Source organism: Falco cherrug, chromosome 10 (assembly GCF_023634085.1).
Source record: "Falco cherrug isolate bFalChe1 chromosome 10, bFalChe1.pri, whole genome shotgun sequence".
In the NCBI taxonomy this organism is placed as follows: Eukaryota; Metazoa; Chordata; class Aves; order Falconiformes; family Falconidae; genus Falco; species Falco cherrug.
In genome coordinates, this window is record NC_073706.1 from 9,517,015 (window position 1) to 9,589,103 (window position 72,089).

Consider the following 72,089-nt stretch of genomic DNA (forward strand, 5'->3'; position numbering starts at 1 on the left):
ATTACTGAATTCGATGAAGGGTGCCTGCTAATTGGTGCTGCAGAAATTTAAGAGGTTACTGTCTCCACCTACTTGCTCTCCTATTCTGGCAGCTGAACGAGAGGACACCTTTCAGTCATCTCAGGTCACACCCAAGGATTTCAGTTTACAGAGATAAATATCCAAGGCTGTGAAATACTTTAGCTGATGAGCTAGCACAGGTTTACTTCTGCAAATCTCCTATAGTACTGCCAGTGAGAATCACCAGGCTTTCGGCACTCACCAGGTATCTATTTATCTAGATATTTATATGAACCTGATCCCCTCAGCAATGAAGCATGATACCTGTAACAGGGTATCAACTCCAGAGTGGTGGTAACAAGCACTTATGTTCATATATTTAATAGAAAGAGTGTAAACTATGCAGAGATAGGAATTTATGGTCTCCTATACAGAGGCTGAGTGAGAAGGCTTTGTTTGAGAAGGAACAGATAGAGGATCAGAAGCAGGCAGCAGGAGATCTGCAAGCTAAACTCTTGCTGTTCCTATAAGCCTCTCACACTGCCCTGTTAACCCACACTCCCTCCCAGCCCACACAGGTGGAGGCTGAAGCCAGCTGCTGGCAAAATCCTACACTTTCTTCCAAATGGTCTGTTTGTGCTTTTGAAGGGAGACTCTTCCTGAATGCAGCACTCTGTGACAACCTGCCTGCAGAGGAATCGTGACAGCAGTGTTTTGATTTGGGCCTTCTAAAGTGAATGAGTGATAGGAAGATTTTCAGTTCTACCAAGCAGACATATGTTCTTATTTCTATCATTCTTTTGCTTATCAGAAGTTATATAATCTATTTGTGTAGGAACAGGACATTTGATGATTATATGCTTTTCCAATACTGTGAATCAGTGGTAAAAAGAAAAAAATATTGTTTCGGAGGCAAGCTCGATTTTACAAGCAAATTTTTCACAAGCAACTCTTTTCCTCCACTTATGACAGCCACTGCCAGTGCTCAAAAGCTGCAAAAAGAAAGCTTCCTGTGATGACAGTGCCTCAACATGCTTCAATCTCATTTATTCAAGTAATACAATTTCAGTTTATACCAACTAAGAATCTGTTTCTCCAATTGACTAGAAACTGCTGACAGAAAAAAAAGTGAAAACTCTGCACTTCCCTTATGTTTTTCCAAACAATACTAATGAAGTCATCAAAAACATCCTTAAAATTTGTGAAGTACTGCAACAAAGATGAGTCTGCAAAAGTGTAATCATGTTTTAAATGTCCTGAAGATTGTGTCCAGGGTCTGCCTTTATCATTCCCTGTGCACTGCAAAAATCATAAAGGACCTTACTCCTACTCTGTGTAAAGGTAGGTGAAGGGGCAGTGTCAAATGTCGCATCACCTGCTTACAGTCGGATGTGATAAAGAAGGAATTTGGACTTTGTACCTTTCCGGTTTAAAGTCAAATCGCTAATGCTTCCTGTGCAGAAGGCTGATTTCCTATGCAGTTTAGTAGGTGACAAATTTAATAGGAAATGATTAAGTAAAAGCAAAGAGTGTTGATAAGGGTTTTATTCTTCTTCAAGGCTTTTGATAATTTGTTTTCAGAAAATAATACAAACTTTAAGGAATTTATACACATCTTCAGACCCTCTCAAGGCTGCTGCAGAATTTCCTGTTTTTGTGTTCTCAGAACTGCTAAACTGCTGAAGTTGCCAGTAAAGACCTGGGTGTGTTATCCAGAAGAGGTGGAGTCTATAACAAATCCAGATTCTTCACTGATATTCTCAAATGAGTGTACTGAAGTTAGAGTTTTTCTATCTCTGTCTCACAAATGGGGTCAGTTCACTCATCCATGCACTAGCCCTTTCTGTTTGTATTCTGGAGTGCTGTCTTTTCTAGGTATGAAAGCATGGATTTTGTTGCATAAATTGCCTCAAAGCCAGTTGTAAACATTTATATATAAAAAGGTATTAAGGTATACTTAAAACATGTTCTAAGCCCTGGGTACAGAGCTAGCAACGTGAACCACACAAACCCTGGAAGCATTTTTGTTACTTCCTTAGACGTCAGATCCTGGTCTCTGTGTGAGCAGACCAACCCCTCATCTCCTGAAGCAAAAAATCTTGTACTTACAAAGGGCAAGAGCCTAATCAGATTCCCAACTGGAAAGCTGCTCGAGCTTAACACCAGGCAGAGGGTAGATACAGGTCTGGCATGGCCAACAGGGAGAAAGACTATGCTTTCTAGGTACTCTTAAAGGTGTTTATTGCTTTGCAAACCTCCCTGGGAATGCAAATACAGTGTGATTGATGGATGCACACAATTCAACAGAACAAATGCTTTCAGCAGACAGGTGGCCCAACAGGAACCTCCGAAGATCCTATTATACAGACGCAACAGTGCAATTATGATATTTTCAGGCATATATTCTGCAGGAGCGGGGATCCACAGAAACTCCTCTGCAGTCCCCCCACTTTGGCGGGGGCAGATGCAGCAGGTGGAGGAGGCTGAGGGGGCCCGAAAGGGTGTGGACCAGGTTGTGGAACACCAAAGTGTGGTGCCTGCCCACACAAACAGCAAGCCTTCAAAGCAATACTTCAGCCCCAACAGGTCACATGCAACCAGGTCTTTTTCTATGTGTGACCCATTAAGTGATTACTTATACTTTGTGGCCATTTTGCAGCTGCCAACAGGCCCCATCCCAGCATTCCCACCAAAGAAAAGCCAGGCAGGGTGACAGCAGCAATCACAAACCTGTCCCTGAGCACAGATGAGGGCCAGGTATGGTCCTCAGCACTGCCTCAGTTTCCCTCCATTTCCTAAAATGTGTGACAGCTCTTGCAGTACCCCTCCCCACCCTGGGGACAGGGACAGGTGACTTCAGGCTGGGTGGTCAGCTGGACATGGACACTGAAATGGGCCTGGCCATGGAGCTGCCCTGGCCCCGGTTCCAATGGGGCCCTCTCAGAGATGGCCCCTCAGAGATGCTCCATCAGAGACGCCCCATCAGAGACGCCTCCTCAGAGATGCCCCCTCAGAGACGCCCCTCAGAGATCCCCCTCAGAGATGCCCCTCAGGGACACCCCCTCAGAGATGTCCCTCTGAGACTTCACAAGACAACCAGCAGACAGGGCAGGCCAGAAAACTACCAGGCTCTGGGGTGTTTTTTAGGCAAGGGTCAATGCTTACACCAAATAAATAATAGCTGCTAAAGTGCAATTACCTGTTTTGTGTGTGCTGGTAATTAGCTGCTGGTTACGCACACAATTAATGGGCAGGCTGTTTAATACTGGAAATCACATTGTTCTAACCGGGCTGCGCACTGTAACAGTCAGCGCAGGGCAGTGTTGCCAGGAGTTGCCCTTAAAAACCTTCTTGAAACGTGGTGAAGTTAATCATCTGGCCAGCTTCCAGAGAAGAACAGTTGCGCTCAGATACACTTCCATGGGAGATAATGTGCTTTCAGTTTTTTTCCTCAGAAAACCTGTGGCGCCCCACCTGTGGCGGCGGGCTGGGCCCGCTGAGGGCTCATCCTGGGGACAGCAGGACACGCGTGGCAGGGCCCGAGCCTCACCTGCGAGTGGGCTCGCTTACGGCAGGGTGGTGGTGGCATAAACATCTGCCCCTTGGAGGGAAGCATTTCTTACACAAAAAGTAGCAATTTTACTCCATTCCCTGTGATTTTTGTGTTTATGAGATTGCATTGACTTCTTAAAATTCTTCCAAAATGCCTACATGACACACACGTAAGAGCCTTGAAGCAGTCTGGCCTGCTTCAGTTCCCCTCAAAAGACCCTATGCAATAAAACCTGAGCTTTGACAAGAGTCTAAATGCAATGCATTGCTTTGGCTGCTCTTTTCCTTTATCTTGGATTGCCGCCTCTTCCAAAGCTTTGATTTCCAAATAACTTGTTAAGCTTTACTGGGCCTGAACATAAAAGCTGTATTTTTATATTTCTTACACGGCACTGGAATGCGGAAGCTCAACTTAACTGTGGATGCACCTCCTAAGACCTTTCTTCCTCTTGGGGCTCCATGTGTTGTTGCTTTATGAGAAGGCTGAGTCGCTTCTTCAGGGCTCGTGTTGTTCCTGTTATCAGAGAGGAATCGAGCAAAACGGGGAGTTTCTACGTGGGAGGCAGTGCCAACACTAACCATTATTTCATCTGCAATAATAGCTCAGTGGCATAAGGGGCATCCACAGCCAAACTTACTGTTTTTCTTGTTTTTCTGCCAAGAGGATTTCCTGATTCCTGAAATTAGTCCCATTGCCAAGTGATATGGTCAGATCACATGGTCAGCGGTCCTAATTGCCTTGGAAATACAGGATTCAATCAACGCAGACCTGCTCCTAACACATGGACTAAGGAAGAGTTATTCCCTTCCACAGGCGGCCTGATGTATCCATAATACAATATTAATGTCCAAGCTGTCTATAATAAAATAATATATATAGTCTATAATTAATTAATTACACAGAGCATATTTTTATTTGAAAATTGCTGAAATACTATCCTAATACGGAGGCAATTACAGCAGTATGAAGTCAGCAAATAGCATGATAGCTTATTCCTCCTTCCTGAGAACACTCACTATGCTGACATCTGGCACTTTCATACCAGCATGTAACCATGGTGGTTGTCTCACTGTATGTAGCTTTACATGCATTGACTTAATTAAAACTGTATACTCTTGCAGTGGAGACAAAGCCTAAGACCTTTTTGTGGAGCAAAGCTGGATATTACAAACCCAGTTCTTCTCTCATCCTACCAAAAATGGGGATGCACAGAAGTCACTGGTCCTACACAGATGTAGTAGGTTGTTACGAATCAGATTTGAAATCTGTAAGCAGTCACTCTGATTGATACCGCTTTATACGGCATGAAAGGCCCATTGTGCTAGGGAGGAGAGCAGAAAGTACTATTTCAACTAAAGGACCTTTTGTCTGTGCTCTCTGTGCATAGAACCAGTGGCAAGTCTTGGTCATCTGCCACAAGTCTACAGGTTTGCAGAGGCCAGTGCAAAAATACCACCCACCTATGCAGTGGCTCAGATCAAGAAACAAGGCTCTTTTACCTTGGTCTTCTAGCACTAGTTAGAAATGTAATTCTGCAGATTTTACAGAATTCTCGCTTGGTTTCCAGTTTTAATCTCTACTCAAATAAAGAATGACAGCTATTCAGTCCGCAGGCAGGATTTTGTTGTGTTGATTTATGCCTTAATGTCACATCAATTATCAGAAAACAGAGATGTAAGTAACAAACTTTGTTTTAAGATTAAAGCGGCAAGTGATTTCTTTGAAAGGATAAGTATTCGTTTATTTAATCATAAGGAGGTCAAAATATACAGTACTGTATCATTCAGATGCTAGTGTGGATTAAAACTGTCCAGGTTAGCCCGGGGCTGAATAAACAGAAATCTTAATTTTCTGTAAAATTTATTAACTACAGTTATTACACAAGTCTTGTGAAGCAGGTAGGTGCCTGGACAGCCTTGATTTTGGTTTTTATTAGGATTAATTACAAGTATGGATATAAACAAATAGCTGATGAAACCACTAAGTTTCCTATCATCTGAAAAACATTAATAACAGGATCGTAGGTACAGCCTTGGAGTTAGGACTGCGGTGGGGACGCGAGTGCCCCCTTGTGTTCCTATTAGAACCTTAAATCGTTTTTAATTTGTTATCCCACCTCACCAAGACAAGAGAGAAGCTGTCTCAATCATGTAAAGCCTTTGCATTTTAGCGTTTTAATTTACATTAATAACCAATATGAAGCATAACTTTATAACCACTGATTCTATTATACTGCAGACTTTTTGCTAATTTCAGCTCTATTGAAAACCACAGAAGGTGACTTGGTTGTTTTTACATTTAACTATAACATTTATCAAAGGAGATTTTCTTTTTTTCCTGGCTGCTTTAAAGCTCTCTAAAGCTGAGGATTTGTTGCTCATGCCTTGCTGCACAAACTGCATTCCTTTGTCACATGCATTTTTTTCTGCCATTTATTTAATTCACTGCTGCTTTCTCACCTTACATACTCTGCCCTCTATAGACTTAAAACCATCCACATGACCTTTCTTTAAGTATACTACACATTGCTTGATGATCTTTAGAGTTGCTTTCTAACATCTAATGAACAAACCTTGTAAATGATATACCTTAAATGATACACCAATGTTTGCTTTAGCCTCAGGCATTTGATGACAGCCATGTAAAGGAAAATAATGAGTCATCTCTACTGCAAGGGAGCTTACAGAGAGCTGCTGATCCTTCAGCAACCAAGTGTATTCATTACTTGGATTTCCCAGCAGGTAGGATAGACACTGGATCTGTTTGCACTTCAGCATCAGACATCCTTTTGGAACCCTGTGGAACAAAATAGAGAAATTTATAAAAATTTTCAAATATTTCAGAACAGTTCAAGTCTGGAATTATGTCTTAGAGTTTTGCTACCAGATATTTCCCACTCATTTCACCTTTCTGCTTTTCTTAATTTGCCCTTTATTTATATGCATAAGCATATAAGCACCATCTGTATCATGACAATCCCAGAAAGCTACTGCTTGTGACTTTGCCTAAATGTGTTGGTTATTTTCATATAATTTTCCTGGTCAGCACGGAAAGCAATTGTCTTTAGAAATTGGACCAATGTACCAGAGACATGTTGCTGTGTACTTGCACTGTAGTTTTGGCATAGCTTTCTCTAAAATTTTCTTGGCCTAAATGGTTCACTGAAACCATGCTGAGTCCTTCAAGCATGATTAACAGTGTATTATAGCCAGCCTTGGTCTGCTCTAAGTTAAAGGAACATTAAATACTTTTATGCATGACAGGTATTTGACAATGTTAGAGTGATAAAGCTTTTTTACACTACAAATTCAATTCTGGTTTTGGAACCAGTTCAAGACACTAATCCGACTTAGATGAAGGAAATGCATAGATCTAGCCACACCAATTAAATTTTTTACTAGTAATTGATAAAACCTTGGCTTTAGTTTAAGATGCCTTGACCTAATTCTACTGGCCTTGAAACCACCGAAACTTCAGTACATGACAGCAAAATGGATCCACAACACTGTTTCAGAGGTCACTGTTAATGTAGGATGCCAATCCTATTTGTAGCCAGATGCCTAAGTCATTACATGCTAAACAGAAAAAAGAGCATGACAAAGCTAAAGGTGACTGCTATGTGCTTTCCCTACAACAGGAACTGTGCAGAATCATATACAAATTCTCCTTTCACACAGTATGTTTTGCACTGGAAACCTGACTCATCACTTCAGGTCACCACAAGACTATTCTGTGTCAGACCTGGAGAGTGAAAGATCTCAGCTTCCTCATCCTTTTCAGAGAAGTAATAACAGTGGGGTTTTTATACTGATTAGTCTCCACCTCATTGATATTCTTTTAACTTTTCACCTTTGAAAATCTAAGTATTAAAAAAAAAGCAGCCAAAAATCACAACAGACTAAAAGAATCCCCTGTCTTTGACTGTAATCTTGTGCAGCTCAGCTGGCTGCAATGGGTTTGTTTCTGCTTACACTGATGTTGAGTTTGGAAGACACTCTAGAGCAGAATAAAATTTTTTGGCCACATATACGTAGCAGCAAATGGAAACCACATAAAACAATGTAATAGCTCCTAATATCTATTAGACAATACCAAACAAGCTAGTAATTCCAAATTTATCCAACAATGCTAAAAACCTACACATCTGTTAAAAGACTTCCCACATTACAAGAGTAATGGAGTCTGTCAATGGTAGCTGTTCTGTCTGATGCATGAAGATATTAAGCCATTTTTAGACTGATGGAAACGAGGATGATACTACTTGCCATTCTTCCTATAAATGGGTGGAGAGAGGAGTAAAGGAGGGGAAGTCATTTGAGATAATCCCCATTTTGACTCATTTAGCACATTTGCAGAAGTGTCATACATTATTTGCTTATACTACAGTGTCCCTGCTGCACCCATCAAGGTGGTTGCTGATTAAAGCAGGAAGCGTTGAGGAGACTGGCTGATGATTCTTGTTAAACTGGAATTTCCAAGCCTTGTGTGAAACAAGGAACTTTGTTCCTGCCCTTTTAACGGACAAATTCCAGCTCTGCCCTCAGATTCAGAAGCACAGGTACCACTGGCTCACATCTTGCTTTCAGTTACTTTGCACACCCCTTTCAGTGCAGTGGAAGCTGGCTGTATTTGTGACAGCTAAGCTGGAACATATTATTTTGTGCAGAGCACTTTAAAGTGCACACAGAGGAATGTCATGGATTTGGAGTGTATTTTTTTTCCACCTTGTGCTCAGGAGAAATCTGTGTCAGTATACTAGATACTCTGATCAGAATAGGTCAGAATAGTTTCCACATGCTAAGCACTCCTAGTTTCTGACAACTTAAGTATGAGTTATTCCAGCTCAGAAAACAATGTCATTAATCTTTTTTTTACCCCCCTTTCTAATCTAATCTTTCTAAGACTCACTAAATACCTTTGCATTTTATATAGCTTATAAATTAATCTCTTTTACCATAGGGACAACCACTGGACCTTATCGTCCATGCTAAAACCCCTCAGCCGGGCTGCAACACTGTTTGCTTGCATAAGCGGCTCCATTTGTATCAAAAGTTTCAGCATTTGTTAGTCCAACCGGGAGCAGATGCTTGAACTGTAGTGTTCTCATCAGCTGCATTCCTGCACTACGACTTCCTCTTACTCTGTCCCCTTTCCCAGAGGAATCCACAGATTTAGGAGAGAGCGGTGTTAAAATAGCTGCTATTGAAATAGCTCACCAGAATTTAGGAGGCGCTGGGTGGGTACAGGTTATGTGAGCAAGTAAGGTCTGCTGGATCCCTTGTTAAGTATCTCCTGCTTCCATTTTATCAGCATAAAGCTTTATAGTTTTGCTGAGTTGTTCCCAGATATTTGAGCTGTTATCTTGAAATGAAAATTCTGGCATTGATTTGTGTGTGATCTAATACTTTTAGATTAATGATTACCCTTCCTAGGACTTCGTATGATCACCTAGGAGATGTGCAGATTATTTTTTTAAAAGCATAGCAGAACTGGGTTACTTAGATGTGGGTAATCTTTTTTTGGGATATTAAAAAAGATACAGTAATCTTCTGTGAGATATTTTCCATACACAGACCTCATTTGTTGTTGTTTTATTTTTCCCCTCCCAGTTCAAAAGCACAAGAAACTGACTGTATCAGCTATACTGTTATAAAAACTTTTTTTTTTTTTTAGCGCCATCTTCTGTTAATGGTAGAGGGAAGCTGTAGGAATACTGTTGACCTTTATAATTGCAACAGAAGATAAGGGACTATACAGACAAACTGTCTGGCATACTACTCGAGCAAGCAAAAATATCTCACAGAACATCTCTACTTCCTCTACATTTATTCTGCATTTTTTTTCCCCAAACGGTCTTTTTACCTCTTCACAATCTCCTCTCTTGATCAAAAAGCTTTTTCTTGCCCTTTGAATCAGAGACACCTTTCCTGCTTCTTTCTGTGTCTCATGAACTTGCACTCGAAAGCATGTCTCCTTGCTAGCTTGCACTTCCTGTTTCTCCCTTTGTGGAATAATTCTAAATTTGTATCTATTGTTAAATTCTACGAGAGATTTTTGGATACAGCTTGGATGAATGACACCATACAAATAAAGTACAGTTGTCAACAGACAAACCCTTTTTCACACAGTGGCTACAGTGAGAACTTCGACAAAGGAGGACTGTCAGTGCTTAAATTCAACAAACCTCCAGACCAGAGAAACAAATCCCATTTATCTCCAGAAATAATAGAGGCAGTTAACATTTGCCCCATTTCTAGATAACCTATGCTGGAAATATGTGGCTGTCTTCCTCCCCTGCAGCTGACATAAGAGATCTGTTACCATCATCTGAGTGGTTTAAGTAACAGAACTCCTGATTTCACTGCTGGGGGGAGGTTGCCAATACTCACAGCAGGATATGACACCTACACACCATGCTTCTGAGCGTGGATCAGATGCTATGCACATGAACTCATGTTGTGCACAGTGGAAATTTCATACAAAATTTGGAGGCAAAGGGTGTGAGGAAAGAAATGTGCACATAAGCATGCATGTGTTTGATAACTTCAATTAGCTAGTATAATTCATAGGTAGATATAAAACAATATCCTCACTTTCTCACATTCTGTTAAGCAAAAAGATTTCTCCTCTTGACTTCACTGGGAGCAAAGATGAATGGAAGCCAGCACAAGATGGTGGATGCTCCAGGTGAGCTCCTGGACTTCCTTGCTCCACTGAAACTACAGGAAAGTCCCACTGATTCAGTGAGGACCAGGATTTTACCCCAGAACAATGGGGGGAAACAGAAAGCAGAAGTGGCTGAACTTTTGCTAATCAATATTACAGAAAGTTATTTTCCTTTTGTTCTTAATTCCCCTTCTAATATGTAATTATTTTGGTAATGCAAATCACCTTCTGTAGTATACACAGTAATTCTGTGAAATGTGTGCAAATTAAACACTTCTTATGATGTGGAAAAACATCTGCCTCTGAATGAGTCATACTGGCCTGCATGGCAGCCCTTATTTTATAACCCAGTGTCCTAACAGGGCTAATTTTCAAATCTGTGTTACCATTTCAATTTGTATTGCTTGCCTTTCCTTCTTTCAGGCCTGGAGGATTGCCTAGCTCTTTTTCTTTCCTGACAACCTTAGAAGTAGGTTAGGGAGGAAGGAAAAAAAGCTGTATGTCTCTCAGGGGAGCCAGATTCACTAGGAATCATTGAAGGTAACAGTCAAATCTGTTTAGCTTCTTCACATCACTTGAAATTTGTGATGAAGCTCAGTTTACACACAAGGTTTCTAAAAGATGCTAAAAATGACCCCATAGGTCTGTGGATTTATTGCTGTTGTGGCAATGTGAGGAAAGAGGAGCAAACTGCATCCTTCCAGTTTGTTCGTAAAAAGCAATCAAAATCTGCCCTCATGCCAGCACTTGAGAGGCAGTCCCAGGTCTAATCTGTGCTTTTGTTTTTACCTTGGCACCAAATACAGACGAGGGGGAAAAAAAAGTTTCCACTTATTTAATACTCTGAGGAACCACTAGTTGCATGATTAACACCAAACCTTACAGAAACTCAGATTTTGCGCATACTGAATTCTTTCATTTATACGTTTCAGCTTTCAGTGAAGGGGGCATAGCTAATTTAGGGTAAGATTTAAGAAAAAAAGCAGGGAAAAAAACCCACTTTTTTTTTTAATGTGCTTAACTAGTCTATAACTGATCGCTAACATGAGCTGCTTATCTTGTGACCACTATGCTGGTTCCCACCCACCCAGTGGTCTACCTTAATTTTTTCCTTGCAGGGGTTTCCTGCCTTGCAGGGATGTCCCAGCTGCTGTGAAGCAGCAGCTAAACCACCGTTGTGGCCAGCAGGTTACTCACTGGCACCATGTCCACTTTTCCTTAACAAACACACCATAATTTGTGGGTGGTTCAGTACCTGCTATAGGAACAGTTGAGTCATCCCCATAGCCAAGGCATGAACCTCAAAAACGGGGGTGTGGGAACAATTATAGATCTCCCATAGTAAACCATACCTGCCTGTGAATCAGTACCCTGAGGCCCAAGTTTTCCAAAAACTTGCGGCTGTTTGGCTTTAGCCCTGCAAGCTGCTTGTGAAGTTGCACTCCATCGGAGCACAAATATCGCACGGTTACAGCTTGCAGGCTAGGTGGTTCAATCAGCTGAAAAAAGACTAAAAAGATAAGATCAAGTTGACGTACAAGGCCCTTAAAAAACCCTCCAAGTGACTGCCTCTTCTCTGTCTTCTTGAAGGAGGGTTCCTTGGAAGCATCTCCTCCGTTCTGGATGGAGTCGGTCTCGGCTGCTTGCTGCTCCCTGGAGTCTGGCTGCTCCCTGGTTTCCTGTTTGCTGCCTTTCTGCTTGCTCAGCTCCACTGTAGACTTCTTGTCTTTTGAACTCTCTTTGCTCTTTTGGCCCACAGGTTCACTTTCAGCTGGGGCAACTGGCCTCTCTGTGGAGTTTAATGTCTAAAGCAGTTTCAAACAATGGTTATTTTTAGTGTGAAATGTAAACATTTTGGAAGGCGATCCATAAATATATTAGAAAATGAAAGGCCACCTGGCAGGGAGAAATCCTGCCGTCCAACGAGTTTTCATTTACAGAGTTTGGGATGAACTCCTGCAGCCTTGACTTAGGGAAGGACTCCCAGTGAGCCAACAGAATTACTTACATGAGCAAAGACTGCAAGATCAAACCATCCCTGCATAGACTTTATTTATGTATATGTCTATGCTGAGGCTGTTTTAGGAGGCAGACAGTGTGCATGGTAAGATGCAGAGTCACAAGCATGCACTGCCAACTAAGGCTCTCCGAGCTTTTGCATCCAAGGCTGTGAAAGCACCCAAAAAGTGCAAGAAAAAGATCCGAGAGAGAAACGAAGTAAAAGACACCATAAAGCAAAGGATAAAACCAACTCTGCCATGAAACTGCACCACTCCACCAAAGAATTAACATGGGGTTTGGCTATGGAAGGCCATAGCGTCATAGAAAATTTCATATACAAGCACAAAAGAAGAGATAGCAAAGATTTCAAAGACAAATACAACAACAGAGCACCTATTTATAGTAAAGAAAAAGATTTCGAAACTCAGAGAAGTACCGGATATGTTTGAAGTTCACAGGATAAAAACCGTATCTGGCAAACAAAGGATAATGAAACTGTCACAGTTTGGAGAGTAGCAAATGGCTAGATAAGTTTTTGCTTGGAATTCACTTTGCAAATAGGATTGTTTTTTTTCTTATGCAAAAAATCGTATTGTCTTATTTATTACCATAATAATTAAAACAGCACACAAATTTACCATCTTGAAAAGCTGGAAATCTTACATCTGCCCGCAGGGCAGAGCCCAGAGCTTAATGCTGAGTAATTTTTCCAGCTTTGGGGATTTTACCATTAGTCTTGAAATACCTGGTGTTCTTCTAAAGGCCTAGGGTTATACACCTACATGACAAGCTTTAATTAAAAATAAAAACATTTTTAGACATTATGATTTTAGAGAAAAACCTGAAAGCAGAAACTCCAGAGAAACAGAATGCAAATACATCTCTCATATCTATTAAAAAAACCCTCAGACCCTCTAATTTTGGGGAAACAAGAATGAGAGGGGGTAGCAATACTACCTCTGGCCTTTTTAACTTGATTTACCTTTTTTCCCCACCCAATCTTAGCCCCTCCCCCCCCCATGTAAATTATAGAACCTGCAACCATTTAAATACATTTAGTCTTGACCAGTAGGCTTCAGTCCTCTGCAAAATATGTGCTTGTATTTAACCGTTTCCTTTTCCAAAGGACAGACATGTGTGGGTATATGCTTGCTTACATCTGGATTTGTCTGCTTTTAGTCTTAAAAAAATACAGCTGTGAAGCTAGTCTTTGCTCTAGTTCTGCAGGAGATACATGAAGGCAGCCCATGAAACCTGGAGATGCTGGTGATCAGTAGCCCCATGCTCACGGGCAGGCACCATCGGGTGTCAATAGTTTATTAAAGCAAATTCAAGAATGTCAGAGTACAGGAGAACTGCCTGGGGCTGCACAGACACGGCACGCTACCTGCAGCTTGTTCACCTGCCTTGAGGAGAAGGACCTGCTTGGATGCACTTCTGGGTGCCCAAGTGATGCAGGAGCTCTCCCAGCACAAGGACAAACAGAACTTCATAGACCCAAATTTAATTCTGTCTTTCTCTTTCTGAATAACTTTATGAGACAGGAAGCTCTCAGTTGCTGGCCCCGTCGGTTAGTTTGAGAAGATCCTTCTTACTCTTATTTGTCTTCACTCGCCTTTGAAATGCTTCTCTTTGGTACAATTGCAAATGTGCACATTCAGTTCAGAAATAACCACAGCACCCAAAATACAGATATGAGACTGGATACGTCTGAACTCAAAGGTGCCAGAACAACTTCTAACCCTTATTAACACTCTGAAATCTGTGGGTTTACTCTGCAGGTATAAAATTAGAGTTGAGTCTTCCTCACCACACTTGATTGTGTAGGTGCCTGATAGTTACAGCATTGCAGCCAAATCTGAACTGGGTGCAACATTATTATTTCTGTGAGCAGGTTTGGGCCTTTGATGTTAGTAAAACAAAACACTTTAAAAATATTCATAATACATTTTCCAGGCAAAATAAGAAAAAAAAAATCCAATCAGATAATATCTTTGAGGTGTTTCATATTAACCTTGAAAGGCAGGAAATTGGCATATTTTATATTGATGGGAGAAGCTCAGGAAATACAAAGTGAAGCCTATGAATAATGAAACATGTTAATGTTTCTTATTCTAAAGGGTGATCTGCACCTGACAGATTGCTTTTACTCTCTCAACATTAACAGTGCTGCTAGAGGGGAAAAAAAACCAACCCAACCAAAAGATTAACAGGATAGTATTTTTCCCCATCATATTTCAGGAGACCTTGATCCAAGGCTGTTTTTTAAGCACAACAGCAGACCCCCTAAATTTCTGCAGATTTTGGATCAATGTTGTAATGCATTTCTGTAGCATACAGAATGGCAATGATGAAGAGCAAAGAAGAATCACAGCATTCCAGAGATGCAATAGCATAATTTAAGATTGTTTCATAGAAATTCTAAAAAAGGAAAAAGTCAACAGCAGATAGTCTTCCTTGAGCTCTTCTGTGTAATAAAACTGTGCTAATTTACACCAATGCAAGCAAGAGAAGAAGGAAGACCAATAAGTTATTTAAAAAAAATGAAGTAAACTGGTTGATAATTAAAATAATACAATACTTAAAAAAAAAAAAAAGTAGATCCAGGTCTGTAACTTTTAGTCACCCAGATCATTTCACAAAGCTGTTGTATAAAACAAGGAGTAAGCGTCACAGGACAAGACCTTCTATATGTAGGATGCTTTTAGAGAAATAATTCATAAAGATTAACCTTAGCGTCATAGGACATAATTAAAATAGGAAGAGTGAGAAAATAATTTTAGTATTGATTAAAAAAAGGAAATTCTGAAAGGTCACCTTCCAATACATCTTCTGCTTTGCTCTCAGGTTGAAGGAAACCTTATGCCTGAACACAGAGCCTGTGTTCTGTCTCTCATTGCTGAATGTAATCATTCTGGATATCTTGACTTGCAACAGGTGAGGGTTTGACGCTCAGAAAAGGTAACAGTATTTGTTAATGAAACTGTGATATTTCTGAAGCATTTTTAAAGCCATAAAGAATATAATGTAAAGGTCACATCCAAAGTTTCAGTTTAGCTTTTATGAACATAAAATGAAAGAAATGAAATGAGAGTAAGAAAAATTATTTTCACAGCTTCTGTTAAATTGCAGTGAACAGTTTTCATTCTCACTTTCATTTCTTTTCTATGGAGTTTCCACCTAAATGATCCTTTCCTCTGCAGACAAGTAAATCAGTGAAGTAAAAATTATTCTAGCTGTGTGTATTTAGATTCACTGCCTAAGCTGAGGTACATGCAGGAAGTAAAACAATAGCAAGAGAGATAGGAAAAAAAATTGAACATAAAAACACTGATCATTTTAAGAAAAGGAACACACCTGAAAAAAAGCATTAAAAAAAAATCTGATAAAATAAATAGATAAGTAAAGTAATATGTAAATATATAAAGCTCAATGAGCATGTAGCACTTTTCTTTCAGTGATGTTTATATTTCAAAAGCTAGAATTGTATGGAAGCAGGTGACAACAACCCATCACCAAAAGATGAAGAAATCCGGGCACTTACTTGGTGACTGGGGCTTGGGCCATTTACCTCTTCTGAACTGGTTGTCCCTCCATCACCCTTGACTGACTAAAATAACAAAGGATTATAGGACTTCTAACTGGGTTCCTGTTTGAGGCATTAATTCAATATGAAAACACGAGTCAAAAAACATGAGGTTTGATTTAAGGATACTCTTTATAACACTAAAACAAACCCAGACATTTCAGAAACTCTACCAACACTTTTAAATACCCACATCTCCAAGGCAGATTTTTGCTAGTCGTTTTCTATGTGAAGTGATTGTCTCTCGCAAGTCAATTTTCCCATTAAGGCCTGAGAAATATGAATGAGGTCTCAGTGGACCAGAGATCATATCAGCCAGTAAACAAGACAGTGCTATCAGGCCTGCCGCTGTAGTTTTCTAGGAAAGAGCTTTTGCTTGCTTTTCAGAGGCAAATCTGTCTTATAAGATCTAGTGGGACTGCCTTTCTATTTAACCATCATCCTAAGAGCATATCCCGTGAATAATTAAAACCCACTCGGCTTTACAGATATATTTTTATATTTTATGATCCGCATCCATTTTTCCCAATTTTTGCTTTCCAGTTTATGCCTTCTGTCTATATAGATCTAAGTAATGGCCCTTCTTGGTGCCCGCTGTTCCCAGCCCAGACAATCAGAGCAGACCCTGAGGCTGCAGCACTGGCCAGTCATTCAGAGCAAACCATGACTCTGAAATATGTTTTTAAGGTACGGTCCTCTGTTTCTATCTAGATTTCAAAATGACAAAAACTTGGTTGACAAAACTAGCTCAATGAGTAAATATCACAACATTTGTGAGAATTAGATTAAGGTTTAGTTACAATTAGTGACATAAAAGAAACAAAATAAATAAGTACATTTATTTAATTAAAAAGTACGCTAGAGGATTCAACATGGTATTCTCCTGAGTACCATGTAAGACACAATGCTTAGCAGTAAAGCATAAAATAAATTCCAGAATTTCAAAGTGCCCAAATTTAAATGTCATTTTTCATTGCATGAGTTCAATGAAAACAATGAAAGGATGTGACTTTTGTTCTAAAGATAGATCAGGAGGATTTGTGGGTTTCTGTAGCTTGTAGATTTGTTACTTGAAGCACAACAGTATCAGCTTGATCCTGTGTGTGGTATTATTGCAAGGACCTATTTCAGTCTCTGATTTCCCCTATAAACCCACAGAAAATCAATACATAGAAGCAGCATGATAGAAAGCTAAACCACTTCATGACAATTCATTACTTGTCACAAATTGTGGGAAGAATGCTCTTTCTGGAACATGCTGCTGCTCAGTCTCTTGCATGTTTATGCTTGTGACTATGTGTAAGAGGTTGCAGAAACGGAGGGGAGGAAGCGCTGTGTGGTCTGTCTGAACATTACAGGATAGAAACTCAGCCCAGAGTGCATGAAGATACATTGTGATAAGATCTAGTTTGCATTTCTATTTCAGTAAGTCTTTAAATGCCTTCAGAGAAAAAAAAAAAAGTTTATGCTATAACAGCAATCACCTTGTTACTTTTTTTTTTTTTCTAAAAAAAAGCACCAAACCAACAACAAAAAACCCAATTAAAATTACCAGGGGAAAAAAAAAAAAAAAGAAAAAAGAAAAAAAAAGAAAAACCCCTGCTTTAGCCAATTAGTAATCTGTGGTTTGGTCTGTCTCCTCACCTCCCAAAAATAAATAACAGTGTAAAGACCTTGAAGTCTCTGCCTAGACAAAGTTCCCTCTTGCCTTCACTTAAACATATGCTTAAGGATCACAAGGATTTCTCTCTAGAGCACTGCTGACCTCTTATCCTTGCCTTTGGTCATTTAGAACTGCTGCTGCTGCTGAAAGCTTCCTGAAAGGGTTTTCTGTTTTCTGCAGTAAGGGTGGATCAGCATATCTTTAAATGGAGGAGGGTGGGGACAGGCAATAGGCTTACTACATTTTCATGAATAATGAAGAAAAATTAAGTTGGGACAACATAAAATAGTTATTCTTGATGCCAAATGCTATTTATTACACAGCACAGACACTACAGACAATTTGAAAATAATATTTTTTTTGTTATTCCAGAAAGATATATTTTCCTTGAGAGTTGAGAGCATCTTCCTTAATCCAGAAATAGGAGGGGTTTTTTTGGGGTTTTTTTTTTTTTGCAAAGACCATACTCAACACTATCTCAGACTAACTGTGCTACCAGTCAGCTTCCCAGCTGAGGACAAAGGCTACACCCCCAGTTTACAGTCAATAACTCTGCTCATTCTGATTTAATAAAAATAAATAAATAAATAATAATAAAAGCGCAGCCATTTTACATCCTTCTCATCTCCACAAAAATATCTCAAAACAGACATCTTGAAAGGATTTATCTTACCTAGCTTTGTATCTGTTTATATTGTATGGAGAAAAGCAGGAACTTTATAGGCTCATGCCATCTGACATCCTAAATTCTAAGGGACTCTCAGACCTGCGCACCTCTACTCGGTGCCTTTAAAGGGAACCTGGGTGACTAGCTCAGGTGTAGCCACTTCTATCAAGTCATTTACACTGGGTCTGATGTATCCCACCCTGTAAATAATAAGATAGCTATTTGATTTTAATTAATGAGACATGAGTGACTTTCATTTGGAAGCACAGGATTTCACTCACATTCACGTAGGTGTGGGTTAGTTAGATAAAAAAGCAGTAGTATTTCTTCATCTTTTATTGATTCATGGGGCTTTAAACTAATACTTTATATATTTCTATAATTTCCCAATAGCTTTTGTAGCATTAGTTAACCCTCTCCCATTTTAACCACAGCAATGACTTCTGTGACCTTTGCAATTGCAAACAATTCGTCACAAATAAGAAGGGATGTCTCTACTGAGCAAGTCAGCGGGCAACCTTCAAGACTCATGCTGTCTTTTCCAAAATAAATTACTCCTAGTTCTTGCAATGGCTATCCTTGTGTCAATAGTGGCAACTATAGGGCTATGGATCTAAATGTCTATTTGCTATCAGCCTGTGCTTGTACTTTCTAAGCAGAATATGTTCAAAACTGGGGCACATGGAGAATAACAGACTCGCCTGTCTGAGGCTCACAATAGACTGAAATACTATTAAACAATTTCTGAGTCCCAGTTTTGAATTCTAAGAATATAAGCTACATTTTCTTAGGCACGTGGGTGGTTGACCTGTGTAACATAAGTGTGGATGTTATCAGAATACCTTGGGATCATCTTCTGCGGGTAGAAGAGAAACCCAGTAAACCCAGTAAAGTAGTATAAAATTAAAGGTCAGTCTCTTTCAACAGCCAGAGCGATAATCCATCTATTGCCAGAATGGAGACTAAACAATGAAGTATATCAGTAAACAGAAGCCTGGATTTTAGCAAAGTCCTGCCACATTCCTTCTCACGACAAGCATGGTTTCTTTCAGAGACCATAAGTACCTGTGCTTGTCCAGATCCTGTCTTACAAGAATTCCTGGCCCACTCCACCTGCAGCAAGGCAGGAGGAGTGCTCCAAGAGGACCTGCTGGATCAGCCAGTGACCTGCACCACGTGGATGGCATGCTTTGGACAGGCTCTGATGCCACTTTAAGGCATTTCCCATACCTCCAAGAGCCTCCTGCCCCTGTCACCATGGGAGGTAGAACGCCACAGGGTACATTTAGGCATTGGCTGAGGTTTGTCCAGATTTGCAAGTGAAAGAGGTTGAACAGATGCAACCACGTGAAGACATTTTATCCCCCATGCTTCAGGTAAGAGGTGCTAAGAACTGAGTCCCTCACACAGGCAGAAAGCACAAGGGGATGGTGTGATGTCAGGCCCTTTGCTGTGCTCCTTAAATGTACGTTCACGCTGTGGCCGGAGCTGCAGTGTAAACTCTCATATGTCTGAGTTAGTTTAAAACTAACTAGCATTAGTATGAACAGCAGATTAATGACATTAGCATGAGGACCAGGGAGGCTGCAAATGGCAGCTCCCCAAAATGTGCAAATTACCGAGCTCTGAGCTCCATGGTGCCAGAATTACACCACTACCAGGCTGCGAGCTAGCTATTGCAGAGCTGGCTCGGCAATTCCTCCGCTTTATGGCTGTTACTCTAGGGTAGTCAGACCTCAGGAGAAAACTGCAGTGGGAATGGACATTTTCTGAGGGGAAATGATACCTTCCAGTATGCAGTCTGCCAGTATAACCGTTCTGAGCAGAAGGACCTTATCTCTACAATACCCATCTCGGCTCTCAGCCCCACAGCACTGGAGCTTGGCGCCTTTTCCTTGCCAGAAAAGCCTCTCTTAGAGTCTTAAACATTTCATGCATTTTCAGCGCTCACCACTAGTTCAAAAGCTTTACAGAGAGTGGCTGTTTAGCAGTGGCTTAAAATCCTTCTGACTGCCTTAGGAATCAGAAATACTGATTGACCAGTCGGCACAAAGCTGTAGGTAGGGCAGCGACATAGCTCTGATGTGCGCAACAGCATGGCAGTGGTCCAGTAATCCAAAAGTTATTCAGAGGAAACAGCCTGGGACATACTTCAAGGCCAAAAATATATTAAAGTAATCCATGATCTGTTTGCAAATTGATAGCCAAAAGCAGAGCAGATAAATACTAAAGGTTTCAAAAAGCTGCAAAACCAGTTACACAGTTAATACAATTCTGTTTCCCATGTGGGTAGATGTTTGCCTACACAATAGTTCTGTCTTTCTAGGCTAAAATCCGGACTAAACGCCTGCTCTGATTACATCTAGGCTTTTAACACAGCCCTGTTTTCTCCCATGGTGACTAAGACAGGTGTGGAACAGCTTTATTATTTAATTGGTGCTATATTTTTTAAGTAAGGTGACATGATTTGAAGTCATGGTTGCTATAGGTGTCCGTGTTTGATATGCATTGCTCCTGAGTCACCTTCTGCATGCCTAGCATGTGCCACAGTGACAAGCCTCTATGCAGGATGACCACAAGCCCCCTCGGATTTAGGATTAAAGTTGAGATTTTCCCAAACTGACTAATTTTGTAAAGTCATATGTGAAATTAAAGGCCCATTGGGTGCACAGTTCTTGACTGGTATTAAGAATTTTAGCTTGGATCCTCAGATACACCGGAGTGGCTATGTAGTAATGTTAACTCTAAAGAATAAAAAGTAAAGGCAGCCATCATGGGTTGGGCTGAGGCTAACAGACAACTGAAAATAAACACCAAACATTTAGAAATAAAAAAATAAATCAGGATTTGGGTTGTTGTGTGTACCTTCTATAGCCTGACTCACAAATTTTAACCTTTCACTATGTGGCTGCTCACAGCGGTATGTACCAGCAAGCAGACAACCTGGGCTATGTATTATGTAGTGTTATAAGAAACTGTGGTTTTTCCATTTTAATGTATAAGCTACTCTGACACCCACACCATGTAGCTGCCTGCAAATAAACAGCATTGATTAAAATAGAAATCTTCCATACACATTTGTAAATCTTGCCAAAATAGATCAATTGCTATATAAATCCTCAAGGCCTGCGATAATTTTAATCAGGGAAGTGTTAGTTCTAGTCTTGGACTATTTTTTTCCTTGGCTACTTTTCTAGAGTCTTTTGAGGAATTCTGTCTGGCTGTTGTTTGTACACAAATCCGCCAGGACGGCTTCATGCCTATGACTGGAGGATGATACCATAGAATCGTGTTGGTTGGAAAAGCCCTTTAAGATCGAGTCTAGCTACGTTATCACCTCAGTGCTTTCCTTCTGCCCTTCAGTCTTCTTCTGCGAAGGATTAGATTCATCTTCGTGCCTTTTTTTTTTGACTCGTCTAGCATATAACACCTTCGAAGCAGCAACCGTATGCTTTTACACGCCAGCGTAGCTAACCCACGTAAGCTGCCAAAAACGTGTAACTGCTAAAAAACACGACTCGCTGCAGCCAGCACAGCACTGCAGAGCGCAGGGACAGCCGGCGGGTGGGCTGCCTCAGCAGCGGGTGGGCTGCCCCAGCAGCACCAGTCCCGCTCTCCCATCACCCCGAGGAAACGGCTGGCGGAGCTGAAGGGCTTCCTCGGCGGCGCAAGTCCCGCGGGCTGCCCCGCGCCCCTCGGCGGCGCTTCCCGGAGGCGCCACGAGGCGGAGCTGCAGGACGGGGCGCGGGGGGGGCGCGGGGGGGGCGCGGGGGGGGCGCGGGGGGGGCGCGGGGGGGGGGCGCGGGGGGCAGGGGCGCAGCCCTGCGCGCACCGCGGGGAACGGGCGCAGCTGCGCAGCTGCGCTCTCACAGCCGTTGATGTTCAGCAGGTTTTCCAGGAGTTGCCAGCCCAGCCGTGCAGCGAGCGCATGGCTCCCAACCCTGGCAACTGCGCGTCTTGCTTACCAGCTTAAAAAACTTCCTCAGGTTGGCTTTGGGGGTTTTGCTTTCTTCTCTGCGGGGTTTCACTTCTGCGGCTTCTGGGCTTTTAACCTCCTCTTTGCCAGGAGCCACTGCTTCTAAAGAAGCGTCCGCTTTTTCATTGCTTACAATCTCTGCTTCTTCCGACGCATTCTGGGGTTATTTTGGAGAAACATTAAGAAAAAGAAAAAAAAGTATCAGTGAGGTTTGTTGTGGTTTTGTTTTTGTTTTGCCTTTTTTTTTTTTTTAAGAGATTACAATCAAAGTGCTTCAGCAGTGCAGTAAGTTGGTACATCAGGAACAAATACGGCACAAAAGCATTCTCAGCTTCACTGCCATCTGTACGTGTTTCTTCAGGAATTTGATTCATCCTCATTTAAAAAAAGCATAGAAGCTGGTGGGATTTTAAGTCCTTGTTTAAACTGAAGAAATAGCCTTTCTTGAATTGCAGTACCACTTCCCAAACAGAATAATTTTTCTTTGATCACAATTTTAAAAGAAAATTTAAACAAAATTACATATTGTAATATGTGCCCTGAGTAGATGACACTCACGTAAAACCAATGAAATGAGCAAGATCATAGCCAGGAGTTTGCACACAAAAGCAGGAATAGGATTAATTAAAACACACCGTGGACACTATTAATCGTTAAAACTGTTTGGCACCCTTCTTTGTGAAATACAGAAGTACAGCTTTCTCAGGCTGGTCACATTTGCAACGCCAGCTCCTCTTCCCAGTTGCAAAGATATAAATGACTTCTTGAGGTACAAGGTAGTTAAGTAGCTCATCTATTACTTCGCTTAATCCCATGGGTCACAGTCACCCTCTTTGATAGTGTTGACCCTCATTTGAGTACAAGAAAAGCTGCTGGGTACTCAGCAACGTTGCCTTTGTAGAAGGATTTTGGGTCCCACTGAGCTTTTGTGAATTACTGGAAAGTTCCTTCTATTATAACAGTACTTCAATCAGAGGCATGCGGTTTGTAAATGCCTCTGAAATATGGATTCCCCATAAGATTTATTGATTAATCTCCTGCATGTCTCATTCCACAGCCTTCTCAAGGCTATCCTGGGAATGCTCGATGTGTTTAACTGAACAAGACCTGTGTGGAGCAGAATACGTGAACAGGAGGCACATTTCTGCTGTCGGACGTGGAGGCACAGCTGGGTGGGAGGCTGAACGTGCATTTCCTTCGCTGACTATTCTGCCTTTTATAAATGCCCTGGTAAATATCATTCTCCTGTGCCCTCAAGGACCACTAATTAATTCCCATACCATGGTAACTGTATAAAGAAGTATCTTCCTTTCTCCCGTGAAAAGAAGCTGTTATGCTAATAACCAGGTATTCTGACCTGGAGCAAGCCCTTTATCATTTTGCAGCCTACACAGAAAGGTGCAGAACATGAAAGCAGGGTAAGTTGCACCCTCAGCCTCCAATACTGAATCAAACAGAAGCAGTTACTCTAGGTATTGGCATTTCAACACATGCTGCTGCTTAAAAATACAAGTTACAGCTGAAATATATGCTATGGTTACTGTAGGAAAGAACTGCTGTAAATAAATCTCAGAATGATATCTCACAGTTTTTACATATCCTTACAGGAACTCACACTTAATTCATACTCATAGTTATTTTGACCAAATTAATTTTAGCCACATGAACATGAAAACAATTTAAAAGATAATACCAGAGATTCACCCCAGGCCCGGATCCTTACTCAGATCGGCAAAAAATGGATGCTTCCTCCAGCAACAGCAGCTTAAAGTACTGCTGCCCTCACACACTTTCCCAATTGTCTTCAACTTGGTGATTCCCATGGAGTATCTTTGGTTTAATAGCCCTTGATGGATTTTTTCCTACAGAAATTTAGCTGAACATTTTCTCAGTTGATATAAATTCCTGACATCCAGCATAGTCCTGTGGCAAAGGATTTTACAGCGAAAGTGTGTTTGTTTTTTTTAAAGTAGTTTATTTTTGTTAGTCATCAAATCATTTTATTTGATACTCTACTGCTTTTATTTTGAGCAACGACTGATCTTTCTTGTTCACCTTTTATGTTACAGTAGTCGTTCTGTAGGCTGCTGTCACCTTCCTTTCTGCCAACTCCTTTCTGAGCCAAAAAATAAATAAATACTAATTTATGTAGTTCTTCATACGGAAGCCATTCAATTTATTTGTGCCTTTTTTTCCTCAGTATTATACCTTTTAGTTCTATCATATTCGAGTTGAAGGGGACCCCACATGCAAGATAGGGACTCACCATGGACTTCTACAGCAGCATGAGAGATTTTGCTTTGTTCTGTACTCCTCTTTTGTGGAAGAAATGAACATTTTGGGGGTGGGGTAGGGGGGAGAAGAATGATGAGGGAATAAATATTCCTTGTCCCCTGCTGCCTGTGATGACTGCAGCATAGCCCGCTTCCCCATGGAATTGTAGATTTAATTTATATTTATGAACATTTTTGAGATAATCAATCTGTAATAATTTTAATCTATATTTCTGCCTATTCACACATACATATAATCAATTCACCATCTATTTGCTTGAAGGAAATGATTCATTGCATGAGTTGAAACAGTGGCTCAATAAAGCAGCAACCTAGCTTCTGGGAGCTCATCACTCAAAGATTACGGTTTGGGATCATATTACTGCTGCGCTCCTACAGCTGCAACCCAAATGAGTTTTGTCTCTCAAGCTCTGTCTATGCAATAGCGTTGGTGTCACTACTGAAAACAAATGTGTCCTGGGGCGAAATGCCAAACTCTGAAAAGCACTGTCTATTTAAATAAAGCAAAGAACAAAGTGATAGTCAACTATTCAGATAAATTGATTTGTTTAAAGCAATTGGCAACTTTTTGTACATTTCTTGATGGATTCCATGGGAGGCTTTAGGAAAGTTTAAATCCTGTTTTACAGTATCTTATTTTTTTTTTCTTTTTGAACTTAGATATCTAGTGTACTTATGAAGTTATTTTAATTTCATACTTTTAGGCATATCAAAATTGTTGCAGAACTTACAGGTTACCTTGTGTAAGATCTTAGGCTTGCTATTAAAAATTTTATGATAAATTCCTTATAATTAGAATAGAATTACAGAATCATTTAGGTTGGAAAAGACCTTTAAGATCATTGAGTCCAACCGTTAAGCCAGCACTGCCAAGTCCACCACTAAACCATGTCCCTAAGCACCACATCTACATGGTTTTTAAACACCTCCAGGGATGGTGACCCCACCACCTCCCTGGGCAGCCTGTTCCAGCGCTTGACAGCCCTTTCAGTGAAGACATTTTTCCCAATATCCAACCTAAACCTCACTGGTGGAACTTGAGGCTGATTCTTCTTGTTATCTGGGAGCAGAGACCGACCCCCACCTGCCTACAGCCCCCGCCGGGCAGCTGTAGGGAGCGATCAGGTCCCCCCGAGCCCCCTCCTCTCCAGGCTGAGCCCCCCAGCTCCCCCAGCCGCCCCCCAGCCCCTTCCCCAGCCCCGTTCCCGGCCCTGGACACGCTCCAGCCCCTCCGTGTCCCTCTGGCAGTGAGGGGCCCGGCACTGAACACAGGATTCATGGTGCGGCCGCACCAGTGCCAAGTGCTGGGGGACAGTCCCTGCCCTGGCCCTGCTGGCCACACCGTCTGGGACACGAGCCGGGCTGCTGCTGGCCGCCTCGGCCACCTGGGCACACTGGGGGCTCCTGCCCAGCCGGCCGGCGACCAGCCCCCCCCGGCCCTGTCCCGCCGGGCAGTTCCCCCCGCTGTGCCCCCGGCCTGGGCGCTGCGGGGCTGCGGTGCCCACGGGCAGGGCCCGGCACGCGGCCCTGCTGGCCCCCGTACAGTTGGCCTTGGCCCATGGGCCCGGCCTGCCCAGACCCCCGCGGAGCCTCCTGCCCCCCAGCACATCAACACTGCTGCCCAGCTCGGTGTCACCTGCACACTGACTGGGGGTGCACTCGATCCCCTCGTCCGGGTCGCTGGTAAAGACATGAAACAGCACCGGCCCCAGCAGAGCCCTGGGGACACCCCTGTGCCCAGCGCCAGCGGGATGTGACTCCATTGCCCACCGCTCTTTGGGCTCGGCCGCCAGCCAGGGCTTTACCCAGCGCAGAGACCCCAGTCCCAGCCATGGGCAGCCGGGTTCTCCAGGAGATGCTGTGGGAGACGGTGTCGAAGGCTTTACTGAGGTCCAGGCAGACACCAACCGCAGCTGTTCCCTCATGCACTAGGCAGGTCATCTTGTCATAGAAGGAGATGAGGTTTGTCAGGCAGGACCTGCCTTTCATAACCCCTGCTGGCAGGGCCCGATCCTCCAGTTGACCTGTATGTACCATGTGATGGCACTCAGGATGATCTGCTCCATAAGCTTCCCCAGCACCGAGGTCGGACTGACAGCCCTGTAGCTCCCTGGATCCTCTTTGCCCTTCTTGTAGATGAGCCTCACGCTAGCTAACCACCAGTCTTCTGGGACCTCCCAGTTTGCAAGGACTGTTAATAAATTGTCTCCAGGAATCATTCTTGTATACCCATCTCCCTCTCTAAGAATGAATTAACTGAAGCTGCTGATTTTCTTTTGCAACTTTGTGATCTCAGAGATATCTCTGGAGGCCTAGTCCAACTGTCTGCTCAAAGCTGTTGAGGAACTTGTCAAGCTGAGCTTTTAGTATCTCCAAGACTGGAGGTTTCACAATTTTTATACAATCAGATCAGGCTATTCAGACATGCTGGGACAAAAGGAAGCTCTAGAGACAGCACATAATCCTCTTCTCCAATAAGACTGACCAAGGTGGCATGTTCTTTGAGACCGATGACACAGGATCATGCTATCTTGCATGCTTCAGAGAGGCAGAGAATGCCTGCACGCAGTGTCTCAGTAGATGGGGAAAACCCCTTCCAGTGAAGGTTTTCTGACATACTTTTAAGAGTTTTTCATTTTTGTTTCCCCTATGAAACTAGAAGAAAAATTTCCATTTGTGCATCCAAGGGACTCGCCAAAGTGTTTCTGGCAGGAATTGAAAGTGTGATGGGAAGAGCCTAACAACGATGAAGTCAATAAACTTTGAATGACACTACATTAACCTAACCTGTTCTCTAGAGCAATGGGCTCGGTTTCTTTACTCACCTGGGAGAAAACCAAAAGTTATATCAAGTTTTGTGACTAGTTTTGGGAAGAAACTGCAATTTGTATATAATAAGAATTTGCAACCAGCCCAGATCTATCTGCTTCATGAGTCTTTGATGCATAAACGTTCACATAAAAGTAAGTTATCTCCTTACATCTACAAATTGCATCAACTGAGGCTGCTGGATTCATGGGTCCAAATTCTGCCTCCAGTTTCCTTAGACACAAATTGTACTAAATTCAGCCGAAGTCAGCAGCTATTGTTGTTATGCACCACAGAGACAGAAGTGCCATTAGGTTGTTTGATTTTTGTTTTTTGAAGGCATTCTGCCAAGCTTAGGAAACATTTCAAGATACATTTGTTTGAAGTAAGATGAGTGCCATCCTTTGTTCTTCTTATTACAGAAAATACCTTTGTTTTCTTCTTCAAAATAATATTTTAATTTATCATTGCTAGTTGTGTTTTATAGGAGTATTTTACTAGGCTCTTTATTTCACTGTGTTTGGGAAGCATTCCTCCATCTCTTGAATGACAGCATCTCTGATTTTGTTTTATTAATGAGCTTACTTAAAACAGTTGTGGTGGGAAGTTTGTGTCTACTCTTTGAGTTGTGGTCTGGTTCTTACAAACCCTCTTATTGCTTTGGGGAACTATTACTACAACAGTTTCTTATCTAGGTTTCTGACCATACAAATTGTCACCTTATGAGAGCGTAACTTATTTTGTGACCTGGATAACTTTGATAGGAGTTTTCGTTTTGCTTGCTGAATCTTTCCTCAGAATTGAGGTAAACACTATACCCTGCTTTGATCTTGTACTGGAGTCTGAACTGGTACTCTGCACTGCATTTCATTAGACACAAAGAACAGTTCTTCTGTTTTCCCTGGGTCATACCTTCTTTATGAAGCAGGTTTTCTTTTATCTTAACAATATATATGGGAGATGACCTTTTGCTCAAGAAATTTCCACTTAAAAGAGCAGTCATGCTTGACATTTGTTCCTGCTGCTTGCAGACTCACAGGCGGGAAGCAGGGAGGGTTAGAGAGGCTTTAACCCACCCTCCTGCCCTCCTTTGCCAATGCGAAGACGACAGAGGTTGCTGCAGTTAAGGTAGCTCAGCTTCAGCCATGGATGTGCTCTCAGACCTCCGCCCTGAAGCCCCCTGTGACCTGCAGCTGCTGCACGAGGGTGCCACTGGGCAGATCTGTAGCTGTAACAGCTCAGACTGTTAACCGATTAGTGTTAACCATGGGCAGCTTATGGTTAAGCCACACTGGTCTGTAAACATCCCAGGAGTGTGGTTCTGACTCACAAATCCCATTGGTTTGATTTGCTGGGTTGAGGCGGTTAGAGGTCCCCTCTGCTGTAAGGGTGGCAGCCGTGCCGGTACTCAGGTGGTGAAACGGCCACCAAAAGCCTGTTGCTTATTGTCCTCCTCACTCCCTCAGCCAGGGGCAATTCTCTTTCAAGTTCCTTCATCCATTTATCCAGCCAAAAATGGCCAGAATCTTCTCCTGTCCTGCATGATAGACGGTATATCCCAGGATGGGAGCAGGGAAACTACTGCAGGAACATGGCAGGTCCTGTGCAATTGTGACATTTATCTCACACGCTCCACCCAAATATTTATCTTTGCTTTCCTATGGAAGAACACAGTTGCAAGCTCAGGAATAGAAAGTGTTATTCTGCTTCACTTACTAGCTAACCAGTTTGCTGTTTGTGTTAACAGTAGATAAATATCCCACAGTAAAAAGGGCATGATTTTTCTGCGTTTGTATGGCAACAGAATTGCAGTAGCTTAAATTTTGGATTTTAAAAAATATATCTGCTTTAAAGATAATTCACAGAGCACTTGAAATAATACTCCCTCAATCATTTTCCTCCATCATTCACTGGCCTGCTTTGATCAGATATAAATGAAGTGTCATGTTTCTCTGCCCCGATCAGATATCTACAAGGTCTTGAAACCAAGTTTCCAACACAAATATTGGAAACTACTAACTGTATTATTCTATTAATCTTCCTCAGCATTTGCAAAAAACAAACAAAAAACCCCAACCCAAACCCAAAAGCTAGCATGACAAACATTTAAGTAGCAGTTATGACAATTTTGTGCAGACTGATCAGGAAATGGGGCAAATACAGTCAAAGTGGTTTCCATCTGAGGAGCTGAATAAGGATTTTTTTTTTCTTTTAGATATTTTTTTATCTGTAGTCAGAGCAGCAGCATTAACTGCAATGTGTTGACAGGCACTTCATTAACTTTACTTTGAAGTGAAAGCTCATCAGAAGATAGATATCTAAGAGACTGCCTGGAAAGAGAGGATCTGGATCTGAATCCTGGATCTATTGAGTGTTGTGTTTGCTATTTGTTAGTTCAAAAGGAAAACTACATGTGACTCTGCATCATACACCTATTTAGAACAGTTGCTAGCTTCGATTCTCTGTCCTAGCAAAAGGGCAGTACATTAAGTGTGCCAGAAAGAAAGATAAAATCATTGCAGAAAAAAAGACAGAATCTTCGAACCAAGCTGAGTTTGAGGCTAACCTGTAGTCTAAGGATTTTTTTTTTTATTATTTTATTTTACATCTATCATCATTTTTTTTAGCTTCAAGCTGACTGGGTCACCAGGGTCTTTCATCAAAGGAAATACAATATTATTCTCTGTCAAGAAAATCCAGTAAAGCAACATCAGCCTTTTATAGGTAAGGATTCAATGCTCAAGCAGGCGCGTTTGTTTTTTTTTTTTAATTCTTAGGACCAAATTCACTTCTCTGCTGCAGAAATTTACTCCAGAAAAGCAGAAAACTTGCAAAAACATTTGGTCTCAGCATGATTCCAGACCAAAGAAGTTCTAACTAAGCAGAACTGGGCTCCTTTTACAGAATTCAGATTTCACATACTATTATAGCTCAGTGCATTTGCATAAGTTATTTAACTAGCCCTTAATATTTCTGGTAGCAACCAAAACCTGCTTGGAGTTGTAGTTCCATTCAACGAATTGTCCTGGTTTCAGCTAGGGTAGAGTTAATTTCTTCTTAATAATACCTGGTGCAATGTTGTGTTTTGGATTTAGTATGAGAATAAATTTGATAACACACAGATGATTTTAACTGTTGCTGGGTGGTTTTTATACTGTCAAGGGCTTTTCAGTTTCCTAGGGCTGGCCAGCCAGAGGGCTGGAGGGGCACAAGAAACTGGGAGGGGACGCAGCCAGGACAGCTGACCTCAACTAGCCAAAGGGGTATTCCATACCACGGGTCATTGTGCTCAGTATGTAAACTGGGGGGAGTGGGCTGGTTACTGCTCAGGGAATGGCTGGGCATCGGTCAGTGTCTGATGAGCAATTGTACATCACCTGGGTATTTTTTTTCCCTTTTGGATTTTATTCCTCTCTCCCTCCCTCTCCTTTTCATTATGGTTGTTCTTATTGTATTTCAATGATTAACTTGTTCTTGTCTCAACCCATGAGTTTTACCTTTTTCCCAGTTCTCCTCCCAGCCCTGCTGTTGTGGGGGGAGAGAGCGAGCAGCTGTGCGTACTTAGCTTCTGTCTGGGGTTAAACCATGACACTGACATAAGCAGCTGCTACTGATGTAGGATAAATTTAACACAGCATTATGAACAAACATAAGTGAAAGACAATTTTGGTACAAGTTTTACACCCCTGAGATGTTTGAGATCCCAGGACTTCACATGAAGATTGTTATAAGGTTAAAGAAACACAGGGTAGGTACTTAAAACTAGTTTAGCTTAGCTGTAATGCAAGATATAGGGAACTGGTGCTCACTGTGGGCAGAACCTACATTACAGAGCAGTAAAATAGCTATAACTACATTAGTTTGGTTTAATCTTTCAAATTAAGGTTTTGAAATCTTACCAAAACCTTATCAGATTTTTTTTTTTTTTAAATCAACCATCACTACCAATTTCTCCTCCACAGGAATGATTTTCCCTATTATTCTGCAAGAATACGTTCCCTTCTTCGATGCTTTTTCTTTTTCAAGCACAAAAGACCTTGTTACTTCGTTATGAAATTACTGAAGTTCAGACCAGCTTTATTACTTCCAAATTTACGCTGAAACTACATACAACCATCTGCCAGACGTTCAGCATACATCCTGCTTCCCATCCCTGTTTTCAAATACGCCAGGCTACTCAGAGGAGGAGGTTTCTGTAGCAGTAACTAGACAAAAAAAAATCCTTCTCCCTCTTCTTCACAACTTTCCTCTCATTCTAAATACCTGATTTGCCTCATTCCCCAGGAAATGAAGTCCCAAGTTACAAATGTTTCAAGCTTAGATTGTTTTCATGCATGTTTATTCTGTAAATATCTAAAGACCTTAGTGGTTTTTGGTTTTTTTTTTTTTTAATGTAAGTAACATACCCAAACTGTATGTCTAGCACCACTGCTCAGTAGGGAAATACAGCTAAAGAAGCTGCAGGGCTAGCTGCTCAGTCAGCATCTGTGCGTTTGGAAGTAGTTCTTTTCTGGGATTTGAACTTGAACAGAAGCCCAGGAAAGCAGTTATTCAACATACAGTGATTCAGTGAAGTTTAATACAGCTCTTCCCTTAAATTAAATGAGAAAAGAATTATCCTTCAGCTTATAAAACACACAGATCATGAAAACAGGAACCGTGTTTTCAAAGTTAGCCCTAATTTTGGTTAAAATCTTTACTTTACCTGAGGAAAAATACTTCTTCCCAAGCAATCAACCTCAGTCCTCAAAATTAAAGACTGATCCGCTCTGGTATGCAACTTTTTCTATTGAGTAAGAATAGACCCACCAGATTCCAGGTTTTCTGACATTTAGAACTAAAGCAAACCTTTCTCATGAAAATGAAATAGGTTTTTACGGTTATGTCTCTATTAATGACATAATTTGGTAAAGAATACTATAATCTTCGTGGGGTTTTTAATAAATGTGTTAAGTTGACAGAGTATAACATTTCTTCTTCCATAACAGCACTAAAAAAATACTACAGGCAGGTTTAAAAGGCTATGTTTTATGAGATTCTTCTGCAGGAGCCTAACTGCTGTTATAACCATGTGCATATGTGACTGCCCAAAGCTCACGTATGCATTTGTACATGCATAGCCTGTTGTGCATTTGACATGTGGGATATATGCAACTGTGCAGATTTGACTGCTTTACTGTAACTCTGTATTTAGCAATAACTAGACACTGTGTGAAGATGGAGCTGTGGGATGGACCAGCTCTGAAATCCAGACGTACCTTTTTCCAAAAGAGCTTGCTCAGCGGCATAGGAGTGGACGATGTTTTCTCCTTCGTCACATCTTTGGGGGCTTCACTGGCCACTGCCTGCTGCTGAGCTGCAGGCTCGGGGGCTTTTGTATTCTGCTTAGTTGTCTGTGGCTCTTGAGAGGAAGGGACATTTTTGTCTGATTTTACAGAGGTAACAGGCTGCTGTTCAGTGCTCTAGAAAGAAACATGAACACATAGGCTATTGGAAAGATGTGAAGAACAAGATACCTGCAGCGAGTTGGGGCACCACCTTGTACAGGAGTGCACAGCAGGCCACCGCTGCACAGGACACACAAGGCAACAAGGTGCAGCTTACGGGCTGCATCCCTGTCCTTTCGAATGAAGTAATGTCTTGAACAGAGGAAGCAAATTACATATCAACCCACCCTTCATAACAGAGTTGATTAATTGATAAAGAAATTAAAACACTGTCTGCGAGACTGAAAATGACAGCGAGAATAATTACCCTTTAACTGCATTATTCATACAGATAACTTGAATCATCCTACTCACTTTGGTGTTAGTTGTCTGTTGGGTCTCTTTTGCAGCCTGAAGGGAAACAAAACACAAAGACAAGTCTGTTTCTGGCAGCGTCAGTGCTCACAGTTACACAGTTCAGGAATTGTCTGTGTCACAAATTATTTTATTTTTAGTGAATGTTTGTGAAAGTCCTGGCTCCTGCAACCATGGAAACTGATCTCTGGCAGAGGCGAGGCTGCCTGGAGGGACTGCCAGCTTGCATCCTTCTACCTGCAGCAGCACTGAAGCCTTGTGTGGAATTGCTATGTGCTCACGCTGCTCTGCTTGCAGTCCTCAGCGTCTGTAGAAATATATGTATTTACGTATGGATTCCCAGTTTCTTCAGGTAAGACATTACCCAGGGTTTTAAGATACTAGCAGATATTTTTCTGAGCTGGGTCTGGTGCACAGCTTTCAGTGCACATGTACGAGCCAGAGCTGGGTCTTTTCCACTGCAGGAATTGCATACCAGTCAGGGACGTGCTAACGTCACCTTCAGAACGGGAAACTTTGCTTTCTGGGATACAAAACATAGGCAGATGACTGCCTGGAAATGAGGGACACAGAACAGCAGTGGCTTTTTAACTTAGAAGCAGGAGTTGCAGCTCTACAAAAAGCCGCTCTGCAGGTGCTGGAGATTGCTTTAGTCCATCCACTCGTGCTTTTGAATTTACTCTTTTGTAAAAAATCATTCACAGTCATGGGCGTCCTGGTTTCACCAAAACACAAAAAGCCAGGATGGATCCAGTTTGTTAAACTCCTTCCCGGCCAGTGGTACATACCAGCATCTATCAATCCTAACACCCAGCATGGCTTACACTGAAGATGAGCGTCTGAGCAGTACAAAGAGAGGAGCAGCAAGCCACAAACTCAAGTAAACGTGAGTCCAGCACCCCCGGGTTTAGGCAGCCTGCCACACGCTCTGCAGATTTCTTAAAAGAATAGGTGAGAGATATTTTGCAGGAGCCAAGAACTTCTTTTTGTGGTTAGCTCTAATGAACAAGACCCAAAGCAAGCGGTAAGAAGTAGTACAATGCCATGAGCTGGCTTCAATACCAGTGCTGACAATAAGTGATTAACCCTTCTGTTCCGAGTAAAAATTCCATAAATCAGTACGGTTGTACTACCAAACTGGCATGCAATGCAAGGCAAATATACATGGATGTGCATAAAAGAACAGACAGGGACCCAACTGTCAAGTGCCACCCAAACTCAGCCTTTCAGCTCAAATGGCCAAATCACATTGCATCAGCTTATATTATGGATTTATACCAGGATACATGTTGGTGTTTGAAAACAACATTCACAAGTTGCTTTAAAGTTAATACTCATGTAAACACAGGACACTGAAAAACAATGTTTCTGTTAACCTAATAGTCAATCTATACTTAAAGTGTGGAGAAGTGCATTTTGGAAGACTTGCAGGGAAAGAACTTTCAGAGGAGACAGTGAACTGCTTAAAATTAAATATGAGGAGACATACATTAAAATGATAATTTCAAATAAAGGAATTCATTACTTATTCATCCAGTTGACACATCATGCTAAGGCATTTCAAATGAAAAGAGATAAACTTTTTTTTTACTAGAGGTGATAACTTTAGTGCTTGCCTGTCACATCAGTGCTCTGATTTGAATTTCCACTTTCAACCATCCTTACAAGCAAACTGTTGGCACCATTTTAATCCATCTCCTTTATTCTTAATATGTCATAAATGATACCTTAGTTATTGCTTCTGTATTTTGTATGTTGAAAGCAAACTGTGAAAATAAACTTAGAAACAAGAAAAAACTGTTTAAAAAGTAATGACATTTTATAAGATAGATTTTATTGGTGTAAAATTTTAGTGCTGTTGCATTCCTTCAAGATAACTACTTTCATTCCAGACCAAGGCTCTGTTACAAATTCTATCAAACAGCCTAATGAAACCCAATTATCTTTCCCAACAACTCACTGCAAGATTTTGAACTCTTGAAAAGGCTTAGCACCTTAAAAAATGCTAGCCAGGTATGTTTTTTTACTTGGAAGCCCTAATTGATTATGAACAAGTAATTAATATTTTAATTGTATTAAATATCAAAACCATTAGCTATCAATACAGTATATACAAGATCTTAACTTTAGGCTGTTGGCAAGAACTGTAGACTTAAAACCATTGGAAAGATTATTATTCCTTCAATAATATACAGATGACTTTTTTATCTCAAAAATTAGACCGTGGAAAGAACATTTTTGTTTTGAAAATAGCTTGAAGAACTCCCTTTGACCCATGCCTTTGATTATAAAGCCCCCTACTCACCAGAAATTCCGTGTGGGTGTTTTGAGTGAACATTAAATATTAATTACTTTCCTCCCCCAGTAGAAGGGTCTCTGCCTCTGCATTCTTTGGGCTAAAAAGCTACAATTCTCTGCCTCCCTGCCACAGAATATCATGGCAGATTATCTTCAGAGAATGCAGAAATGCCCAAACACAGGCCTTGAGACCAAAGATTTTTCAGTGAGATATAAATATATATATAAAGGTAAAAGCTAATGTCCTCTGAAGCAATCATTTGCATGAAAAGTGTGCATTTTGAACAACTTTAAAGTATCCTTGAAAACCAGACTTTTCCCCTCCAAACTTTGGATTCAATAAACGACTACTTTTCTTGTTTTCAGTGAAAAGCAGTATTTGTCAAGGGAATTCCCACTTTCTCTGTGCCGTATCTGATGCCCCAGTTCACCAAACCAACATGCACTGGCATGTGGTCAAAATAGGTAAGGCAATGTGGATCATAAAGCCTTAATTGTAGTTGGACTGAACTCTTAAACCTGTCCTACAACTGTAGGCACCGTTCATGCCTGCAGAACTCATTGTTTGTCAGTACCTTTTATTTTTAAGTGGCCAGGGAAGTTTAGTCAGCATTAGCAAGTGTAACTGGGAAGCACGTAGCAGGGAAGGTTAGAGGAATTGTTTCAGAATCCTGAATTCACAGATGGTATAACAAGAGAAACTTTGCACATGAAGATCATTTTCATAAGGCATGGCACAGAAATGCTCATGCCATTGCTTTCAGAGCATTGCACAGCTGGCCAGATGCTGATTTCAGTCACCAAATAAACAACTTCACTCTGTGAGAGGAGCCATCTGTTACTGCTCAGGGTTCTGCTCATGCTAGTGTTTCATACAGACCTTATGCCTAAAGAGTTTACTAAAAGTACTGTGTCCTAGCTTGGGACTTTCTGCCTTCTTTTTCTTGGCTCCTTTAGCTTGGGATTCTGCTGATGTCTTCGGAGCAGGTTGCCCGCCATGGCCTTTTTCCACTTTTGATCCCTTTTGTACAACAGCATTTGAAGTTAAGTACTTATTGCAGAGTTCTTTCTTGGTTCACAGAAGACATTCAACTACTCACACATGTAGTATCAAATCCAAACATTTCCTTTTTGCTCTCGACAATAAATAATGTTTTCTTCTGAGCGATTGCTCAGTTCTCCTTAGACTTCCTTTCACATGAGTAGTGAAATAAATATAAAAGCTAAGGCAATCCAGTTGACTCAAAATTAAACCACAATTTGCCCCCTAAAATCTTCATTGAGACTCAGATCCCACAAAGACTGCGACCTCTGTGTTTTAGTTACCATGAGTAACTGAATTGGAGATTATAGTGTTAAAATAGGCAGATACATAAATCATTGAAAATACCTTCATTCTTTTTATTGCAGTGTTAGAGAGACTTGAAAATGTTTTGCATAATGCATTATTCAGGAAAGAGGCAGTATGAATATTCATAATATATGCTACATAAACTATTTCAAGTTTGCACTAATGTTCATGAAATTAGTTAGAAATGAAAGTATCAGAAAAATAGTAATGATAGACTGACACTAAAAGTATTGGATGAGCACTGCTTCCTTTTCATTCCATTTTAAATATCTGCAGGAGGCATTTAACTTGAACAACGGTTCCCAAAACATGTTAGAGACCAGATCTCTAAAAAAACTAGGCAACACATTGAAAAACCCACTACAAAGGGCTATGAAATAAGGAAACATTGCCAGCTTTCTATATGGGGAAAAAGCAGCATCGGGCTATTTTAAAAGTGGTAGCAGACTGCCTGTGGCTCAAGGCAGAGTCAATTACCCTGCAGAGAGGGTAGAGGTGGCCCTGTTCAAGTACGTGGCTTCTCTGCAAGTCTTGGAAAAACCCGAATAGCATTTGCTAAAATGTTCCATTTAACTTTTCACAGAATTGGAATATTTTTTTAATGAAGTACCTTCTCAAAACTTTGCTTTTCAAGTCACTGTTGCTGTCCCCCCCTCACCCCCAGTCTTCAACACAACCCTCTGGATTTGTCAGTGCAGGAAAAAAACTTAAGTTTTCATGTAATAAAAAATAGGCTTTTTTTTTTTCTTCTTCCACCACCATTTCCATCTTTTCATTAATAAAAAAAGAGACACACAAAACCAGAAGCATGCAAGGTTGCTTAACTGAGCTTCCACATAGAAACAAGTTAACACAAGAGTGTGTTCTATGGTGACTGCGCCGTACGTATGCCCATAACATATGACTAATCGCAGACAATACAGGGTAGCATTCTTCACTCTTCAGTGTCAGGTTTTAAAACAATAAGGTGCCTTTCATTACCTAGTACAAAGGTGGATGTATTTTTTTTTTAACTCACTACTTGCTAGTATCCTGGACTTGATTCCAATCTCCTTTAGGCAATGTATTTCCTGATTTAATTAAGAATCAGACCAATATATAACAAAGAAATAAAGAATTTTAAAAATATTTCAATGCAAATGACTCAAGCGTTCATCCTTCAGGTAATTAGCTTGTCCCTTTGCAAGCTTCATTCTGTTTTCTTTTATACTTGAACAAGGGAAAAAAAAGCTTTCAACCAGTAAAAAGCTTTAAAGTGAGTTGGCAAAAACTTCCAGGAACTACAGAAACAATCAGCCTATGGCATTTACAAGGTGAAGTATCAAGCCCTGTGGCTGACCACAACTAAACAGGCAGGAGGAAAAGGCCACAGTACAGAACGTAACAAGTATAAGTAGGTGAAGCTGGGGTCTTGCTCTCCAGGACTGTCCCATTCTGTGCCGTTGCATCTTCCCAAAGTGCTTTGTACTGAGAAAAGGCTGTGGCCAGTCACAACAAAATTGGCCATTTCCCCCTGCAGTACACTGTACCATTCCTAGTATTCCCAAACGTACAATGTGGGAACAAGACAGGATCTGCTACAGAAAGGTCAAAGAGGTGGTCTGGGGCAGATCTGATCCAAATGCCACATTGGTTAGTATAAACTTGCAATAGATCAATTACTCCAAGGAAGTATGACTCAACTCGTATTAAACTCCTGTGTTCACATAGATGAAATGACAACCACTAAGGGTGTGCACAGGCTGCTGAAAGCATCCGTGTCTTTAGCCATCTGATTAAAGCCAGAGGCAACGGCTAATGACAGCATGTTGCTACAAAAATAACACCAACCCAGTTCAGTGTCACTGATGCCTCACACACCTCTGCATTTCAGCAGGAGGGAGCACACTGCCGTGCTTTGCAAAGCTGAAGTGGGCTGTGGCTGTTTCTCAGATTCATGAGAAAGCTTGTCTGTCCTGTTCACCATGGAAGAGCACTGCCGAGAGACACTGGGCACATACTAGCCCTTGCATGCTAAACCCCAGCTCCTCCCTGCCAAGGGGGTGCACCAGCAGCTGAAATGAAAGTGTGACCAGGACTCAAAGGCACAGTGATCCCTGTGCCAGCCAAACCCCGTGAAAGCCGCACAGCACTCAGGAGAGGCTCAGACTGCACAAAGGGGAAAGCCTCACTTAAGAACACGTCTTTACCTTTAAGACAGAAGTTATTTCTCAGGGGAAGAATGACCATTATTTCATTATATGTAACAGCTGATAAATCTGCAGCTTTTCTATGCAACAGTTGATAAGTTAACCTTTTAAACATGTTTTTCCTTTAATATAGTGAAAATGTCATTCTTTGTGTCAGGAAGATAGTGAAGATAAAGGAATTCTTCATAAAAAAAGCAACTCCCATTCAACTACTACATAATGAGTTTGCATATCCTGCTAGTCATCTGGATTTGTTTACCCTCGCAGGTGTGATAGCAAACCAAACCCAAACAGCATATTTGTTTCCAAATTACAGTACACCACCACCAACAGTCACCTGTTATAGAAGCACATGGGTGCACATGATAAAGTTTGCAGGTATGCAAACAGGACTGCTCAATTGGATTTTTCAGGAGTTGTTGAAAGAGCTACAAGTCTCACTGAAAGAGTGGAATTTGATAACTGCCTTTTCTGGATATCTTGGGAGACCATAGCCCTGGCTGATGATTTCCGGAATTATTGAGCTATAATCGGGGAGTGGTGCGTATCTCCCACGTACTCACCAAGCTTTCTGGAAAGACTGACCTCACCATTTTAGTACCAGGCTACATAAAAAAAAAATTGAATGAGACAAAGGATAAAAAAAGAATAAAGAAAGGATAGAAAAAAAGTTGTGCCTACAGTGGTTTTGGCAACATAGTTGCATGGAAAGACTGTTTTCTAGTGTTTTATTCTTTATGTGTTAATTAAATTTTATCACAGGCATTGCAAGAAAAGCTTTAGTTATTATAGTCATAACAATGTGTAAGGACATCTAATCTGGAAGTTCCTGGTTACGCAGTGATGTGCCTGTAAGCCACTGAAACACTAGAAGATAGAAGGCAGCTTCATAAAAATTGTCTCATTTCTGCTTCTGTTGAAACTATTGTAAATTTTGGCACTAACAGAAAAGGAAAAAAGGGAGAAAAGTGTTCAAACACCTACATTTTTCCATTTTAGAAGATTATGTTTTCAACTTAAATTTTACAGTTTGTTTTTCCACTTTTTTTGGGTGGTGTGGTGGTAATTTCCACAAGTTTGTTAAATGTTGGATCAGTCTGGTATTTTCAATATATCTGACAGCAAATGAAAAACATAATAATGAAGCTTTCCTGAATTCACATATGAAGGAACATCACTGCGCATGGACACTAAAAACAAGTTTCCTTTTGCCAGTGGAATCCAAGAGCATACTGTTTGCAGAGAGGAAAGCAAGAGGCCACATCTGCCTGTTCATGGAGGAGCATTTCTCAGACTGGTCCTATACCTGTCTAGCCCATGTGGGTTTCAGTTCCCAGTGGGAGCCTCACACACACTTGGAGCCAGCCCGATGCGTTGTATTAGAACAGCTCAAGTGTTCAATTCGTCGTGCTTAAGCAACCCCCCTGATCCTCATCTCCGCATGTAAAGGGAAGAATCCTGAGCAGTCAAGGCAGGACAGCGATCCCAGTCGCAGTCCTGCTCGGAGCAGCTCCATTGCCTTCCTGACGTTTCAGCTGCTCATAGGAGCAGCCTGTCCGCCCTGACTGCGGCAGAGTCCATACAGGGGTGCTTCAGCCTGGAGAGTCCCAGAGAGGAGGTACTGGGATCTCCTCCTCCTGTTTTTGACCGATTCCAGTGGGAAGCTGGTCCTCGCCCATTCTCCTGCACCCTAAGGGGTGACCAGCAGTAGCTGTGGCTGCAGAGCCGAGCAGGGGCGTGGGAGCCGGCTCCTGCCCACCAAGCCACAGAGCTGCCACAGGCAGGGGCACCTCGCCTGTCCCCCCCACCAGCAGGTGTGGGGACATAAAGGAGACATGCATATACACAACTGGAAATGAAAAACCAGCAGCTTAGCACAGCTCAATGAGCAAGTGGAGTTTTCTGTGGACTCAAGAGGATCTTGCTGCAGGGACCTGTAGTTTTAGATCAAGGACAAGTCAGAGTAATAACTAAAAGCACTACCAGGTTGTTACCAGCCTTGCAGGAAATGCTACAGTTTGGAACTTGATTGTAACATATGGTATGAAGAACTGCACTCTTTATGCTCATCTTCCTTTCAAATTTATTCAGGGGGAAAATATTTTAACTTACTTCAAATGATAACATCAACTGGGGAACAAGCAACACAATGAAGAGGAAATACCTGTCAGAAACATCTAGTGACCAGTGACAGAATGAGGAATGTGCCTACCTTGTCTTCAGAATCACTTTTGGCTTCAGCTTTGCTTGGGGAGACCTTAAATGTATTTGAGGAAAACAAATAGTCACACCCAACACAGTCTTTCAAAAGATCTGAAAGATCATATGTTTGAAACTAGCAGTATTTTCTAGCACAAAGGAGAAAAAAATAAATATTGCTCCCCCCCAGCACATGAGAAAATTTATAATACAAACATGTCTCAAAAACAACTTAAAGCCAATGGCTAACATGCAAAATATCTAGATATTTTGCATATTTAAAAATAACAAAGATACATTATTCAAGCTTGACCATTCCATTAATCCACGAATATAAACTTTTAAAGATATGACAAAATAAGGATTTTCTGCATGATGAAACTTCAAGAGCTAAATACCTCCAGGTCTACCAGTATCTGTGCAGAAGAGGCAGTTTCCAGAGTAGGTCATCATCGTTTGATTGTAACTGCACAGTACCTACACATCTCTGTCACTCTCAAGTCTGTCTTTAAGGCACCTGTTTGGCTTCATTACTTCTCAGTGCCTGTGACAGCGAGCATGTTACATTTAGCTCAGCATGTTCACATGGGATTTTTATAAGCAATTTAAAGCACAGCCTAGAGATGAAAAGGAAAGCCAAAAGCTTACCAGTGTTTTAAGGAAACTCATGACAGAGTTATCTGTTGCAGCAGCTGCTTGGAGGTTGTCTTGTTTTACCTCTGCCTTTTCAGGTTGCTCAGCAGTGAGACAGTTGACACCTGCCGAGTCCTGCCGTAGGTCTTTTTGGTTGCAGTCATCTATGTCCTAGAAAAAAAAGAAGGGGGGGTTGCACAGAGTTTCCTCAGTCCTAGCTTGCTTAATTTCCAATGGAATGCAAAAGTAACATTTGTGACTTGCATTATGTTGCTCTGAGAGTCACAACCCTAATTCCAACCATACTTCTCCAGCCTACGTATTCAGAACAATTGAGCATTTATGCATCTCTTTCCCCTCTTTTCTAATATATTCAGCATTTGCCGTTGGTTGGAGGAACATTGTTCTCAGCTACCAAGTATAACAAACACAAGTAAAGTTGCACACAGCGTCCCAAACAACACTGCTTTTCTCTTTTCAAGGCTGAACTTGTGCATCGGAACAGGCGCTGAGATTTTGGCTTTTGATGGCTCAGTGTCTGATTATACCATACAAAGATTGCTTCCGATACTCTGTATTCTGCAATACCAGAAATAATTTTTATCTAGCAAAAACACAAACATGGTACATATTAAAAGAAGGAAAAAAGCAACAACCCAAAGTTATTCTTCTGAGCCAGATGGAACTGCCTCCTCTCTTCCTGGAATTACAGTTCCCAGAGCCCAAAAATAGTTTTCCAGTGCTCAGGCATTCACAAGTTAGTAATATTAAGTTACTCAGTTTCTGTTTAGACACCTAAACAAGGGTCTGGTTTTTAAAAACCTCTTTTTGGACCAGTTTTGGAGAGCTTGGCACTCTTTTACGCTGAATTTGCCTGCTATTCTGGCCACTTTTGCCTTGAGCCTGCACAGGTAAAGCCAACACAAATGTTATGCAGGAGAGAGCTGCTTGAGGCAAGTCCTCGTGTCCCATTCAGCATTTCCTTTTTTTGATATTTAGGAGTACTACATCTGGCTAGTAATATCTGAGTCTGCTACCAATAATCCTCCTTCCCCGTGTCTATCTGTCTGCATTGTAAGTGCAGGGCTGGATCTGTCCGTTATTAAGGTAAATGATGGTGGCCCCAACTTGGCTAGGGGATCTGGGACATTACTGAGCAGACAATCGTAGCAGTGCCATAAATCTTCAGCAGAAGTTATCATCCCCAGCTACTTAGACAGCAACTAGAGAAGTACTTGTTACGATACTAGATGCCCAGATGACTCCAGAGGCAAAATCAGGACAAGAAATAAAACAGATGAGCCTGTTCAGGCATCTCCAGTAAACAGTATCTTTGAATTGCTGCTCTCAAAGACTGCCTGAACGTCTAAGTGACACCAGGGGTTTTTTCCCAACCTGCCCATTAGGCATAGTTGTTCAGTGCCATTTTAACTAGGAAAAGTTAAAATAAAATTGTACTCTAGAGCCTTTCACTGTACTGGGGGATTCAAAACCCCACAGTATTTGTATAGGACATACATTTCTGTAGGTCCCTAAGGGAAGGACTAGACTAAAGATGCATAAGTGTTTTAAAAATTCAGAGGGCTAGTTTGGCATCAGGAAAGATCAGGATGGAGTGGCCAGTGTCCATACAGCATTTAAGGAGTTAAAAAAAGCGCAAGGTTTTACTTGCAAGAACAGACTGCTGTTTAATTCTCCACCCACTGTTTTCCAAGTTTACCCAGGAAGAAACACAGCACAGTAGTTCAGACTGCTTCCACAGGCTATTGAGAAGTTTCTTACAAGGGTCTAACACACCACTTTGTCCCGCTGCCAGTCATGGGCCAGAGTGGCTCCAAGAACAATATGTCCCGTGCAGAACACGCGTGGCCGTGCCAGCTTCGGCAGCCCTGCTTCCAGGGATCCCGTCTAAAGAGCCCTGGTCATATGAAAAATGCTGGCTCTGTTTCAGGTATTAAAGGGGCAACAAAAGCAGGAGGCAAGACACTACAGAAGCGGGAGGCAGAAGATACGCCGCTACACAAAATTGGCTTCATAACTGAAGCACTAGATGCTATCAAACCGCAATAAGCAAACTGTTCTACACACCCAAGCCCAAGCTCTGGTGCTGGGCTGCACTCTGGTGAGGAGGAAAAGATCTCTCTGCTGAGCACCATAGAGCTGTTGCCAGCAGTAGATACCCCTGGGACAGCCACAGAGGTGACAGGTCCTACCGCTGGCAGCACCAGCGGTCCCAGGGTACCTCCCTGCTAAAGCCACACTTCGCCCTGCAGAAGCGAAAGCTATTGCAGGCCATGCGGAGCTGGAGGCACGGCACCATCCCAAAATCCCTGAACTCCAACCAGAAGAGCACAAACCGGCCCCATGCTGACCCGCTGCTACTGGCGGAGCCCTGCTCCAGGCTTCACAAGCCAAGGCTGCCATTAGCTACAGAGATACAACTCTGATCTGGACTTTGATAGATGCTGTGATCCATCTTGCACTTTCGTGGGAATACTGCTGTAGGAAGGAGCGCAGACTCAGGCCATCAGCATGTAAATCAGGGAGAGAGAATGTGGAGCCCTACAATATCCCATTTGCAGAGCTGCAAATAGCCACAGGAACCTCCGCAGCAGCTCACTGCACAATATGCTGCGCAAAGCCCCGGAGGCAAATAATGAAAGAAAACTCTAGAAATAACAGAAGAAAGTCAGTGTTAGAAGTTAACAGATACTATGTAAATGTGCAATTCATTTCTTTGAGGAGTCAAATTTGGTGGTAATAAACACCTTAAATACTTATACTGTAGTTTCAGTTCAGTCATTAGAAAAATATATCAAAAGAATGTATTCCTGCCAGCACTTTTGTTTGTATGAATCATGGCTCAGTGAAACATTTCAGGCATATAATTTATCTTTTCTTTGGCTTACATAGTAAATGCTTCATGAATTCATGAATTCTGTCCTTGTTTTAATTATGCTGTGTTCTGAATGTAGTTTTGTAGACCACAAAAATAAAGAGTGGTTCACCAAACACAGAATGTTTGTGCAGCTCTTAAGCTACAACTGTGGAGCCTCTCTCTTACTTACCAGCAATGCTGTTTGTTTTGTGTTGGCACTCAGTTCGGGGAAACTTTGCTTTGACAGATATTACAAGTCAAAACCCACAAAAAAAAAAAAAAGAAAAAAGAAGAAACCTGTTGGCTGTAATATCTGGATTTTTAGTACGATTATTTGGTAACACTTTGTAGTTACTACAGTAACAGCAATTAAATTAGACTTGGTCATTCTCCCACCCTACATGAGAATAGCAACTTTAGAGGGAACAGAAGGCAACTGTGCTGCAAGGCAGAGCCACAACCTTTGTTTTAGAAATGGAGTTAAAGTAAGTTTGGCAACATATCAGAAGCATTTAGTTGGCATATTTTTCCCAGAATAGGTCCTTAACTCCTCTCTGTCCCCAGCATATACTCCTTTTCCTATTTGAAAAATTAAAGACAAAAACGGTAGTCCAGAAATTCAAAGATAAGGTCAAAATCCCACTCTCCCCATGATACACTTCTGCCACTCACACTGAGCAGCCTGTACCCTGATTTTGAGAGCCCTCAAAGATTTTCAGTAGTACAGCTTTAAGCACATATGTAAGTGATGTACAGGCACTTTGGTTAAACAGGAGACCTGTCCTTAAGCAGGTCCTCAGGCACCAAAAAGCTGTTGTGTGGCCTGGGATCCTACAAACACTTACATCCCAAACATAACCTACAGCTGATGAGTGCCTGGGATTTCCAGGCTATTCCCATTAGCGATGTTCAGGATGTGGGTAGGTATAAGATGAGGATGGAACAGAATTCAAAATTAATAAGCTAGGCATTATCGAGATAAAAATAAGCTTGATCTGAGTGAACAGTGCTTCTAGTACCTGCTTGAACTGGCAGAATAAGGTTCAGAATATCTTGTCCTGTCCCCTGATGGTTGCTCATTACAAACACTTTCTTACCTGAGCTTTCCCAACATGACTGTTTGCTACCAGCAAACGTTTAGCTGACTTCTGACTAAAGCTACTCCAGGTTATTTCATTACAGTTTCACACTATTACTTCAATACCACAAACTGACCTTTCACACTCTGTAGTTTGCAATCACAGCAAAATAGGAAGTTATGAATTTTGCATTTGATTGTAAAAATAACAATTCTTGCGAGCCACAGGCAAAGCTTATTCTTTGCGTGTATTAGTCAAAAGCATCTGCAGGAATTCAGTGATGAAAAGCTTCAGTTTTAAAAGCTACAAACAGAAGTGCCAGTATGCACAGAATAGATTATTCATTCTGAATCATTCACTCTGTTTTGTTTATGTAGTGAATGCCTTGATGTTTTGCTAGGTTGAGACTATGGATCCTTTAAATGCGCATATATAGCTGTCTGAAATACTAGTCACGCATGCCTATGGTCAAAAATGCAACTGTTTAGTCTTATAAATGACTCTTCAGAAAAATATTATGATTTATATGTTTATACAAGAAATGTAATCTTCCAGTTTGAGAAGGCATAAGATAAAGATGACAAGGTAGAAGAATACAAGTTGAAGAGACTTTTGGGGACAGCCGGCAATGTCATCAGTGCAAGCAGTGAGGATCTCGTGAGCCATGTTCAACACTATCCAAAGCATTAGCAATCATACAGCACTCTTATTTGTAAGCCTGAACTAGGCCAATAAAAGCAGTTACTACTAAAATGGATTTACACAGAGATTCTGATGAGGGGACCGTGTAGCTAGTTTCTCCCTCCCATTTCGGACACTGGACAGGATTTGAGGTATATCACCAATTGGTATATACTGGCACCTCTCCGACAGAGCTAAGAAGGGTTATGCCACTTTATCCCTATCCAGGGGATGGGCTTTTCCAGTAGTTAACTGCCTGAAAATTGATCCTATAATGTATTTGCTAATATCAGACTCTGCAGGAAGTGTAAGATCTAAACTCATGTCTGTTTTCAGCTCCTTTCTTTGATTAGTGTGCTTTCAGATAAGTTACTTGTTTTCTTATATTGCATTCTCATCCTATAAAAATCAATTCTAGAGGACCATGTTTCCTTGATTAAAAAAAGTCACAGTAGCTAAGCGTGCAAAAACTGCTGCATAATACACCTTATTCTGGTATGGAGGGTGTGCAGCAAGCAGCTGTTGCTCAAGAAGAGTGACTATTTTAAGAATGGCACAAAACATGCTAAACAACTTCTTTAAAACCATCCCGTGCCAAACTCCAAGCTCTTAAAGCATAAGAAACAATTTTACTTTCAGGTGGTTTTGCTTCCATTTGTAGCTGGCTGCTGTTCATCATCCTGGCAACTGGAGCATGAACACAGCTATCTTGCCCAAACCTTTCAGAGAATTACAAATTAGTTTAAAATCAAGGTCAGATGCCAGCATTTAGTCTCAAGGCAGACATCAGAGCTATCACCACTCCACCATCGGTTCTTCTCCCATACCTCTATCCAGCCGCCCCTGCGGCAGGAGGGGGATGTTACCTACAATAATTTTAAGAGCAACACCGGTTCACTCACACAGCTATCATGACACCAAGTTGTCCTGTGCTATTAATATTCCTAGGAGGTTTCATTAAGAGTGAAATGGATATTCCTACTGAAGCACTTGCCTTCCCCTGTGGGACAGTGTTTGATGCGCTCTGTAATCCAGCCGCCTCTTCTGCTGCGATGCGCCCGTCGGGAAGGTCTGCAGTCTGCCTTTCCTCCTGGGTATCAATTTGTGTTTTGCTCCTTTCCTTTCCCTTCTCCAGCTTGAAGATCCTGTCAAAGAAGGTTACTTGCTTTGGCTTTGAGGCGGCCGCATCCTCTCCCTCAGGTGTCACTGATGCTGCAAGATCGATGTCACCAAGCGATGCTGCTGGCGGGGCCTGGGTCAGGTTTTTATGTGTGCCTTCCTCCCGCGCAGCTGCTGCGGGAACCTCCGCGCTCTCACTTGGTGCTTTGTTCACTCCGGGCGCCTCTGAGCTGACATCAAGTTTCACCGATCCAACTGATGAATCTGTAGCTGGGTCTTCAGTACGCCCTGGTACAGACCATGAAAACGCAAAGACAGAGCGGGATTTAGCAAATGGCAAAGCTCTCCTGGCAGTGCTCCCGAGACTCTGCCCGCCCGCCTCGGGAGCGGGGCTGTGCTCCATTGTCTTTGGGGAAGAAACAGCCACATTATCCCGTGCAACACTTGCCTTTGCATCCACTACAAACAGAAACATAAAACAGTAATTATCCAGCACAGCAAAGAAGTTATATTGGTCGTACAATTAATCATGGTGACCTTGCTCTTTAATAAACTAATTCTGAAACGTGGAGCCTCTGGGAGGACCACACAGGGTGCAGCTTGTGTAGAGACCCTGTTGTCTTCCTGTGCTAAACACGAGCTGCCACTCATGTCTCAGACCCCCCCCGTCTGATTTTTCTTTCCTGTCATTCCTCATTGAAGGTGGTGCAAATTTTATGTTCTCCACAGCCCCCTCTCAGCTGCCAAAGGCAGATAGCGGCCCTGGTTTTTGACTGCTTAGCCCAGTGGACAAGCTGAAGTATTTTACTTTCCAATTAAAATTAGTGATACACAAAAAAGGAGTCAATAAAACTTGAGAGACAGTTATGGATGACTATATTACACTTTCCTCTGTTAAAGCTAAATGGGAAAAAGAACGGAAAGCCCGACGACTTATTTTGTTTCCTGGCTTGCCAAACTCCCCACAGGGTTTTGCAGTCATAACTTATTTAATTAATTTTTCCAACACTGTTCCTTGCCTTCCTGCCTGCTCTCCATAGTGCAGGGTTTAGTTGCACATCTCCTCTCTTGTCTGTAGGTTAGTTTAAGCCTGATTTGAATACTTATAAATCACATCTGAGCCAGCCGCCTTGTCCTCAGGTTTCTGACTCTTCTGACCCGCAAACAGTACAGCTCTTAATCACATTTAAAATTTGCACAAATAATTCCCCCTTGTGTAGGCACGTGGCCATCACACTTTAGATGTGAAAAAAATCTTTAATCTTAAAAGCATATTTTATGATTTTTTTGTATTACAGTGGCACTTTGATAATACAGCTGAGGTGAAAATCCCTAATACTGTATATGCAGACAGGAGAGAAGGCTCCTGCTTTACAGAGGACAAAAGAAACAAGAGACAGAAGTATCTCTTGTACCAGTTTTGTGGATGGGAGACTGAATCGCAGCTTACGTGGCCTGAAACCGCAGTAAACAAGATGCTGGCCGAAAGGTAAACCTTACAGCTCCCCCTCAGCGGGAGCGTCTCTTCCTTACTCTGACTAGAATATGTATATGATTTCCCTGTCAATCACCACCACAGCTGACAAGGATGAATTTAGATCTACTTAATTATAATTGTGAAAAACTGACAGTCTCAAACTGACTTGCTAAATTAGAACTTCAAAATTGTCAGTTTCAGCTTAAAATTGAAATTATTTCAAACAATAATTGTAATAGTCTAGTCAATATTATGCCCTTCATATTTTACTTTAACAGAAATAAAACCCCAGATACCAACAAAACTTGACTAAACACCTGTCTTCCGCAGTACAGATCTTCAGTTTCATTGTTTAATTTCTTTTTCAAGGTGAGGAAAGCAGACCATTTTTAGATCATAGCTTTCAAAACTACCCCTTAGCTTTTCCCAGAGAAATTACCCCAGCTTCCCAGCCCTCTGCAGGATTTGGCATGACACCATGCACGCATCAGCAGGCACCCTGTAACATGTCTGTGCCCATCTGATACTGTCCTCCTGTGCCCATGCACCCTGCTCATGGCCCTGGGCAGATGCAGGAGGAGGACAGAGCCCCAGCATCCAGCTGTGACATCCCTTTCCCTACAGCCTTAACTCGGTGACCAGGAGCCCCCCGGACCCTTGCTCACAGCTCAGGGCTGGCCCTGACTCGCCGGAGCTTCCATAAACCCACGTGGTGAGCAGCACTGGAGCGTGCTGGCACGCCAGCACCTGTCTCAAGTGACTTTACCGAAAGACTTGCCAGCAGTGGAGGCAACAGCTGACAGAGTAAGGGCTGTGGTGGCAGCGTTCACAACCTGGCCAGCATTTCACCAGCTGCCAGAGAGCTGGCTTCTAATAGCTTTGCTTCTAAAGTTTTTAGTCTGACATTTGCTTTCTTATTGTGTTTTGGGCATACGCAAGTGTGCAGAGGGAGGGCCAGGGCACCTCAGTACAGCCTGTTCTGTCCAGGTAAATAGATTTTCATTTCTTTGCGTGCACTCTAATAGAGAAAATGTCTTCCTCTAATTTCTCAGTGTTACTACTCATGTAAGAAAATAACTCACACTGGCGAGAATCCTTCGCCAGTAATATTCTTCTGTAATATTTCACGAGTGCCTGTTTCAACAGACTGACATGCAAAGAAAAGGTACAAATAACTAGCTGCTCAACCACCTATTCAGCCATTCAGTCAGGGCCACTAAGTATCAGCTATAGTTTCCTAAGCCTCCTGTAATACTGCGTGAAAAAACTGAAGCACTAACTTCTAATTATAGTTGGAAACTTGGGAAGGAAGCAAAAAGCAAACCCTTCCCCAGCTAAAGCAAGCAGAAACAATATCCATTGGAAAATATTTGTAATAGATGCTGAACTTCTGCTTTATGTAACAGATTAAAAAATGAAACACAGGAAAATGGTCTTTAGTGTAAAAATAGGAATAGAAGCTCATCATTAAGAAAACCAACCAAAAAAAGTAGTTGGTGAGCCTATCAAGCTCCTTTTATCTCTAATTATCATGGAAGGAATGAAAGACCTGGAAAGTATCACCAGCAAGAGCTCTGCAGCACGTCTCTTGTGTCAAAACGATTCAAACCATTTCAGGGAAAGTCTGCTCAGACCCCAGGCGAGGCAAGTCCCACCACCAGAGAGGAGACACTGCTGTGGTGGGCTGAACAGAAGGGGTTTGGCTCATGTCATATTCACAGCAAACTGCAAAGGAGAAAGGCTTTGAGACTGCAGTTTTTGGATGAAAAGTGCATGATGTTTTTGGTTTTAAAAAGACACAGAAGTGCCATTCTTTCCAAGATTGTTCCCCAATCCAGAGGCAGAATTATGAATAGGAGCAAAGCCTCCCAAATTCCATGCCAGGTCTGCAAGTAGATCAAAGCTGCTCACTCTGAATGAGATTAATAACTGCTCTGAAACTAAAATCAATATACAATTTAGAGCACTGTTGTAAGATTGCATTTCATTTTGCTACCACACAGGCATTTTCAAGTACTTAACAGAAGACAGTCATGCTACAGAAGATTTCTTCCTCTCCCTTCACTTCACCAGGATATGTTAAAAAGGCAATACTATAGCTGCACAAAGTCCCTCTTCTGTAAGAATACACTCAAAATAAGGAGATTTTCTGAAATTTGCTAGACTAGACCAACATTTTTTTCTTGATTTACAAGAAAAACTGTATGGAGAAGAGTAACAGTACAATATTATGTCAATACCATTTCACTGCTCAAAAGTAATTGCTGACCGACTTTCTCCCGCTTCCTTTCATAGGCTTGACTTTGCATTTTAAGCACTTCCATAGGCTAAGGGTGAACAGCAGCACTATGTTTGCTGACACAGGATGGGGCCAAGTCTGCAGAATTAGCACTGAATTTTTAAAAAGTGCTTCGGTTTTAATAGAGTCAGCAAATAAAACGTTATAACGGACAAAGCCTGAAGGCAAGCACAGACTAAGTTGACCACATGAGCTGCAAAACTCACCATGTAGGTACAGAATTATTTCTCTTCATTATAGGACCTAATGTGCCCAGAACCCCCTGGGCAGGCAGCAGAGCTCAGAAAGCAGCGGTGCAAAGCGCCTGCAGCAAAGCACCCATTTCACACGTGTTTTGGACCAAGGCGCAGCACTGACCAGAGGTAGCAACAGATGCGGGCAGGATGTGACCGATATGAAAGCAAGTTCAGAACCACCAGTCCAACATAAATGAAAAAGCTGCCCAAGCTTTTGTCAGCTGATTTGCTTTTGCTAATCAGAGGGAATATCACCAGACTTCAGCCTAGTGCACGTAACAGATGGCAGCCAAACTCCCCCAAATGGGACCAAAAGCAATTCTGTCCAGCACTTCCAGATTGTTTTTCCCCCTCCTCCACTGTAACCCGATTTTCTCTGAAGCTTACTTTGCTCTTTTCATTGCTGGCAGCATCCTAAGCCACGTACTAGGTAGGCATCTATTTTTTTGATGCTCAGTTTGCCCAAGTTAATTCCTTCAGATGCTTTCTTAAAACATACTCCTTTTCCTTAGCCTTTGATTGCTAGTCTGGTTTCAGCAGTTCTACGCGCTCTCATGGCTAATACTTACATGTCAGGAACATATCAGGTCCTGCAATGCCTTACATTGGCAGCTTCTCACCTCCTGCCATTTGTCCTACTGACTCTTTCATAGGGCAAGTAATTTTTAGCTGTCGAATGAGGAACAACTTAAATTGGCAATGTCTTCAGCATAGTCATCTCCTCCTGTAGGCCACTAGCATGCGAACATGCCATAAAATTAATGCTAGGAGAAAACATTTTCTGATGTTGCTGCTTTAGATAATAGAAAGAAATCAGGGTTTTTTTGGAACTGAACTGAGCAAGCCATTAGCTACAAATACTGCTTCAGCATCTTTGATTGTTTTGAATACAAGCCAGTTACAAACAGGTATTTTGCTTAGCAATGTAATCGTAGTACCACAGCATTGTCTTGTTCCCTGGAGTTCAGTCATGGAGACAATGGATTTTAACAGCCCTGAAGGAACCATTAAAGCTACAAGGCAACATTTGGCACGAAGTCATCTACCAGAGCAGGCCAGCACAATGGATGATAACAGTCCTGAATGAATTACTGCAGCAAATACTGGGCTTAAAAATCTAAACGTTTACCAACAAAAAGTGAATTTCCTAATTGACATTTCTGATAGATTTTTATAGACATTGTGTAGGTTATTTTTTCCTTTTGTTATTTAGAACTGAGTTGGGATCATAATGCTACAGTAGGTGCAGCATTTTCAGATCTCCAAGTATAACTCATGTTTGTGTGGGACACCCCCAAAACTGTTTTAACAACTGAATGACTAAGTTGTCAGAGTCATTAAAGAATTCTAAAATAAGACATCTTCCCCCTCTTAAATAAAAAAAACCCCATACTAATATTCTTTTGCAATATTGTTCAACTATTCCATGCAAATAAAGTTGTCGGTACATTTATGCACTAGAATAACTTTTTGTCATTAAGGTAACTGCCATTGTTATTTACCTAACAGATTTACTGAAATTAATGGAAATAGGGGAAGAGAAGCTAGCAGCAAGAATAGTAATGATCATTCCTGAAATAACCAAACTGCATTGTTTCACAGCTTACAGGCACATCAAGTTATTGCAAGACACCCATTTCTGTTAGATGCTGGCTAGCAGCAGAATTTGCTGAGTAAGATTTATCTCCTGGAACAAAGGAATTTCAGCTTAACTGAACTCCTCTTCCTCATGTAATCTTTCTTTTTCTGAGCAGGTCATTGTTTTAATCTGCATGTAAGTACCACACATATACAAACAAATTTCCCCCCCCGTTTTATCCTTCTGATACATTTCTGCTCTATGTAGTGCAAATCTCAGATAAAGAGTTTTTAGTTCTGGCTGTCTTCCTTTTACCTGTTGTCCTCCAAGTACTTGTATTACTTAAAGTTCTAAAAGGCCAACACAAAACATTAGGAAAGACCAGGACCAAAATTGCTATCCTTTTTCTTGCAAAGCAACACCATGAGGTAGCAGTAAGGGCACCACTACTATTTAAATAGGATTACAGGAGAAGGATGCTAGCACTCTGTGCAGTGTCTGCAGCCTGATAATCAGTAGGAGCAGGAAAGGCAAGTCATGGAAAGAATCTCTAAGCCCACACATCTGTCAGCCTGTTTGAGCAGAAGCAGCAAATGCAGGGAACCAGTCACCAATCTGCTCACCCAGATGTGAAGCAGATGGTGACAGGGCTCTTCCAAATAACATTACTTCCTCTGGTCATATTAAGTTAACTCTCTGGATTCTTTTTTCATTATATTAGTAGATATAGATTTCATAGACTCATTTATCAACTATACCTTTTAATGCACAGCACATGGTCAGATCACTGGCAATCACAGAAATACAAACTAACAAGACAAAGACCACAAACATACATCTAACACTATTAATAAAATCCTCTTGCTTCACTTACCTTTTTTGCAGCTCTTTTGCCTTCTGGAGAATTGCTCACTTTATGAGCATAAGATAGATAACAGTACTATTTCTTGTGTTATTTCATTTTAGAAATACTGTCAATTACATTTTCTATAGGAATAACTTCTATCTCCAAACAGCACTTGTACTTTTGTTTCACCAAGACCTTGGCTACATTACACAAACCAGTGAGATTTCAGTTGTATCTAAATAGTTAATGACTTTAACTGCTTTTTAAACATTAAAGTTAAAATACGAGTAATATCAACACAAGACATTCCCATTTTTTAACTCTCTACTTAAACCGATTTAGTAATTACATTAATTAGGTAATCCATTTAAGTAAAACAATGCCATATGCTTCACTTTATGTATAAAGAGTAAAATGTACACTTATTTTCTAGGTCTTCAGACAGTGTAAATCATCTGGCTTTTATTTACTTTCCAGAACTCCACTGGTTTACACCAGCAGAAACACACAGCTACAGGCTTTCATTTTCTAGTAGACAACCATTTAAACTGACTTATTATAGCTAGATAACGTTAGGAAATTAGCCATGGAACAGAGATTCTGAACTGTAATAGGTACCATCTGCATATTGCCCTACCAGTCTTTGATTATTTTTGTCTAAGCTTAGATTTTTTTAACTGGATGTAGCAGGCTGAGAGGGTTCTCTTAACAACAAATAATAAACCAATATTTTCTTTCCTTGCAGAGATTAGAGAGAATTGTTTCTTACTGTATTCTGAAAACAGAAAGAAATTCAATGCAAGGAAAACACTAGCAGAATTAACGTGGTTGAATCTGCAGAGATGTGAACTGAAGCAACGCTGCTCCAGATGAGTGCTGCCTGAACGCTGCTCAGAAGGGCTCCAAAGCCAACCAGAGGTGGAAGGAGAAATTCATAAGGTGCTGGAAGGTGACGAGACACACATGTCTGTAGGTGAAAGCAATTACTCACGAATACATGGAGATAACTTTTTTCAAAACAACTTGGACCAGAATTTTTAATACTCTGGCCATGTAGCTGACACCAGATTTTCAGGATGTCAACACTGGCAGTGGGGCTCAGCTGGTGACAGGCACCTTTCCATGGTGAGCCCAGGGGCCAGCCTGCCACTGTGGAAAACTTGGTTGCTGTTCTGCTATGAATAGCACCCAAACAAGTCCAAAACGGGAAGCACTTGCTGAGTAATGATCTACCCATACCCCTACCAACTATCCAACTTCTACACCAACACCCACAGTTTATACGCAATAGGGACATATAAATTTTATTTCATTAGTGTACAGAGAAAGTCATCATCCCCCTGCCTCCCTGATTCTCTTATTGCCCCAGCAGTAGTTAAGTAATATCTAATATGTCCTATAACTGTAACAGGAGAGAGGTGGTCAGGGTTACATTTGTCTTGTGAAACAGTTTGAATAAGTTCTGGTAAATGGGACCAACCTCCTGGTAATAATGTTATCAGCCATAGTACATTCCCAACTTATATTTATTTAGCTCTATGAATTGCTGTGCTTTACCCTAAATTCTCTAGAATTTAAACACAGGCAGTTGACGCAGTTATATTTTGTTTAAAAAAGAAAATCTTACTGCAGAGTAGTCATACCCTGCTCTCTTCAAGAAGGTCTGCCACCTCTAAAACAAAAGCAAGGAGGGTTTCTATATAGAAAAGGTACCATTGAGGCCCAGCTCAGGAACAGGAGTGACATTTCATCATGAAATCTCAGGTCCAGAGGCAATTATGTCATAACTCCACTACCGCAGGTACAATGCCTACCATCTTACAATATTTTTCCCAGCCAACCATTTTTGCGAAATGATAAACAAGACAAAAAAAATTTTCCCTATACATATTTCATTGTTAACAAATAATTTTTTGGTATCTTTGAAGTCAAAGCAATGCACCTACTCAAGAACACAAGACCAAAAATCAAAGAACAAGATGGAAATGTTTAGACTAACAAAAAGGCACTCACATTTCTATCATGTTTGTGGAAATTGTTACTGAACAGATCGGAAATACTGTTTCCAAAAAAAAGCAGAGGTGGTTTCTAAGACTTTACAATCTCATGGATGAGAACACATATATAGGACCTGGATTTTATTTTTTTTCAGTTTTTGTAACCAACTTGCAAAGAATTTTGAAAAATTTTCTTTTATTAAACTGCTCAAAACACCCCCAGAAGGCCGAATGCGTGCAGAATATTTCAAAATAATGTCTTTTACTGCAGCCACTAAAAGAAGTTCCCCCAGAACAGTCTCCTACTCCCTTCTTTTTCCCTTTGTCACCTTAGTACAGTATTACTCTGGGCTTTAAATAATTTACACTAATACATTTCTTCTGGGCTTGCATGATCCCATCCCCATTTTCTACACTCAATATTTAACAGCCGAGGGCACTCGGTAAGCACCCCTCAAGTCCTTAGCTCAAAGGGCAGATCAGCAAGGTGCACCCCCGTTGTGCCAGCCTCAGGTATCCCTTGAAACACCTTCCTCAAGCTCCTTACAGAACCTAAATCAGGTGAGACACTCTGAGCTCACCGGTAAGCAGTTCAGCGCTACCTGGAGCAATACAATAGTCTTTTTTCTGGCCCATTAATGTCTTACCTCCTCTACCCACCCCAAGATACCCCATTTCTGCAAAGTTTTGCACTGTTCTAACCTACCTATCTTTAGGCATCCTTATTAGACGGTTTGGGGATAGACCCTTAAGTATAGGGTACTTTGTGGATTTCTTTTATAAACAGAAAATTATAGCAGCTCTCCATATAACAGCCCAGTTTCTGTCTAGTCCCAGAGTTGTGCCCAGTGTGGCCAGAGAACAGGTCTGGCAAAGCAAAGCAGCCTGATCAACACAAGCAATAGCCTCAAAGATTATTCCTGTACAGTAGCTGGGGAATATTTTAAAGCTTAACAAATTTTACTTCTAGCCTGCACAAGTTTCCTTTTTTCAATGCATTCAGTCCTGGTTGGTGGTTTTTTTTTTTTTTTTGTGTGTGTGTGTGTGTGTGGTTTTTTTGTTTTGTTTTTTGTTTGTTTGTCTTGGTTTTTTAATTGTAATTTTGTATATCCCCTCTGGATTACCAGTTTCTGCACCAGTGGGTATTTCAAACTGGCATCCAGGCACAACAACATCACCTGTTAGCTCCCCACCAGCAGCAGGGATGCTATGACATTACTTAAAACCAACTTTCTCTCCCTGCTCTCCTATTCCAGCCTGCAAAACAACATTTCATTGTGCCCCCCGCAACACGAAACCTCCCTAACAGCTGCTGCCCCTCGCCTTGGTGCCATTGCTACATGATGCCCCACGCAGGAACCCCAGTTTGTGCCCCTTGCAGCAACGATCCCCCCAAGGCTTGTCAGAGGCACTATTGCCACCAGAGCCCCAGCAGAGGTAGCTCATCACAGGGCACCCCGATGTTTGTGCAGCAGCCTGAAAGGGACCAGTGTCACACCACTCCTGCCCTATAACACTTCACATCAACCAAACCCATCGGTCTATAAAACCACATTTTGTGGACCAGGTGCAGAACCAAATTCTTAGCTCAATTAAAGAAACAGCGTCCAGCGGACTTTAGAAATATTCTCCTATTTTACTCCTTGTTATCTTTAAACTTTCAGGCTTCTGAAAATCCACATATACTGAATCACAAGTAAGAGCTGAAACATGGGCTCATCTTTTAATTTGAGGCCATGCACTGATATTTACTGCTGCTCCACCATAAGCCTCTCTCTGCTGGTCTGGGAGCAAAAGAAATGCAAACGCGCCACCCTTTCCCAGTACATACCTTCACTATTTGTTGCAGGGGAACAAGTCTGAGCAAATGCAACAGATCCATTTTTAATATTCTCAGGAGAGTCAGATAGAGCCTGAAATAGCAAACAATACACTTCTTAAGCACTCTTAGGACTGAGTACATCATGAGATTTGAAAAGGGCAATATGCAATAGCCAGGGAAGGTCAGAATGGACAGCCCTTGCTTACCTGATAGCTCTTTACTGTGCACATATTGTCATCTCCAGCTTCCTCTGGGATACTCATTGTGTTCCCCATAGCTCCTGTAAGGTGAAGAGAGGGAAAAAAAAACCAAACCACAAACCAGCCTTTCTTTCTCATTTGTATGAATTTACTGCCTAATTCAAATTAAGAGACAGCCAATGGTGACAGACTTTGACAGGCTGTTTAAACTAGGAATTTAAAAAGCCCCACCTGCTTTCCTGAAGGCACCTGCCCTAGTCATCAGTCTGCACCAACCTGTTTCCCTCAAACCCAGTTGTGCACCGGGGCTCACAGCTGCTGGCTGAAAACGATACAAACTAACCAACTTTTCTTGTTTGTTGAGGATAATGGGATGTAATCGCACCCATGTCATTTGCTAGGACTCAGCAGAGAGCGACGTGGACTTAGCAGCAGAATAAAGTGAAAAAGACCAAAATACATTAATAAATTACAGCAGCTTGGTGGGGTTTTATATTTTTGTTTGGTTTTCGTATAAAAAAAGAGAAGAGATAAAAGAGGCAGGGTGTAAAGGCATCATGCGTGTAAACTCTGAAAATCAGGCCCTCTATGTCCTGCAGTTATGTATAAGAAATCCTCTGGGAAAATTCTCACCTGTGGAAGTATTTGTCCTGCTCTAGACACTTCACCACTTGACTGCAGCTCACAGAAGTAACTGGGTGACATTTCCTTGGCTAGTTCAAGCACCTCCAAGCCCGTAGCTGCAGCAGGTCAGAGATGGCATGAACCAGCCACCACAGCATTCACCTGTTGTCCCAGATGTGTTTTTTGAGCATCTCGTGTTGCCAAGGTACAGCACTACTGGTACCCAAGTTAGCTTAAAATGGATTCCTTATGTCCATACTTACTGGAGCCACAGCTCTAACTACAATCCAGGAATAACCTTCACTAGTTAACTACTATTAGCCCATTAGATAATTCAACACTTAGTGAAACTGTTCTGATTTTGTTAAACTTTGTTTCAGGAGCAATGTGTCTGATTCAGTTTTAGCCTCTTTCCTATGTACAAGTACACATCAACCTGTTGGGTTTTTTTTTGGCTTTCTTTTATTTTTCCCTTAATTTAAAATACATTTATGTAGCCTCTGAGCTTGCTGTGCTTTAGGGCTGTAAATTCTGTAGGGCCAAACACACTCTGCAACATGGTTGAAGGGCAAACCAGACTGAAGTCAAGAGGACGGTTCCTATTGACTTTGGCTCAGTATATATATGTATATGTACTGTTAAAGCTACACAAATAAACAATAAGGATAAACTGTTCTGAGCCACACCTTGAAAGAGGGAGGTCTCCAAAGAGATGCAGGCAGAAGGCTGGACCAGCCTCAGTGCCTGTCCTGTCGGATGTCCTGCGCAGCCACCATGGGTACCAAGTGCCTTTCTGGTTTATTATCGGTCTGGTTTATGCCTGTATGAATCAGTGATGCTGCAGAGGTATGGATGTACGGATAAGAGCAAATTCTTTAGTGTTTTACTTAAATAACCCTTAGCTATTGAAAAAAAAGAAGGAAAAGAGTAGTTTTGCTAAATCCCGCTCACTAGAATTTGATGGTGAGAAGTGGGGGCAGCTCCCCTTCCAGCCTGCCACCACAAGTCACTGCTTCCAGTTATTTTTTACAGAGCTGGAGCTGGCTGTGGGTTTTTGCTAACCCCAGTCTACAAACCTTTGCTTTACAGGGATGGTCCAGATCTGGTTTCTATTCTATGCTGCATCCTAGCTGACATGAAACCCAAGCTGCACCAATCTCCAGAGGTGGTTGTTGCTCTGCAAAGTGCCCACTGCCGTGCTGGACACCGAGCGGACCCCACTGATGCTGGAACATGAACTGCAGCCGTGCACTGCTGAGAATTGCCGCATAAATAGCGGCTGTAGGACCGAGCCTTGATTTCAGAGTGCAGAGTTATTTTACAGGGATTTTATCTTCTCAGCTGATATTTCCACTATAAATCAGAACTTCTGATTTACGGTGGAAAGCAGCCAATGTTTCCCTGTGGATGTACAATGGCCTCTTGTCCTTGCTATGTGGTTCTGTTTCCTAGCAACTTTAAGTATTATCCTATTGGAAGAGAAGAAAACAAGATTCAAATCCTACTGCTTAGTCTCGATGGTAAATTTAGTATCTGGTTGAATCTGGAGGATTTACTTTTGTTTTCCATTCACAAGGCCGCCTGGTTTATGCCAGGAGACAACTTAAGCAGAGGGTGGAATTATTTGCAGGTTACACGCTTCCTTTTTTCACATGTGCTGTAAAATCAGTACATATCTACAGGGAGCGAGAGAAGAGAAGCAAATTCCTTTTTTTTTTTTCCTTCTTTTTTTTTTTTTCCCTTCTTTTTTTTTTTCCACAATGGCTTGTAGCTTGATTCTCAGTTACTCCAGTTTCCTGTTGATGCAGCTCTGTTCACATCGCGTAAGTTATCTTTAACCGATACAGAGCAGAAATCACAGGCTCTGATCTCAGGCGTAGTTTGCTCTAGGAGAGATTACCTGTTTTCTACAATCAGGTTTCTAATTCTCACTGATATAAAACATACACAGTGGTCACATGGAATTTTTAAAGGTTTTCACTCACCAGACTTCTCTCTCATAGAAAGCTGGGTAAGACTTGGAGGCTACTTTTGCTAAAAATGGGACAAACTTACTACAGAACCCTCTCAGAGTATGATCCCAAAACACCAAACACAGTTTCCACCATGCACATACACAATATCTCTTGAGACTTTTTTCGTTCTTGCAACAGTAATTAATTGTGGTATTGCATTGAGTTTTGTACTGTGTGAGGGGGATGTGCTCTGGGGCAAAGTGGCTACTGAAGAAAGGTGACAAGTCTGTGGCCATTCCTCTGGGTACTGAGCTCGGTCAGCGGCACAGCCTCACAGTCCTGGCCCAGATCCTCCAGTAAAATTAGGAAAAGATATATATATGTGTGCTTCTGCCCTATTTTAAAGAAAAAATGAAAGGTCACTGCCACCTATAGACAAAACTGAGTATCAGCAGATACGATAATACACATACAAAATGGTATCATATTGGCAGAGTTTCAAGTTGCCAAGCAAGTAATGTCACAGCTATTCACTTCTGCCATCACATCTAGAAATTGCTGCTGTAAAGACTATTGCATCTGATCGCACACATATGTGGCTCCAGAGCTGCATAAACGAGCAGCTCCAGCTCTGTCATTAACATCAAATAGTTACGTTTTTCCCCAAAGTGCTCAGGCCTGTCATTTATATGAACAAATCCATTTTTCTCTGATTTGAAACATCTTCTCTTGAAGCTAAAATGATTAAATGTGGAGCCAAAGAAGCTTTCTGAAAAATAAGGGGCTCCCACAAGGCTCTCATTTGGTATCTCGTTTTGCCAATGTGTTTATGAAGACCACCATTTTGAATGTGCGCTGCCAAAATCTGAGCACCAGGACCCATTTTGGCCCCCAACTAAAATCCTCACACGAGCAAATGGATTTTCAAAAGATGCTGAGGACTCCCAGCGTGCAGTGACTTGCCTGAGAACCGTGAACCTTCAGGAGCTCTCTGAGGACCTCTGTTCAGCTGTGAACCCTACACTGTTCCTTGGGATGCTGGCTTGGTCTCTCCGTTGGGCGTTTTTGCCATCTTTGTTATTAATGATGGCTATTTATTAGCAGTACAGCCACCAGGCAGGACCTATTTATGCCCTTTGTTCTATGTCGGAAAGGCAGAGCCGGCCTCTGCAGGAGCTGTGCGTGTGGAGCAAACCTCCACCAGCCCTGGGAGATACTGCTGGCAAGATTGCTGTTTTACAATTTACAAAGGCAATTTCCAGGGACTGAGAGGGGAAAAGAGATGATGCTGATGCAAGAGCGTTTTTTCAAAATGAGAAGGAAACCCTCAGAAGTTGAGAGGAACTGGAGTAAGCTCATTTTCATGCTTAGGCTTCCTTTCTAGATACAGATTTTTTGATTAACTTTCAAGAATATTATCCTGGCAGGGGGCTCATTCAGACCAGCTGGAATGCAGCCTGACTGGTTTAAAAAGGAACATGAGCTACCAGCCTCCAGATCAGACACAGCTCCAAAGGAGTTCTTTTCCCAAATTATGCCTAACTACTTCTATTGAAATGCAGAAAAATAATCCAAAAGAAAAATTGTAATTTTAAATTTTTTTTTTTTTAAACATTATATGAACCGTAGTGTGCCCTGAGCATGAGCTCAAAGCTTGGTAAAATTCACCTTTTTCTCTCACTTTCAAAAATCATTGGTTTGGTCCTGGCAGAGTGGCAAAAGCTTTGAAAAATACAAAGAAAATTACAACAAAATCCATGAGCTGCTGAGTACTCTGGCTAAAACCTGACCTTTATAATGTATTGACCAACCTAGAATATTACAATCACCTGCGTCACAGTGTCTGTTCATATAAAAAGTACACAATTTGTTCCTCGCTAAAACCTTGCATATATTGTACTTAAATGTCAGAAAAAAATAATCAACTTTACTCAGTTCTTTATGCAGCTTATTTCACTGTAGGTATGTCTACACTTTCACTGTAGGTGCAGAGAAAGACTTAAATAGACCCACATACATTCCAGAGGCGGAGGAAGGACCTAGCACACGTTAATTAATGCAAAGAGCAGCCTGCCTTGTGGTCACAGGGCAAGGACTGGATCCTCAGCTCTTTGGTCCATCCCTGCCCTTTATCCTGCCTCTTGGAAAACAGGTGAACATGGGGATGTGTCAGTGTCCAGCTAGAAAGGCAGAAGCTCCTGCTACGATTCACGTGGAGCCAAGGAAGGACTAATAATAGCACAGTTTTAGAGTTTCCTTACCTTCCTTCACTGCAGCTCCCAATTGCTCTCCTGCAGAAAAATGTAACTCGAACACGTGTTGGGTATGATGAAACCAGGGGACAAATGCATCTGAGCACTGTCAGTGGCTAAGGAGGAGAAATGGACACGCAATTGACAGTGGTGGAGGGACAGGAGAAGGAAGGATTGAGATGACTCACCTAAGAGCAAACAAGAAACACCCAGGAACAAATTGAATAGCCACCTGGCAGCCGGCTGTGCATCCAGCACATGCAGAATTACAGTCCTTCAGGCTCTAGGGGCAGTTTTTAATACAATTCTTTCAGCCACCCTGCATCGCAGCCAAATGGGAAAAGCAAAATAGTTCAAACATTCACACCCTGGGCTTTCAGGGATGGAACAGTTCAGCAATGCCACAAAGGTGAACAGTCCCAACCCGGCTGGTAGAAATGCTCTGTCAGAAAGCTGATCTTTTTATTCTTGTGTCCTGTTCCAGAAGAAACCAGTGCACCAAAAGGAAAAAATTATACTTTAAAACCCAAACTGATCAAGCCAAGCATTTGCAGGAGCTCCCAAAATCATTTAGCACAAGAGCCTCTGCAGGACTCTACTCAAGCAATGGTTAGAAGCGGCAGCAGAGGAAAAGCAAAAGAAAAACCCATGAAAAACCAAACCAACAGCAGCAGCACAAGTTACCTGGGGGAGGGTGGCCGGGGCACCCAGTGGCCCTGGGAGCCGGCGCTGGAAGGGGCGAGGTGCTGCTCCCCCAGCCCTGCAGCTCTCCCTGCCTCCCGCAATCAGCCCGGGGAGTGCTCGCAAACACTGGGTGCAAACACACGGAGGGGTGGAGTAGTCCACCCTCCCAGCCCTTCTGGAAATATTTTCTGTTCTTGAGTGTTCTGGCCACCCAAAGCTGTTCAAACGCAGGCTTGACTGCAAGGCTTTGGGGGAGCCCACCACGGACGCTCTGTTGTTGGAAATTGCGATGTTGTGCTGCACACCTGAAACCCCTTCCAAGTACACATTTTTCCCTCGATGGCAGAAAAAAATAAAGTGCATTTAATATGATGACTGTTTTCTGCAGTCAAAGTGGATCTTAACATCTTTCCATAATATGTAAACTGACTAAGTGTTTTTATTTTAAATCTATTGTCACCATTTACTGCTCCCTTACATGAGTCACTAAGCCCACGCTCAGGCTGGGGGTGTCTGGAGCAGGGAAAGGCTTTTTGTTCTGAGTTTTCACACCACCTTGGCCAATAAAAGTTGGTTTCTGGAACGGGGGTTCCCACAAGCTGTTGTAATACCAACAAAAAAATATTTTATAGGCTGACAAAGTGATAGCAAAGAATTGTGAAAGGTTCACACAGGGCGATACCAGAAACCAGTTTGGGGACTAGCTGGAGCTCTTGCTGCAAGGCTTGGAGGGAGACCACGCGCCTGCCCAGCACAGCAGGTGACAGCAGCAATGCTGTTAATGCTGTCGTGATGTGAATATACTGAAAGCACAATGCCAACTTCTCCTCGATTATGAATGAAATATCCCAAGGCCAGGGGTTCCCAGAAGTTCTCTTTAGGCTTCCTTTCATCCAGGCCTGGTATACATAGATCACTTGAGTGTCAGCTTCAAGTGTTCAAATATATTAACCAGCTTGTTTCAAGTGGTACGTTGTCTCCTCAGTATGTGTCTCAAGATTCAAATAAACTGGAATACTATTGCAATCCCCGTGATCCTTTTCCCTGTTGACTTGCTTATATCATCTGGATGGCACTTTTATTTCTGTGTTGCTTTATGGTTTTGTATTTTATTCTGTTATTAGCCATGATAAAGAAACAGAAGCAGATCTGTAACAAGGGTGATGTGCTGGATGTGAATGATGTCAGATGCTTCAGAGGATGGTGAAGAAACTGTAAGCATGAAAACAAGAGCTGCTGATTACATCCACCACCCCAGCATGCATGGCAGGATGAGTGGATTTTCTGATTCCTTCTTCAAGCATCGGGTCAAGCATCTTTAACATTTTTCCCCAAATTTATCACCTTACATATTGCAAATCCATGCCTACTACAGCCATGAATAATACCCCAAAAGTTTAGTCTCATAATCTTGTCCAGAGAAAGAATATGATATTGGGAATGGTCTCTGGATGGCACATGTGGTGGTGGCAACAAAATTTACCTGCTGGTTAAGGCACCAAATACCAACTTGGCTGCAAAACCAGCCACCCATTCAGTGACTCTGGACTAGTTTTCATTTTATTATTATTATTATTGTTTTTACTACTACTACTACTACTATTATTATTTTGGTCTTTCTCCTTGGCTTAAATATTCTCATGGAGTAATTTTGAAAAACAAGATGTAAATATTTAATTCCAGAAATACTTAATTTCTTTAAGAAAATGTTACTAAGATTCAGTATATATTTGCACCATGTTTTGCTTTCCATGAATCTATTTGCTCCTAAAATGTCATAAAATTCCGCCTTAAAAACTTGATGAGCATAATGAAAATAATAATTTGGTTTATCATATACTTCACTTACAGGAATGTGCTGTGAATATAAGAGTAAAAAATACTCTTTTTCCTCAAAAAAGGTTACTCTAAGGATGGAGCACAAACAGATGGTAGCACTGCTGAAGGATGTTTGTATGCTTTCCTTTATTTTCTACAGAATTGTGTTTGCTATTTTTTATCCAGGCATTTTTTCCCCCTTCATGACTTGAATTGCACAGGAATAATTTAGACACTTTTAAAAGAAAAGGTCACTGCCTAGCTTTGGGCATTTAACATAAGTGCTTACGTGAGGGGACAGATCTCCTTTGGACGCTACACCGGCAGTGCTGGACAGATCAGGAGGCTGTTGTGACACCCGCCTGAAGTGCCTTTCTCTCTCAAGTCCAATCCCTGGATTTTGGCAGCTGAGTTGGACGCCTGCAACCAGGCCATGTGAATACTCCCAGTGTCTCCATGTTCCTTTCCCCAGTATCAACGCTATTTCTGTTGAGATCAAAGCTGTTTCTCCCCCCGTCCTCGTAGCTCATCCTTCTCTGACCTGGTCTGGCAGCACTTACAACAACAGAAATAGCTACAGCAAGTATCAGAGGAAATGTCTTTCTGCTGTGACTCCTCCAGCATCAGTGCAATTTAGAGCTAATTTGATGTGCAGTCGCTGGGATGCTCTTCTTGATTACACTGGTGTAACCTTATTAAATTAGAGAGATCAGAGCGAGGTTTATACCGATTTAATTTTTCCCAGTTATGTGATCCTAATGGACAATTAACTATCCATTCTTTGAGGCGTATTTCAGCTCTGGTTTTATTATTCTTTTTACAGCCCTTTCAAAGACATCCCATGTATTCATCAAGGACAGACCAGAGGGGCACACGGTGAGTTTGGATTTGCCTTGTGCTTGGGAATTATTTAGCTGGGTGGCAGGGGAGGGAGGATGATGGCCGCAGAGGAGAATCCTCTCCAAAACGGAGGAAGCTGTGTGCTGCTTCCATAATTTTTCAGTGATCAAAATGTTATTTTTTTCTATCTAATATCTATAATGAAATTGTCACCAAGTAAGTCTTTCTCCCCTGCAGGAAATGCTCAGCTTGTGCATCTGACAGCTGCATAAAACTTCCTGCTAATTAATGGCACAAAGCTCCCAACAGTTACATATGATTAGCTAGCTTCTTTTATTACTGTCCAGAATGAGAGCCAGCACCATTCAGATATTGACAGTTGAAGAGCTGATTAGTATCGGTCTATGTTTGCATCTGCTTTTGCTATATGGAGCCTGGAAAGGGGCTGACGTTAATTTGAGGTGAGGACTTCCATCTGGCTGGTGCGGTCAAGGTTTGTTCAGCAGAGCAGGAGAGGTGAGCAGCAATACACCCTTAGCAACACTAGAGAGAGCTGAGAGAAGGGACCTGCAGGAGAACAGCTGAGGAAAAACAAAATTTAGGCATGACTCCAGTCAAATTCTGACAGTTTCAGACAAAATACAGATGAAGCTTTGACTCAGCCTTTCCCATTTCAGTCCCAAGAGGATGGATGAAGTGAGTCATGAACTTCCTTCTTCTCTTAGATGAGGGAGGAGCAGCCCAACATTTGCATTGCTTAATTTACCCCAGATCCCAAGTGGGAAGAACCATGTGAGCCACCCAAATGCCAGAGCCAGGCCAGCCCCTGGCAGGACTCACCACCCGGGCAGGTTTGGACCGACTGTCCAAGGGGTGACACACCGGCCTCTGAGGTCTGCAGGGTTTGCCCTGTGCTGGTGGCTAACAGCCGTAAACAGGGATGAGTTGTGAAATAAAAGATGCCTCATTTACAGTTAAAAGTTTCAAGTGCATTGAGTTCAATTTCATTCCTGTCCAAGCAGACCATGGAGAAGGTAAATCGGGTACGTTTCTGCCTCCTTTGGCCAGAGAAACAGGCTGAGGTACAAGGAGTCCAGCTGGATTGCAGGTCTGGAGGAGCTGGTTTGGTTCCAGCCAGCGCTGGAAGGGAGCAGACACCAAAGTAAATGGAGGTGGTGGTGTAGAGTCATTTCTCATGGAAACTCAGTAAATCCTTCAGGAACTACATAACCATCTCCCTTTCCACCATTCTGTGGGTTCAGCTTCATCTGAAAGTCCAAACCAGATTTAATATCATCTGAATATCCCAGTGGGAATTTTTCCCAGCAAAAATGCTGTTCAATTGTGCGGTTTGACGCCACGTCTCGGGGAGGCTGTCCTGGCAGTGGGAGCTGCTGCACGCTGGCACAGTCATTTCGGAAGGAAGGGAGGGACTGTCCTGTCTGACACTTCAGTGCACGTGGCAGATGGGGAACGTCACAGCAGCTCCGAGTCGTTAAATGTAACCTTGCACTGTTAAGAAACTTTGAGTGAGACCTCTGAGGCTGAGATTTGTCACCTCCATATAACTTCCCCCAGCAGCCCACTCAGGGCAGGTTTTCAGGAGCCCGAGGCAGTGCGCTGACTGATGGTGTTACAGACCTGGGGCTTCAGCAACTGGCATAAAGATGCTGGCACTCCTAAACACCCAGTCCCTGCAGTGAAATCCATCATCCTTGGGACAGACACGAGCTCGAAAGGTGGTGCAGGGGCACAGTCAGACACATCACACCAGCAAGGCAAACACCCTGATCTTTTGCAGATCAGGTGCTGTTTGGAACCAGACAAAGAAAAGCACGTCTGAACCCATTTGCCTCCAAAACTGAAATGCCTGACACAGAGTTAACAGGGAAAACTGTTTCTGCTTAAGTTCTGCCTAAATTTGAAGCTTTATTGGATCTGGCTCCCTTACAGTTAGTGATTCCTAGTGATTACTGAAGAATTATGTTTTCAGCAAGTAGGTTTTCCCCGCTGTCTCTTGTGGAGTCCATATTAATTGTTGAATCTGTCTTCTATTTAGCCAATGTGGTCTGACTGGGTAATGAAAAGGAGAGAATAATTGCTTCAGTGCGGGGAGCTCCAGGGAAGCAGAATCATCAGTAATTATTACCATGCTCCCCATACCTCTCAGCGGGGACCACGAGCGAGGCTGCAGCCTGAGTTACTGTGCTCTTGCTCTGAAATAACTCCACCAAAACTAGCGGAATCCCTCCGGATCCGCACTAATGTGCAAGCAGAATTCGGCTCACGCGCTTCAGCTGAAACACCATGCTGAATGAGCAACAGTCGCCTGTGCTGCTTACCAAGGAGAGCCTGAACGTGGTTTGCCAACTACGGACTGCAGCCTCTGGTTTCTCCAGATGCTGACTGTGGTTCACAGCGTTGCTGTAGGAAGGGAACTGGCCATCTGCTATTGCCTCTTCTTCCCCCATCACAAAAAACCAGGTTCCTGCTTCACTATTTATTTAAAGAGGGAGAATTACAAAATATACACCAGCTATTTCTTTATGTGGGAGCTTCTAGAACAGATAGAAGGTTACTGTGTCAGGACTGAAACAGAGAGTTATTGTATACATAGTGCCTTAGTGGGTGGGACAGGCATTTGCACCACAATTATTCTCCTGTATGAGCATTTTATTTTTCCATCAAATATGCACTGATGATAACAATACTATGTTAAATACTTCACTTCATTAATACAGCTTCTGCGAAGGCTGGGTCGCGGCTTTTGCCAGCTGTCACAGCTTTGAAACCCACTAGCTGTACTTTCCCCCATCAGTCTATCACCCTTCCCCTTCCCAAGCCTGAAATGTAAAGCATGAAGAGTTTGGCTTACTAAAAAGAAAAAGCAGGGGGAAAAAAGGCTTATTTTAGACCGTGTATTTAATTCGTCGCTTTAGTGAGAAACTAGCATGGTCACAATCAGCACAAACAGCAGCAGTGTTAGTAGTAATAGAAATCATTATCTTTAAAGGAGTGCTTGGTCCATGTGGATCACCTCTATGATGCTCTTCTGTCCTGAGGAGGAGCCAGGCAGGAGGTTAAGGCTGTACCAGCGGATGATGGGATGGGATGGGCTGAGCTGGGGATGAGTGCTGGCCTTCAGGCATGAATGATTTTAAACCTTCCTTTCCTTACCAGTTGTCCTCATGGCTTTGGGCTGAGGGAAACGTCCAAATTTTCTTTTGTTTTCTTTTCTTTGGACTTTTCGCAAGGGAACAATTGACTGGCCTCCTAGGCACCTTGTTTTCATGCTTTGTGCTCACAGAGCATGAGCTGGGAGAACTCTGTGTGCAATCCCAGCTGTGAATTGCTGCAGCAGCTGTGGTGGGCAGACGTAAGGAGACGTCCCTTAGGTCACTGCAGGATTAGGGCAGCTGGAGACAATTTTTCTTCCTGGAAAAATACAGTTTGCTAAACTTCAGTCAAGTGAAAACATAAGCATGGGTAGCCCTAGCTTTAGTACACTGAGGGGATAAAAGCTTTACGCTATGTGAGGAAACATTAATTTAAGTGAATGGCTGCAGAGTGTAAGAATATTACATAATTTTATTGCTACCACGGGAGATGAGCTTCCGCTGAAATATCAGATCTGACCTCTGCCAGCTCCAGCACTGCCCCTTTCCCTTTCTGAAATCATCATCTCAGCACTGCAGATAAACTCTGTGACCCCACGGCATTAGTCAGCGAGTTTGTGGTTGTTACGAGCTAAAGCTTTATTTTAGGATAACTCCCAGCTCTAACAGAAGGGGCTTGTCCGTCAGCACAGCTCCAGAGCAGCCAGTGCCATCACAGCAGCCCATTAGCTCAGCAGAGGGTCAGTGTGATCCAAGTCGGCTGGGAGTAAAAAGCAGGAATTCCAGGCAGCGTGGGAGGACTTTTTGTAAATCCTCCTGGTTCATGAGACCGGTTGTTTCATGTACAAAAAAATATGACATGCATCTTGGGATTTCACAGGTTTTTTGATTCAGCATTTAGGAACATTTTGATAGCTTTGGGGTTTTTTGAAAATTAATTATCAATGTGAAAAAAAATTGTCAATAAGTAAAAAAGACGCAAAGAGGAGTTACCAGGTACTGAGAATTTATACTGCAGTTCAAGAGATCTACACTCTATGTAACTCATTATCGGTAAAATCAGTAATACTCAAACCCAGTAATATTGTACATTTTTGAAGGGGATATTACCAGATAGTAACTTCATAGCTAAATTTAGTATTTAAAACTATAAATTCTTAAAAGCAAAAGTGAGAGCTATGCACGGGAAAGCTAGCAGCTCTACAAACTTCTCTCACCCACAGTTCTGACACTGCGATTCAGCTCTCACCTCCTGGTGTCGTTCCTCCAAGGGATCAGTGCTGCATGAAACTGCTCTGATATTAATTTATTTGTAAGGAGCAATATTTTTTCTGGGCTAGAAACAAAAATAAGCTAATTTTAATTTGTCACATCTGAATTCAAAATTACGAAAATAAATAAATAAATAGGAAGATTTCTAGGCCTGATGCAGCTTGGAGCAATCGTTTCTGGATTCAAAATAGTATCTCAGTTTTGGAGTTTTCAATGAAGAAGTGTCACCTAATTTAAGTGGAGCTCTCCAGGAGTGACAGGTTACTACCTGACAATGTGCTGTTCAATGACCAGGGTAGGGCCTGACCTGTCCTCCATGACCCAGGCTTGGCATTTGTACTTTCCATGTAACCTTCAATTTTGTCCTTCATTTTGCCCACTCATAAAATGGAATAACAACTTCACCTCCAACCACACGCTCAGCATCAGTCTGCAGAGGCTTGGGCAGCATGAAGATATTACTGCAAAGGGACTCCCAAGCAGCCAGAGAGAAGCCAAACCTCAATTTTTTACTCTTGGGCTTTAAGAAAAAGACATACAGACTCTTGAAAAAATGCAAAAACTTTTGTTCTTTCCCCGTTTCAAAGATGCATCCCTAAACACTGCTGATTACTTGCTCTTCAACTGCTAGTTAAATTGTATTCCTTCACAAAGTAACCTGAAAATGTCTAGGATGCAGTTTTTTAAGGTGAGAACTTAATGCCAAGTCTTTTCTTCCCTGTCCTTCAGGACTGGTTGTGATGATGTTCTGTCTGTTGCCCTACTGCAGTCCTCGGAAGACCCAAAATTCAGTTCCCAGACAAGCTGGAGGGCAGAGGTGGAGTTCTGACAGCGGGTTGCAAACCCCAGCAGGAATGCCACTGGGGAGTCCTTCCTGCCTTCTCTGCAAGCTGTCAGAGGGTTTGTTTGACTACAGATGTTGTGTAAATCTGTCAACATATTCTAGAGTATATTAGCAACTGAATTAGAGGTGCTGATGCTGCAACAGAAGCTTTTCTGATCCAGGACAGGTGGGTCCGTGGTATTTGGAAAATACACCATTTGCAGTAGGGCTCTGGAATGAGGTCATTATACAGATGCATAATCAAAATAACATTCCCTTCGATTTCATGGACTTGCAAAGCCATACACTTTAGGAGTGTCTCCCATTATATGTCTCTAGCCAATTTGTCCAGATTCCTAACGCTTTGGTATAGTGTCACAAAATCTTACGTGTCTCTAAAAATCAACACTGAGGACATACAATAAAACAATCCAGGTGATAGCTGAATGAGTAATGCTCACAAAAGTAATTACATTGTCGATCAGATAAACAAAGCCCAGAAGCAAATGTGGGTTGGGTGAAAGCACCTATCAGTCTTGTTAGTACAGAGTGATTGCACTTTGCCTTTGGGAACAGTGCCAAGGGGAATGCCTTCTGGGTGGAAAAGCGTCTCCTGGCTGGCTTCAGCACCAGCTCGCATTGGGTCTATGCAGTGCGTGCCTCCACTGGTCTAATCCTCTGCTGGGGAGGTGAAATGTCAGCAGCACAGATTCAGGCACAGCTGATTTTAGGAGATGCGAGTTAGCCCTGCCCTGGCAATGAACACTGGCCGGTACCTGAGATGGCCGGGACGTCTTGGCCAGCAA

At 42.0% G+C, this 72,089-nt stretch overlaps 1 protein-coding gene across 3 annotated transcripts; it reads right to left on the reverse strand.

Annotated features, from left to right (window-relative positions):
• Positions 1 to 4,435: 4,435 nt before the first annotated feature.
• BCAS1 (brain enriched myelin associated protein 1) lies at positions 4,436 to 57,989 on the reverse strand. Of its 3 annotated transcripts, XM_055722889.1 has the most exons (12): positions 57,906 to 57,989; positions 57,709 to 57,790; positions 47,318 to 47,730; positions 41,701 to 41,856; positions 41,066 to 41,110; positions 36,194 to 36,334; positions 33,016 to 33,051; positions 32,473 to 32,676; positions 22,102 to 22,269; positions 15,765 to 15,830; positions 11,758 to 12,024; positions 4,437 to 6,349 (listed from the first exon to the last, which is right to left on the reverse strand). In XM_055722889.1, exons 1-12 carry the CDS (start codon positions 57,972 to 57,974, stop codon positions 6,275 to 6,277), a joined length of 1,722 nt encoding a protein of 573 aa, XP_055578864.1. In that variant the 5' UTR covers positions 57,975 to 57,989; the 3' UTR covers positions 4,437 to 6,274. The 3 variants fall into 3 exon arrangements, with proteins under 3 accessions (XP_055578863.1, XP_055578864.1, XP_055578862.1); XM_055722887.1 differs by lacking the exon at positions 15,765 to 15,830 and having other exon boundaries at positions 4,439 to 6,349; positions 57,906 to 57,974; XM_055722888.1 differs by lacking the exons at positions 11,758 to 12,024; positions 15,765 to 15,830 and having other exon boundaries at positions 4,436 to 6,349; positions 57,906 to 57,974.
• Between the last annotated feature and the right edge of the window lie 14,100 nt (positions 57,990 to 72,089).

Bases quoted from the DNA above. Each gene is read 5' to 3' on its own strand.
- BCAS1 (XM_055722889.1), bottom strand. From the start codon at position 57,974: ATGGGGAACACAATGAGTATCCCAGAGGAAGCTGGAGATGACAATATG. The intron at 36,335-41,065 runs GTAGGCACATTC...GTTGTACAAAAG, and splicing joins AAAGTGATTCTGAAGACAAG to GGATCAAAAGTGGAAAAAGG. The intron at 6,350-11,757 runs GTACGTCAACTT...TTTGTTCCACAG, and splicing joins GAGGGTTTTTTAAGGGCCTT to GGTTCCAAAAGGATGTCTGA.